At 39.1% G+C, this 72,089-nt stretch overlaps 1 protein-coding gene across 1 annotated transcript; it reads left to right on the top strand.

Moving 5' to 3' along the window:
* Positions 1–4,537: 4,537 nt before the first annotated feature.
* Positions 4,538–42,359, top strand: LOC140788232 (ribose-phosphate pyrophosphokinase 4-like). The gene is made up of 7 exons (XM_073137409.1): positions 4,538–5,072; positions 40,090–40,405; positions 40,492–40,587; positions 40,991–41,059; positions 41,161–41,289; positions 41,428–41,527; positions 42,079–42,359. The coding sequence occupies exons 1-7, from the start codon at positions 4,681–4,683 to the stop codon at positions 42,210–42,212; spliced, it is 1,236 nt and encodes a 411-aa protein (XP_072993510.1). The 5' UTR covers positions 4,538–4,680; the 3' UTR covers positions 42,213–42,359.
* Positions 42,360–72,089: the final 29,730 nt, after the last annotated feature.

The raw sequence follows: 72,089 nt of genomic DNA on the forward strand, positions 1-72,089 counted from the left end.
TCATCTAATAAAAAGTTTAAAAAGAATGAGCATCTTTTGGATTAAGGACATAGACAGCTCAATGAGAGGCAACAAAATTATATAGAATTTTATGGTAGTCATAATATACAATAATTTTTTTTAATTTATTACGTAAATATGAGAGAGAGGGTAAAGATAACTCTTACCTCACCTCTCCAAATAGCTTCAGATCTATGTTGTTTCTGCAACCTTAAAACAGATCCATTTATAGTGCTTGGATCCTCACGTGCACCCATGCGCTCACAACTACATAAAATTGCATTCATAAGTATGCTAAAGATCATGACATAAAAAAAAAGTAACATGACACATAAGATAGTAAACATGCTAAATATTTACGAAAATGCAAGATTATTACATTTAAAATAATGTCTGTGTTTAACTCTTCATTCGTAACATGACAAGTTCGTCGATTATGGCCTTGTTGTTTGCAACGCCCACATGTGATTGTTTGACACCCTTTCCTTTCATCCATCTCATTATGAATCCTTGTCGATTTTGGCCGCCCTTTATGAATATGTTTCATTAATAGATTAGGTAACAAATTGGACCATCATACTCGGGCCAATAACCTTGATCGCTAAGTGATGTAAGCTCAGATCCCCCACTTGTTCATATATGTTTCAATTGTGTATATCTTATCAATAAATTGCATCCAGTCAAGTTAAATAAACTTGCAAGCGGCAATTACATGCATGCAAGGATATCGATATTGTCTTCATTTTCCACAAGTGCAAGTTTTGTTACTCAGATTAACTCTTTGGTCATGTTCACCTCTTTCTGTACTTCGTAAAGAACGTGTAGTGATAACATCAAAAATACCTTGATGGTGATGAAACCTACACAGTGCGTAAGTTTGTTATCTCAAGACTCGCACTCATGGTAGTAGTGATGTTAGGCGTGAATCGTTGGTTGGTTCTCAAGATTCGAACGCGATCGGTGGGAATCCTCTAGAATTAGAGTTACTTATTATTTTAGGACTTGTTGGCTAGCCTCTATATATATGTTGATGACAGCCAAATTCATTATACTATTGGAATATTGATTTCTTGCCTCTTTATCATCTATCTACCCTAATCTCATTTCTCCCTCTTCACCATCCTTCCACCTCTACTATTGGCAAGGTTTCTTCTAACTTCTAATCTCTCTCAACTATCGAGCCACCCCTCTTCTTTGGGATCTCGACCACTTCGTTCTCTTCGTCTATATCCCTTAATCACATCCACAATCCACCTTCATCTCCATACCCATATATAACCCTAACATCCACTCCATCCGTCACCACCACCATCACCCACATTATTCCATATTTTCATCCCCATAGCAGTTCGAATCTGCGAAGGGCGTAAATACAAAAGTTGTAGATCAGGAAGTTATGAATCTAATTCAATTAGTTTAGTAAGTTTCTAACTAAAAGAGAATATCTGACGAATATTTTCCCAGGGTTGCGCAGACTAATTCCTATAATACATCCAGATCTTGAAAGAATTATTTCATAACCTATCTTTTGGTACAAAAACCCATCAATCTGGTATCAGAGCTTATCACAGTTGCAATATCCCAAGGCTCATATTATTAAAACTTGAGTGACTTGGACCTGCATAATATCCTTCTTGATAATTTAGATCAGCTGGTGCTTCAAATATCACTAGGTTGATACTTGGTTAACTTAGGTTGGCATAATATTATTCATGAAAATTCATATATGATGGTTGAGATATCACTTGTTCATTAGATTGTGTGTGCATGATGTGACTCGGACCACACTGAGTTACCTCGAGCATAGATACAACCTATGGGAGTCTATTTTTATTTTATTTTAGTTGTTTCCTTAATAAAAATAAGGATTCTATATGTCGTGTTTGTGAAAACGCATTTTGTGCGTTCGAACACACTCGATCCCGTTAGAATGCCCGCGTGCGAACGCTTTCATACATTCGCATTGATAGTGAACGCGAATTACGCGTTCGAATGAACTCGACCCTATTCGAACAAGAGAATTTATTGTTTCTAGAGTTATTATTTATTATTTTGGCTTGTTAGGTTAGCCTCTTGAGATGTTAATAGCAACCTAAAGGAGGATGAGGAATGAATATTGATTTTTCTATTCCTTCATTTCCTCTTTGCCCTAATTCTTCTCCCTCTTCATTCAAGCCCTAGCCATGTGCCATCTCGACGCCGGTGACCTCTAATCCCCCTCGACTGTCGAGTCTTCCCTCCTCCTTGGGATCTTGACCAACTTACTTCTCCCCCCTCATCCTTATCCCCTTAACACCACGAGCCACATATCCTATCACCATTTTCATCCCTTACCCCATCATCACCATCACCATCACCATCAACCGTCATCTCCATCTTCACCCCACTTTTTGTGTATTTTTGTCCCAACTGCAGCCATAATTTATAGATGTGTGAATACTAAAATTGTAGATCAGGAAGTTGCAGATCGACCACCACTGGTGTCGTAATTTTCTCTCTAGGATATAATATTTTGTGATTATTTTCTTTCAATTGCGCAAACTGCTTTCCTACATCCGAGCTTGATCGGATAGTAGACGCTCGGTTCATATCAATGCAAAGTAGTGAATTCCATCAAACCACCATGCACTCTATTATTTGGAGTAGACTTTATAAATAATTCCACCAAACCACCACTTTGTTCAAGTAAATCAAGCATTGCATCTACACTTTCGTCATCAACAATCGGCATAGTATCGAACTCACAACCAAGATTGCATATCTTACAATGCAATTCCAAGTTTCATCATCCCTACTTAGTTCGGTAAGTATCAAATTTTATCCAATAATTCCTCATATGTTGATCTCCTATCTACTCTAACAAGTCTTTTTATTCCCCATCATATTTAACACTATTGAGCCCTCTCATAATTAAGCCACTATAATAACAAGCGATAGACATTGATTTCGAAACCATAATCTGTATAAAAAATAATGACAAAAATTGCCAAATATTTAATTGAAGAACTACAATGACTTCCTAAAATATCAGAATTTATTAAATAAATGAAATTTGGCTTGGCATAACATATTGATAGTTGAAACTACTTCACTGGTCAGTTAGAATTGAAATACATCATCATATGAACAATCCCAATTATAAAAGAATTGTTCCATTTTTCTTAGAATCTTTAGTGCAATCCTAGCATCGAGAATAATTTATTGTTCAAAATATAACCTATCAATCCTACCATAATATAATCAACAAAAAGCTTTTCACCGAGAACCACCAATGCTAAAGGGTTATAGATTTAATGCATCCTTCTCTTGTTGGAAGATAACTTTCACCCTAAAGATTATTTGATCATCAAGGTAACAAGAATAAGATGGAAATGGTTAACAAATAATTCTTGGTCGAACCATGGAAATGATTTATCTTACCTATTCACTATTGTTTTACTACATAATTCTTAGTCGAACCATAGGTCCGAAAATCAACTTGTTGCAGCCTTATTATCAAGTTTCAACCTAACAACATCATGCAACCCAAAAGGATACTCATCCTCTCCCCATTTGTACACATGTAGATTTTAGACGATTAACATACAAAGTGAACAAAAAAGTATGTCATGGTTTCATTCAAGGACCAAGATTATTTGAAAAAGTAAATAATCAGCAAGAAAATAAAAAGCTAAGAACTCAAGGAAAGGACCAAAACGTAGATAGAAAACAATTTGGTAGAATTATATGATCAGTGTTGTTAATCATTTGGAGGGTTGTCAATTAGTTTAGACAAGATTTAACATCATTTTCCTTAGGTGCCTCAGCTTTACAAGGGACCTTACAAAGAAAGTTTCAACTATTGACAGAAATAATAATATCAAAATTAAGACAAAAAGGATCTAAGAGAAGACATTAAAGCCAATAATGAGTTGCATGTCTAAAAAGATGGGCTCAAGCCAAATTATATCCCAAGCCAAATTAAGTATATAAAACTGAATCAAGATGAGAATAAACCTTAAACCCTGCACTAAAATCACTCTCATATATATATATATATATATATATATAGAGAGAGAGAGAGAGAGAGAGAGAGAGAGAGAGAGGAGAGAGAAAGAGAGAGAGGAGGAAATGCCATGAGTGCGAGAGAAAGCTTACACTGAGATAGAGGGAACAAAATGCCGTGAGAGAGAGAGAAGGAATGCCGCACTTGTTGGTAATCGGCTGACAACACACAAGGACCGTAAGGAAGAGGTGTTGAGACTTTTTGAGAGAGCGATTGTTGAGACTCATGAATCACGTTCCTATAAAACTATTTATGAGCCACATCGCCTATGTGCAAAATGTTGATTTTTGAATCACTTTCTTTTTCTTATGGAGCGATTCATTAATCACTTTAGCCAATTACTTAGAAGTGGGAGTTAGTTGGTTATACGGATAATAATTGCTGTTGGAGAAATGATTTTCAGTACTAATTTAAAAACTAGTTTAAACAGTGATCTAATTCGGAAAATAAAATTACTGTAGCACTATTTTCGTCGGTAAACTGCCCCACCCCCGGAAGCCCTCTCTTCCTTGTCTGTCAGCGCTGCCGATCACGTGCGTAGTACGTGACGAGATTGAATACCGCCCTGGGGAGGCCGAGCGAGGAAGTTGGCAGCGTACCCCCGACGGCGAAAATAGAGACGGGGAAGAGATCAGATGGCCTCCGCTTACCCCTCTTTCCACTCCCTCAACCCTGAACCTAACCCTAAACCTAAACCCAAGGTACTCTCGAAGCCTCAATCCTTCCGAGCTCGATTTGTTCCACTCGTCCCGAGGGGGAAGGGGGCAGGGATCCGATCGGAGCTCACTAGCTTGGACTTCTTCCAAGAGAGCACCGGCGGTGGAGGTCGGCTCCACGTACCGCAGATATCTCCCTCGTCTCATATGGCAACGTCGTCGGCTTCACTGGCGGTGGTGACGTCGGTAGCATTGCCTCCTAAGCGGCCGAAGAAGAACGTGCTGCTCTTCTACTGCGAGGAGATGAGGGAGCTCGCCGAGCGGATCGTCTTGGAGAGTGATGCCATTGAGCTCCGCTCCATCTCTTGGAGGTAATTCCTTTATTCTGTTGCAAAGATTCATATACTTTTCCTATTGGTAATGCAGACTGGTGCATACATTTTCGAAAAACCTTTTAATTTGAAAACATTAGCTGTATAAAGGAAGAACACTTGAAAAAGAAGTTGTTAACAGTCAACTAATGGTGTGTAATCCGGGGTCTTACTAGATTCTGATTTAGACTTCCCTATTTTGAAACTGGGAAGGAGAACAATGGAAAATACTGGGTTGATATAAATTAGAGGAAGTGAACCAGAACTATGGAGTGTTATGACCCGATCTCGGCTACCGATTCAAGCTTGAGTGCAGGGATGCTCTCATAGCCAAAAAATTACAAAACCTGCTGGGTTCGCTCCGTAATCCTGATCTATGATTTTGATATTTACGCCCTTCGCAAATTCAAATTATAGCTAGGGCAAAAATCGGTAAAGAACTAGTAGATGTGTTGATGACGAGCGGTGGTGTTGAAGGTGGAGATGGAGTGGACGTGAGTTATAGGTAGGGTTTGCACGAGATGATATAGGGTGAAGGAAGAGAGGAGAGAAAGTGTTAGTGTCCCAAGGAGAAGGGAGGGTTTCGACGGACGAGAGAGGCTAGAGGTATCCGGCAGCAAGGTGACGTACAGCTAGGGATTGAGCGAGGAGGGAGAAACTTCAGATTAGAGGAGAGAAGATAAATTTAAAATGATAATTTCTTTGATAAAACCCTAATGAGGCTGCCTTCCATATATTTAGAAGCTAGCCTAGCAACCAAACAACTAAGAAAATTAATCCTAATACAATCAATCTCGTCGAGGGCGTTTGAACCGTCTCGCGAAGAGTTCGAACAACCAAAATAGTATCTCTGTATGTGCGAATGCGATGCAGGTGTTTGAACACTTCCTCTTTGTGTTAGAATGCCTCAGTCAGGAAACCTTATTCATCAAAACATCCTTAATTTAGGTTGCAATCCACATTATATATTGTAAGGTAATTGGGTTATTTCAAACCATAATTATTAACCAAACCACATTAAGTCCAATGTTAAACTACCTCGACTAACGTAAGTTGAAAATAACTTAAACTAAGTGCTGAAATTAATTCTCTATCTAGATAAGTGACTCAAGCTATGAGCTTAATGTCCACGAGGTGGTCCGGTTTAATCCGAATCATCTCAAAGTGATGGGTGGATAAGTTGGTCTTTTAGTCTTTCTAGACTCGGTTTGGGCAGATCGGTCCGAACTAGCATCACTGGTTTGACTCGAGTCCTTTGAGTCCCTTTGTTGTGCTCACCATGGTCTCGGATGGAGCTGTCCATGACTGGGGCAAATCTAGAGTGCCTCCCTCAGCCTAAGGAGGTTTAGGTAGCCCTAACATTTGTAATAAGTCTTTGTGACACCCGATATAAGATAGCCCAATCATCTATTGCAAATTGGTGCTCATGCTTTGCCGAATTCCATTCCACCGCACATGTTGCCCTTTAAACTTGAATTCTAGCAACTAATTCTTGAAGTCAAATGTAACGGGACCCAAGCCATAGAGCCATTGAGTGCCTAACATGACATCCACTCCCTGAAGAGCCAATAGGTGAAGGTTTAATTCCAAGGCATGTTCTTGGACCTTCAAGGTTTCTCGTCGGTACACGCTATTTGCTCGAATGGTGGTGCTGTCTCCAATCATCACGTTGAGGCCTAAGATTGGCTCCGATATCAAGCCCATCCTCTGGACTAGCTGCTCATCTACAAACTTATAGGTTTTTCCGATGTCGATGAGTATCTACATGACATGGCCTTTAATGGGACCATCAACCTGAAGAGTAGTCGATGCGGCGGATCCGACATAAGCATGGAATGAGATTTCGGTTTAGACTTCTTCACTATTTTTTAGAGGTCTTTGAAAAACAATCTCTTCATCTAAAACTTTCTTCTCTGGTTCAGCAATATCATCTTCATCTACATCATCTAGCACCATTATTGTTGCTGCTGTTCGAGCATATTTGTGTCTCGACGTGTATCTTTTGTTACAATAGAAACAAAGCCCCCTCGCTCTTCTATCTTCCACTTGGGCTTATGTGCGTCACTAAATAGGGGCTCTAGAAGGTCCTCTCACTTGTGGAATCGACCGTGGAATGAGGTGTATACTAGCTATACGCGATATATCAATTGGCGTGATGGGTTCAACTGCGGGCTGCTAATGCGCATCCTTCGCCTCAAGTTTTGTCCAAGTGCTCCTTGATGTGCTTTGAAGTTCTCTTAGCTTTTCCATCACCTGGGCATACGCGATATATATCAATCGGCGTGATGGGTTCAACTGCGGGCTGCCAATGCGCATCCTTCGCCTTAAGTTTTGTCCAAGTGCTCCTTGATGTGCTTTGAAGCTCTCTTAGCTTTTCCATCACCTGGGCAGTGAAGAAAGCATCGAGAAGGGTAGCTGGTCTGGTCGCTTTCATCTTGTCTTGGATGTCCCGTCGAAGGCCACTCACGAACGTGCTTTTGAGTTGGGAATCCATCCAACCTTTTATTCGATTGCTTGCACATTCAAACTCTTCTTGGTACTCCCTTACCGTAGTCTTTTGGGTTAGCTTGGTGAGGGAAGCTTGGAAGTCTTCATAATCAGAGGGCCCAAATTGAATCCAAATAGGCTGAGCTCGATTTGTGGCTTGGTACCATCGGATGGCGGTGTCTTCAAGGTGAAAAGATGCTAACAACATCTTTTGTGCATTAGGTGTTCTCTAGTACTTGAAGAATTGCTCAGCTTGATAGACTTAATCGAGCGGATCGCATTCGTTGAATGGTGAAAAGTTAAGGCGAACGGTTCTCGCACGGACATCGCCTTCTTTTTCTTGTCAATTAGGCCTCCTTTCTCTTGGATTCAATCTTGCAACCCAAGGATGATATCGAGGGGTCGCTAGTTCCTCATAGTCCGCACATTCATCATCTTCATGATGAGATGGAATAGGTGCTTAGTTGCGGTGAAAAATAGGTGTTGGTTCGGTACACCTTTCTTGCGGTGTGGGCAACAAGAGGCTTCTAGGTTGGCCCCCTATGAAGCTTTCATAGTCTTCCTCAGGTCTAGCATAGAGTGATGGAGATAGTCCTTTGATGAAGGGGTGGTTCCATCGATGGTGCAACTTAGGTGCGAGCAGGAAGCTCGGTTGCCGTCGTGTTCTTTGGTGCGCCCATTAGGACTTGAGTCATCGCTTCCTTTGAGGTTTGGAGTTGGTGGATGTGTTGATGACAGGTGGTAGTGGTGAAGGTGGAGATGGAGAGAACGTGGGTTATAGGTAGGGTTTGCACAAGGTGCTACAGGGTGAAGGATGATAGGGGAGAATGTGTTGGTGCCCCGAAGAGGAGGGAGGGTTCCAATGGATGAAAGAGGTTAGAAGTAATCGGCGGCGAGATGCCGTGCGGTTAGGGATTGAGCGAGAAGGGATAAACTTTAGATTGGAGGAGAGAAGATAGATTCAAAATGATAATGTTTTTGACAAAATCATAATAAAACTACATTCCATATATTTAGAGGCTAGCCTAGCAACTGAACAACTAAGAAAAATAACCCTAATATAATGAATTTCGCCAAGGGCGTTCAAACGGCATCATGACGCATTAGAATAGCCAAAATAGTGTCTCTATGTGTGAACGCGATGCAAGCATTCGAACGCCTAAGTCAAAAATCTTATTCATCAAAAAACTTAATTCAGATTGCACTCTACATTATATATTGGAGGCTAATCGGTTAACACAAACCATAATTATTAATCAAACCACATTAAGTCCAATATTAAATCGACTCGACTAACATAAGCTAAAAATAACTTACATTAAGTGCTAAAGTTAACTCTATCTAGCTAAGTGACTCAAGCCATGAGCATAATGCCCACGAGTGGTCCGGTCTGACCCAGATCACATCACGAAGACTCATGATGGCCTCAGTATCCAAAGCAATTTTTGAATGAAGCCTCGAGATGATCTCCTTTTATTATTCACAAGATTAGATTAAAGATTGGGTAAATTACAAACAATGAAGCACGGAGACGGATACAAATACGAGATATGGGATACAGTGATATGGAAACTAGGATATAGTAAATTCTTAAAAGATATGGTGTGGATAGGGCGTGGATATGGCAATAAATAAACTAGTACAAATACACTTTCATATATTGCTAACTAATGTAACATATGGTAAAAAATGCATACTATTCTCCAAAAGTTCATAGAAAAACCCAAATTTGATCATATATTGACGTGCTTGGTTACTCCTCACTAGCTGCATCATTGCCCCAAGTGCAAAGAGAGAAAAAAGAGAGCAGCGGAGCCCCAAGCGCCAATAGAATAAAAGAGAGACATCAGATCTTTCATGATGACATCACCATCTGCTTCTCTGTTGCAAGCCTCAATAAGAAATAATCTTTTACACTAGTGACTTGGAACATATCTTTCATTACATCTGAAGCACAAACCTTTAGCTTTAGCTTATCTCTCCCTCAAGTCTGTAATCGTCATTTGCATAATTCGAGTGATGGCTCGGCTAAGCATTTTTTAGCGTAAATGAGAGTAGTAGATATCAAAGACAATAAGACAAAGAATACATCAATATTCAACAATTAATGCACCAAAATGAGAATAATAAATATTATTTTTTTCAATATGAGCAACTCAGGCTGATACCACTGAAGTTTACAAAAGTACATCCACCAAATATTAAAGTTTACATCAATGATCAACATTTCATAATTTGCATAACACTAAAATGAGAGTAGTCATAAATCAATAGTGTAATTGGCAATGACATTAACCATTCATCTCCATTTAAGTCATTCTCCTTGTTGCCTTCATCAATGATATGATGGACTCTAAATCAGGCTCATCAAGCGAGAGGTCAACAATTTTTAGAATACCCATCCTATTGAATGAATCAAAAGAATCTCCTTTAATATCCTACATTTTGGTCTTCCCTTCTATATACTCGGTCGATCTTCTAAAGAGATTATTATAGACAAAAACTAGATCTTTCCGTCATTGTTAAGTGATCTTATTTCTCTTCGTTGAGTGAATAAATAAATATATGCTCCAATTCCTCTCACAACATGATGATGAACATGGTTGCCCATGTAATTTGAGTGCTAAATTTTGAAGATTAAGTGTGAAAGCACCATGAATGACCCACCGCTTCTTTGGATCAAGAATCTCTCTATCTTTAATAGAATCATGTTTATTAAAACCCTCTGTAGCAGTTGAAAAATTTGTATACTCATTATTTATAATTCTCTTCTCATCCTCGTTTGGAAAGAACCTATTTTGTTTTTCATACGAGAAATTTCTAGGTCTTTGTGGAGGAGTGCCATTTGGATCCTCACTAAACCAAGTTGCGTTATAATACCTAGTAAGAAGAGTGCACAAATTAAATTAATAAAACTATAAACCAAAATGAACCAATAACTATGTAATACAATTTTAAGCATTGGATTTATCTTAGATTTCAACGAGTGTGCTAAACACTGAAGAGGAGTATTGCTTCTATCATATCTATCAACTATAATTTTATGCACAACCTAATAGGAAAGAGGACTCTTCAACTTCCTTTTCCGTCTCATGAGACGTATATAGTTGTTTTCACTCTTTCAATTATATCATTCCATATCTCATAAATCAAATAGATGCAAGGTTTGTTGATATTAGCAAATGCTGCAATTCTCAACATTGAACAAATATGCTCAATAAAAGATAATAGATATTTAATTTTGTCCCACTATATATCGTCAAATACCTTCTCTTTCACAAATTGTGCCTTTCTTACATCGTTCGCTCTATAAGTATTTCATTTATCAATAATAATCATCGTTTGTAGCCCAAATTTGATAGTTTTGAATCTCTTCAGCATTACAATAATTGAGACAACATTTATCTACAATAGTAAGTAACTTCAAATTTACAAATTCATTGAAATAATAAATCGCATAGAGTGTTGCATGATAAAGTTTTTGATGCACATCATATCTTCTGCCACAATAGATATTCAACAGCAAAAATAAGCTCATTCCCCTCAGTGTTTTTTGAGGCACATTTAATACAAAGTTGAATGGCCTCCAAAACATATTGAATACTGAGCCTTTATAAGCATCCTAACTGATTTACAAACATGTGCATTATTAGTTATGGCTTGTACCACATTTTGTGCCCTGATTTCTTTAATTACTTTGCTGATCAAATTAGATATAATATAATTTATCTTTATACTCATAGTTTATAGCTCTCAAAAGTATGAGAGCACTCTCAATAACTACTAAAATATTGATAAGAGATCTTCTTTATACATCTGTCCTGCCATCATACACAATGCTAACCCCTTTTTCCCTTCATGTGCTCTTAATGGGTTTTAATAACTTCTCATTGTTTGCCCCTTTTTGTTGGAGAAGTATAGTTCTCAACATATTATATATAGGAGGCAAATAACCTATTATTTGACTATTAGTTGCAAAAGTATAAGACTTAATATAATATGGGCTCTTAGCAAAATGAAAAAGTAACCTAACAAAGTAGAACATTCTAGCAATTTCACTATGTAACTGATTACGAGAAACCATATTAAATAAAAGTATAAGATTTAATATAATATGAGCTCTTAACAAGATGAAAAGGTGACCCAACATAGTAGAACATTCTAGCAATTTCACTATGTAACTGATTACGAGAAACCGTATTAAATAACTTCTCAAGAGCTATTTCTCTAGTTCTTCTTCTCTTCTTTTGTCCATAGAAGAAGTTGCAAAGGGTATACTAGAAGTTTCATGTTGAGTTGACTTTGGTAATGGTATTGACTTTGGCATAGAGCTTTTTATTTTTAACTCAACTTCCTCCATAATCCTTTTCATCTCCACAATATGGTGACTATTTAATTTAGGGCATGGTTTGATTCTAGATCTACTAATTTTCATCACATGAGCCTTCATTCTTTAATAAGATCTTTTATATATTTGCTAGTAGTAATTGCACTGAAATCTAGTATTCCCTTCTGCTCCTATCTTTTTTAATTTGGTTACATATTTCCAAAGTGGGGCACTATCATCTGCCGCCACACTATACCCATAAAAATCTAGATAGAAAATATTTTGACTGTAGAATTCTCTGTTTTTGTCTTAGGAAAAATATTGATATTGAGACCTGGATTGATAGACATATCGGTACCAAAATCAATAAAAATACTAAGACTGACAAAAAAATAAAAAACCAATTGCAAAATAAAGATATTTTGTCTCTCACAATTGATCAAGAAATCAATCAATCCAATAAAAAAATACACTTTTTTGATTGGATGGGAATGAATCAAGAAAGTGTTTATTGTATCGTAGCAAATCTAGAACCTTGGTTCTTTCTAGAATTTGTGCTACTTTTTGATACTAGTATTAAAATTTATACTTTCAGTAGCCATTTATTCGTGGTAAAGATAAAACAGAGAAATTCTAAGTTCTAACACTATACTAATCTAATTGTTAGTATTAAGATAAGCATTCTAACATTCTAATTTAACATATAGTTGGGTTTTCTTCTTTGAAATAAAACAAAGAAGTTTTACTAACCATTCCACAAAAATTTAACATATAGGAGAAGGAAAATTCAGAGAAGAAAATATGGGCAATTTATGTGAAAATGTTTTTCAGAGAACAAGGGAGAAAAAATTGAGAAAAAAAAAGAAAAAAAGAAAAAAAAACTAAGGAAAGAAACTGAAAATAGAAATTGAGAAGGGAAAAGTGGAAGAAATCAGATGAAAAAAATTTAGAAAAGAAACCGAGAAAAAATTGAGGAAAAATCGAGAAGAAATTGAAGGAAAAAAGATAGACAAGTAAAGGGAGAAGAAATACTGGCGTGGGGAGAGAGAGAGAGAGAGAGAGAGGAAGGTTGGCAATTGTCCTCGGCTCGTTGATGTCGAGTGCCAAGAGAGGGAGAATGGTGTCGCTGTCAGCTCATTTGTCGAGAGAGTAGGAGAAAGGCGTCATCATTGGATCATTCGTTGAGAGAGAGGGAGAACAGCGTCATTGTGGCTGTCAAGAGAGAAGGGGAGAATGGTGTGGGCTAGGGCACGAATTGGTTTGAGAGAGGGGGGAATGCAAATGGGTCGGAGTAAGTTAACGGGTTTATAAAATTAAACCCGCCCGATTACCTAATAAACTCAAGTTGTATCCAAAATGTTAACCTAACATATCCCCAACATATCCAGCCGTATCCAACCCGTATCCGAAAATAAAAATTAATTATTTTTATTTTGGATACTTTAAAAACGTATCGGATATGTATCCAGTCCGTATCCGTATCCGATACGTTGTTGGATACTGATACTTACCCCATTTTGGGGTATCCCTTCCCAGCTCACCCCCCTTGGCATAGCCTTTGGCACCACTATTGTGCATCCCTCTCGAGGTGGAAAAGGGTAAGTGCCACTTTATCTGCATCAGGTTTAGTCTGGAAATGAAAAAACTATTCAGCTTGGTCTGCCATGATGCCATGGGAAATCAAGCTAACGAGCTTAGGTGCTATGATGCTCTGTTGTCCTGTGCTTTGTGAACCTCCAATGCTCCTATGATTTTCAGCTGGTCTGTCATAATTCTCGTGGACGTTCAAAGTAGGCTGCTCCTTATGCAAAAGCTTTTGAACAACCTCTTCCAATTGCTCTTTTAGTTGCCTCAAATTGTTCGTCATAGATTGAACAAAAAAGTCTTGAGATAATCCACCCTTTCATCCATCCTCCAGCCCTGATACCAAATTGGTGTATAATCTAGGGCCTTACTAGACTGTGATTTAGACTTCCCTATTTCGAAACCGAAGGAGAATGATGGACAATAGTGGATAAAAATACTTAGAGAAAGTGGACTGGAATTATGGAGACTCCACATGGTCTCAATCTAGAAATCCAAAGCAATTTTTGAATGAAATCTGGAGATGGTCTCCTTCTATTATTTGTGTGATTATAATAAAAGATTTTACAACCAATTCTCCAACAAACTAGGAACAGATAACTCCCTTAGCCTACTACACTTGATACCATAAGAAAAAGAACATAAATACTCAACTATTAAGCTTATTCTTGCTAATAGTTACATGACCTTATTGCCCTTTGACCTGGCCCACTGCCAACATGGCTAAGCCATTAAAACAGAAGATGTAACAACTAATTATGGCAGTGATAAGCTTTTCGTGCTGCAAAGAGTATCTTTTTACAATAAGGTAGAGAGTAATGCAATTCATGCACTAGCTAGCTCATGCAGATAAGTTCCGTGATAATATATCTGATCCACCAAGTAAATAACATGTGCCAATGGTCTAATAAGTTAAATGTGTAAAGGAAGGAAATTTGGAGAAGTTAGCAATTTTAAAATGTAGGATACTAGACTCAAAATGCATTGTAGGTTGGCATAAGGTAGAATTCTTTCATAGAGAACAGTTTCAGCCATAAGGGTCTACTGTTTTGAAAGAAAATATTTTCCTAAAAATATTTTGTGGCAATCATCATGGTGTTTCTCAAACCTTCCGGACAAATCATGTGCTATAGCTGCCTTGACTAGTGTCCAAGGTTATAGTGGGTGCAAACTCAAGCCAAAATAGGTACTCTAGTGTGTTATGACTTGTTATGATCATATTGGTTTTTGGCTCTTCCTCATTAGTAGGTTTTGCTTCCTTATGTTCTCCGGATGACATTGTTTTTGTATATATTATTCTCAAGGTATTTTACATGCTATCCTCTAATTCTCATAATCAATAAATTTTTAGTCATCTCTCACTTGAATACTATATGTTGCCTATTGAGTTGTTAACATGGTTCCCAAAATCGGACGATCCCGAGTCAGATTGGCCATAACTGATCCCAATCTTGATCTGAAACTAGTGTAGTGTTCGGTTTCTGTTTGGGATCAGCCAATTTTGGCTGTATCGGTCGTATTGGCAGAATTTCTTTGTTTTTTAAAGTGAGACAAAAAATAACAGCAAAAGTGGAGGAAAAGAGAGAAAATAGTGCAGTGAAGAAGAAGAAAAATAAAATTTTTGTGATCAATGTCAAATAAGTGAGAAGATAAAGAAAAACTTCCCAGAATCAATAGTTTATTTTGTCAAAAGAGAATGCTTCCATGGTACTACTTCTGTGCTTAAGTAGAGCAAATGTAATAAATTAAGTTCTAAAGAAACTAGGAAACCACCTGGTCAATAAATTGATAATTAGTAGGAAACTAAGAGATTAGTAAGCATCATGAAATAGAAAACTGTTTTGGAATTAGATAATTAACTACAAGTAGCAATCCTTAGGAAATTAGGAAGAAAAAGCAGGAAGAACAAAATAATCGTACAACTAGTAATTCTTTGGGAAATAGGAAGTAATCTCACAACCATGAAAGCTATGAGAATTAGGAAAGCCTAGAAAATCTATGAGCATTAGGTAAACCTAGGAAACCTATATGAATTAGGTCTCTTTTGATGCTACATTAGTTCCCTGTGCTTCATAATGTCTAATCCTTGGGTCTGCCGATGTACTTGCTTCTAAAGGATATCTCAGACAACTCCATGTTGGATGTCTTCAAAATCTCATTGCTGTTCGTAAGACTAATCATTTATTGTAGGCATTTCATTTGTCTTGCCTAGTATTTCTAAAAAACCAATCTTCTTGGGATCAAATTTGTTGTACCTTACCACACCACTGGAAGTTGTTCTTTTATGAGATGTGTGATCTCTAAGTCAGTAATTCATATTCAGCGTAAATCTTTTACTTGTGTTACTTATCTAAAGTTAGGAGAAAAAATAAAATTGGGGCGGAGGTCTTATTTTTCCTTGCATCTTTTAGTAGCTCAGCTTGGACAGGTTTGAAAGGGGAGAAGCCAAGTTAGTGCTATCAGGAGAGTTGCTTTCTGGCATGTCTTAAGCAATAAATCCTCCATTTGGCCTTGCAATATCTTGAAACATGTAATGCCCATAAGTAATGTGGTAGATTTTGTAAGATTTCACTGAGGTTATGATATGAGTAATAGAATTTCCTCAAATAGGCAAAATCTCGTAATTGGATATACCCCACACATTATCAAGGTTAAGATCTTTTACTTTCCTTTGACTCATTGTCACGACTCGAAATAGGAATCATGATCGGCCATGCATCTCAATATGCTTGAGATGCACGAAGCCTTAATAATACTTTCTATGTGTTCGATGACAAAAATAAATAAATAAAATAAAGATCTACTTTAATTAATTTAAAACTAATTGCAATAAAGATAAAACAATGATATTTTTTTTTGAGTCTATAAACGAAATAAATTTATCTTCTAATCTAAAGCATAAAATCCAAAAGAGCGGAAAAGTAAACAGGTGGATCCTAAGTCGCCCCGCTGACTATTACCTGAGATAGATAATGAATAAAAAAAATCCATGAGCCAACAACTATAGCTCAGTGAGTGAAATCCACTCGAAAACTAAGTAATTTCAAAAAAACTAAAATCAACAGTATACAAAATAATTTGCATTAGACATGCCCTTTAAATAATGACAATGAAAATAATAGAGAGTCACAACTTGTAACTTTGCACAGTTTCAATATATTAACATCTTTTTAATATTTATCCTGTCATATGTCTCAATGGGTCTAAACTCTGTTGATCCACATCAACTAGAAGTCACCTCAAGATGACGCTCGGGACTTTTATTTATAGCTGATCCGGTTTGGGTCATCAGATAGTATCACTATGTGATCAACACATTCTGTATTTTTCACTAACCGTTGAGAGAAGTTAGAGTCACTTAGAAATTTCTCATATATCCTAGGACTGATCCCTAACCCCGCCAGAGTCACCTAAGAAAGTCACCGCAGTGATCTGATTTAAGACTTTCTCCTGGACTTCCAGATAGACTTGAGTTACTACGGAAAATCGCAAGCGATTTATACCGGGACTGTTCTCTAAGTCATATCAATACTAGTCTTTTTTTTTCACTAATTTCAATATTTGCACAAAGTATGGTGATGCACTGAGTATAATGATTAAATGCACACAGAAAATTTAATAATTAAATTTTTGCACGTATGGATGAAATAAATAAATTTGTATACAGAAAATTTATATGGTCTGACAAAGGTACGAAATATAATAAAATAAATATGTGAGTGAACCCACTCACCTGAGTCTAGACAAGACAACTGAATCTCAAATCCCTAGCTCACGTGCTAAAAATCACTACTTTTAATAATAAATAACCATAACATTTTTAATTAAAAAAATATTAAAAATTTTCTACAATTTAACTCAAAAATTAATAATTTGGGCCAAAATAAGCCAAAATTAGTTGGGCTGCTGGGTTACAGTTGGCCCGCAGCCTACCCAACCAACACTTAAATGGATTGGGCCCAAGGACCAATCCAATTAACTAATGAAACCGGGTCAGGTTCCTTGGATTCGGATCCAACCCGACCCGAATCCAACAACTTAATGGGAGAAGGCCAGACTTGGGTTGCCCGAGTCTGTATTCTCCAAGTCGAAGAGAGGAAAAAAGAGAGGAAGATGCCGGCGGCCACCGCGGCGACGGTTTGCCGGCCGCACCTTTAGCTCCCCAACACCCACACGGTGCTGCCATCCTCGCGAGGTGGAGGAGAACCCGCGAACGGCGATCGATTTCATGGCAGACGGCGACCGGAGCCACGAGGGCTCCAACGGTGAACGCCCACGGCACGAGGCCAATGGCAAGACGCTTCTAGAAGGAGCGGCAGCGACCCAAAGTCACCGGCCGGCCTGATTTGCCGGTGAAGCTGAAGAACTCAAATTATATATTTTCGTTTTACCCTATTAAACTTTAATTAAATTTGAGGGGTGGGAGAAGGCTTACCAAGGAGTCACGTGGTGGTCTCCGTTGGCGCTCCGGCAGGCCGATTCCACGGCGTGACTCCGACGGTGAGGAAGAAGAAAGCGAAAGAGGGGAGGAAGAAGAGAGAGAAGGGGGTTGAGGGGGATTAAGGGGAGAGAAAAATTTAGGGCTTAATTTATAGAGCAAAGATCCCGAATCCGAATTGGATTTGGTGAGATCTTCCGTTGCGCTTTGTCGCGTGCCAGAGAGGGAGAGGTGCACGTGCACCCTCCTCTCTCAACCCCTAAATTTTTTTTTTCTGGTTCTTACACTCATGCTCTCTGTAACTGAATAAAAGAGCAAGTTCCTTCATCTTTGATATGGGTGTTGCATGTTCCTCTTACCCATAGGTGTCAAGGATAAATTTCTCTTCATCCTTGTAGAAAGTACATATTTTCTCGTAAAACAAATAAATAGAGTTGATATCAAACTCCCATAGACGATCAAGGAGCATAGAAGAAGCATCCATGTTGACCATATCAAAGAGGGCCCAATCTTTATAGACTTGGCTAGTGGAGAGAGTTATAAAACATTTTTTTGGTCATTTTTGTTTTTCCAACATTTTTGATTTCATCTTATGGAGGAATGGTCAAGATGATCTTGAGTAGATATATTCAACTTATCAACCATTAGCTATGATACATTTTCATTGGTACCTCTAGTAGTGATGACATCATAAACCCATTTGGTTCAATGCTCCTTGCTTTGAAATATTATGCTACTGTTAAGGAGGAATTTTGTTAGTGTAAATTAACTTTTGAACCACTAGAGAAATATTTTAATTGTCATGCTCCAATTTGGGAACATGACGACTTGGGAACATGATGGTCGCAAATCTTTAGACTAAAATTTGGAGAAACACAAAAATCCAAACGATGATCAGATTCTAAAAGGTGGTTGACACAACGGTAATACGTTGTCTTTAGAGTCTTTTTTAATTGGCTTCGTGAATTTTTTTGTTGTTGCAAAATGACATGTTGAGCTAGATGCCCAACAAGTAACCCACTCTATTAGGAATTGTCTAATGACAAAAATCAACACATGATATATATAATAACGAAAAATGAATCATAACGATATACATAATCCATCTTAAAAAAAACATTCTTATCTTCCTTTCAAAATGCAATACATGCTAAGTTGAATTATAAGACATTCATGATATCTCATGTGAATAAATCAATGTAACAATAGAATTGAGATATGTTAAAAGCGTATTATCATGGAAACCCATCGAACTTGATAAATATCTCATTAGGATCACAGTAGGTATCTCTACAGTGCCTCATCAACCTTTTTGCTAGTCATTGAATAAGATTAGTCATTATGGATGAAAATCTAAGAATCTTTTTCCTAATCCTGTCAAAGTCATTTGACAGCACGTTGTAACATTATATTCTATGAATCCTTTCTCTAAACTTAACTTTTCAAAAGTTTGGATTCTGAACCTTGCTTTTATTGATATTTATTTATACTGATTCATTTTAAGTTTCAAATATCATAATTTTTCCATCGTCACTCTAAATTTCAGATATCATAATTCCTCTAACATCCGAATTCTCAATTCTTCTAAATACAATTTATGTATGATTTATCCAAAAGACAAGGTATCAGTATTTATAAAATATATATATCTCAATTCTTCTTTATAAGTGTAGAAATGAATAGATAATAATCTAATATTTGATCTCATAAAAATTCTTATCTCATAAATAACCTTTTATGAAAATAAAATAAATAAAGATATCTTATATTTTATTTTTTGCAAATAAAACATATCAATTGAATAAAAATCTCTTCTATTTATTTTCTATAAATAAGTATACTAATACATATTTACAAAATCTGGAATTTCCATATAGTCAAGATATTTATAATTTGTTAGAAATATAAAGACAATCATAATCTCTTTTTATTTTGAAAACATGATAAACTAAATTTTCTATACATATAATCTTGATATTTCCAATTCTTTGATGAAAAGTTTCAAATAATGAATCCTTAATCTCCTATGCTAATATTATCCATGCCAAGATTTCTCATCTCATTAAATTGGATATGATAAAAAAAATATAAAGGGATACTTTACTCAACTCTACTATTTGGAATAATAAAAATTTAAGAAAATGAGTGGGAACATACCTTGATTGCTTAATCCCAAATAATCCGATTTTTGGTTCTTAATCATAATCTGCATGGATTTCAAGGCATTTCACTATTTTCTTTTGATTTACCTTTCTTTTTCTCTCTCCATATCAAATCTGCTCTTTTTTCTTCTCTCCCCCTCTTTCTCATCTCCCTTTTCTATCCCTCTCAGGTATGATTTGCTTGTTATTTCAATTTTTTTCTCTCTTGTGTCGGGTTTCTTTCTCTCTAAAATTTACTCTTTATTTATACATGTACAAAAGAAATAATAGAGTCCTCATAAGATGGGATTTTAATCTCTTTCATTATTTTAAGAGACAGCTAATAGATAAATATAAAAAATGATTTGATTTAATCCCAATCCTAAAATGTAGCGTAGTAAACTAAATGTCTAATTTCTTATTTATTTATTTTATAAATTTTGGATTGTCACATTTATCCTCATATTTCATGCAGCCGATCTCCATCTTGATCAACTTCATATTGTTCATCTTCTATGAAAACCATCAGGAGTAGTGAGATTGATTGTCTGTTTTCTATGGTATTGATTTGAATGATGATGCTGTAATTCTTTATATCGGTTGCATTTTGTAGGCATGGTACCAGTTTATAATTGGCATGTGTGCAGTTGTTCTTCATTGCATTAATCAATGGACTATATCTCGTTCTAATATTTGTGTTCTTTGGTGGAGCCAATTGAGGAATGTTGTCATTTTACATGGCTCGTCCTTCACTAGATATTGGAGCAATGATGGTTGCCACAAGAGAATTTGTTGTTGCACATTGTCTTCCAGCATGATAAATCTTGCTTAATCTCTATCGATGTAGCCATCTTTACAACACCAGTAGGGTTGAGGATAGGTTGAAGCATGATTGGTCATGGATTGTCGCATGAATGCTCTCAAGAAACCTCGTAACTTGTTGAGTTGCCCTCTAAGGTAAATTAGCCCACATGGAAAGGCGATGAAATTTGGCTGCATAATTAAATCGATTTATTTCCTTGTTACAATTTGAATGATATTGGAAGAACCATTAGTTATAGCTAGTAGAAACAAATCAATCATGAAGTAATTACTTCATCCAACATAGAAGACTTCCAGTCAATACCTATTGAGGAGTAATTATGTGACAAAGTCATACATGTTTGGGCCTGGGTCATATGATTAAGATGTATTGGAGGACAAAACGTTTACTTGAATGATGTTATTATGGTAATGATGGTGCATTATTATCTCGATCATGCTACCATAAAAAATGAAGAAATATGAGCAAATTAATTCAGATATCTATTTGCAGTAGTATCATAATAAACTTCAAGATCTTTGGTTCCTTTAACATCAATAATTGATGTCTCCACTCTCTCTCAGTTATCTCTCATTCTCTCGTACTCTATTTCTCTCATTCTCTCTTTTCTCTCTTTCTTCTTTTTCATATCTTCCAAGGTTTCACCACTGGCGATCGAGTAGATCGCCAGCGACCTTTAACCTCCAGCGACATTCTTCGACCAAGATTCGACGACCTAGACTTCCGGCGATCTCGGGTGAGTTTTTTTTTAATTTCTTTTTAGTTTAGTTTTTCTATCTCTTTTTCCTTTCTCTTCCTACTGCTGCAATAGGTGTTGCTGCGACAACAAAGATTTGCGAGAGAAAAGGGAAAGGGAGAACAGAGGAAAAAAATAGAAAAAAATTAAGAGGATTTTATTTTTTTAAAATTTAAATTATTTTATATTTTATTTTGATTTTTGTTTATGTTTACTTATAGAGTTATAGTGAAAAATTGAAAATTAAAATAGCTTCAAAAGATAAGACACATGATATTGACATTGGATGGCAATATTGCAGCACTATTGGGTAAGATAAAAGATGTGATAAATGCAATTGGTGTGGAAAAAAAAGAGTGGTAGTGTTAGCCGTTTGCAAGAACATTTAGCTAGAAAGAAAATGTAGCAGTTTGCACTCAGGTAGCCGTGGAAGTTAGAAATAGATAGACTCATTTAATTGGCAAAAAGAAAGATAACATTGCAGCACTATTAGGCAAGATAAAAGAAGGTGGGGACACACCACTTTTCGTCACGTTTATTCTCGTAAGCACAAAAGGGCTGCACCCGTGGCCCTTTGGCTTAACGAGGGTTGTGACTAGTCACCTTTTAGGGCTATTTTCGTCTTTTGTCTTTTACTTTATTTTGCCTATATAAAAGCTTGTAATCATCTTTTATGGGTTAATAATTATTTTGAGAGATTTTACATATTGAGTGTTTGTTGGTGGATTCCAACGTCGGTGGATTTTTACACCTCGATTGGTAGATTCCACGGGTTTGATTATTTTTCCCTATTTTTTCTCAACTCTACAATCAAGACGTTGTCCTGCATCAGCTTTGGTATTATAGTAAATCATTTCCTAGTTTATGGACGCCCCACTGCCTGGATTCTACGCAGTCGCTCCACGAACACCAGATCGCTACGAGATCCGTTGCTCGATAACATTAGGATTCGGATTCGAGTTATGTGAGGAGATCACCCTCAACGAGGAAAACAATAAACCATTACCATCACGAAATCTCCACACAAGGAGATAATCACAAAGCTTTATTCAATAGATTTTCTTTCCCTGTTTTCCAAAAAAAAAAATCAAATTCCAAAATTCAGTTTATTTGTTTAATCTTTATCTTTAATTTTGAATTTAGAAAATTTAGAAATTTAGATATTTAGATTTAGAAGATAATTTTTTTTAAATTAATTTATCTTTCCTTAATTTTGGGAAATTAGTTTTCATAATTTTGGGATTAATTTTCATAATTTTGGGGATTAGTTTCCACAATTTTAGGGAGTAGTCTCCATAATTTTGGGAATTAGTTTCCACAATTTTAAGGATTAGTTTCCATAATTTTAGGGAGTAGTTTTCATAATTTTTGAGAATTAAATCTCCTAATTTTAGGATTAATACCTATCTTATCTACCTTTCTAACTTAATCCCAATCAACTCAAAACCTAAACCCATTAACCCACTAGCCTAAACCTCTTATCATTCCAAAACCCAAAGACCACTAACCAACTAAGTCCACCAGCCTAACCTAGCCAATATTTTAGCCTTAGTGAATCGGTAAAAACCTACCCAAACCTGACCCGTTTACCCACAACCCACACCCACCTAACTAAACCCAATCTCCAACTGAACCAACTTGATCCAAAACCATCATCATCTTCCTTCTCTTTAGCCCCAGTCGTCACAATCATCCATTATCCTATCTTCCTCTGTTCACCAACGCTGCCGCCGACCTCCACGGACGATAACGCAGCTAATTTCCATGGCCCTTGCTCTGCTGTGCCGCCATCTTCACCATCGTCACTGCCTTTCACTGTCGTTGCAGTGCCCCCCCCAACCATTGCAGTCCTTGTCGCAGCCATCCCTGCCGCTGCACCTCGCCGTAGCCTCCCCTACTGCTGCTCCTCGCCACTACAGCCCCTGCTGCGGTCATCCCTACTGCAGCCACCCGCTTCCTGTCGTAGCCTATCTCAACAGCAGTCGCCGTGGCTCTGCTGCTGCTGTTGCTGCAACCCCTGCGCGGTCCTGCCACTGCATCATTGCAGCTGCCACGGCCATTCTTGCAGCCCCAGTCGCCGCTGCTGTCCCTGCTACCGCAGCCATCGCCACTGCCGTTGTTGTTGGATTCCGGTCACAGTTGTCACGACCACCAGCCTCCCTGGACGTGCGATATTCGGTAACATCCGTCCTTTCTTTATTGTTATTTGTTAGTCTTAAAATAGCAACCGTCTTTCTATTGGTGTGGATCATAACTATATTTAGCCTGTTATTGCCTGCTATTACCTACCTATTTACATTGCCTAATTTATTTGTTTCATTTCGACAAACGCTTGAGCCTACTATTGCCTACCTACTTCTTTTTGCTTGTTAAAAATAAAATAAAATAATTAATATTAACGGTAGAACTAGCTAGGTTATAGGGAAAGTCTTGACATATCTGCAGTCCGCTTCTCGATCTCGGGAGCTTGTACTACTGGTTTGTAATTTTTTTGCTAAGTCTGACTAGCTCTTACTAAAAACTTCATAAGTGGCTGTAGGTTATTCAGGTTATTACTCCCTTATTGTTCGCGGTGATCTCTTAGCTTGCATATCATCATTCATTTATTGCATTTATTTCTTTAGTGGTAGAGACACATTATATGAACTTTCGTAGTGGTAAGAGAGTCTCTCACCTTCATCCCAGTATGTTATGGAACCTAATACCATGGAAGATTTTCGTCACTTTTTACAAGAATCCATTGAAACCATTACGACCAGATTGGACGACTTCAATGCTCGTCTTGATGCTATTGAGATGTCTCGTGACTAACATGAGATCAGGAGTGACGTCGGTGCGTCCAACACAGGTGCCACGCGTGCCGCTCCTAATGTCGAGACCCATCGACAGGCACCCTTACTATGAGAGAGGTCCTGAGAGAGAACCCCATAGGCAAAATTATCGTGAAGATACATTTGATTTTCATAATAACAGGGAGTTTAGAGGCAATGTCGTCTTTAGAGAATCTCAAAACCATGACAATCAAATTATAAAAAATATTAAGGTGGATGCCCCAACTTTTGACGGTTGCTTAGATCCTGCTGTATTTACTGACTGGCTCCGTGAGATGGACCACTTTTTTTAGTGGTATAATTTACCGGAAAACTGACGCGTTAGATTTGTCCAAATGAAATTAGTCGGCCAAGCCAAACTATTTTGGCAAAGTATAGAACTTTTAGTGCGACGAAACCAACCTCACATCATTGGCACGAAATAAAAGAAAAATTAAAAAAAAATATTTGTCATATTCTTATCTTGATGACCTTTTAGATCAATGAAATAATTTTAAACAAGGAAATAGGTCTGTGAGCGATTATGTCTCCCAATTTGAGGAATATATGTTGAGGTGTAATGTTGTGGAGGATGAGAGGATGACATTGAGTCATTTTAGGTGTGGCCTTAACGACGACATTCGAAGAGAGTTAGTTTTCCGGGAGGTTATCTCCTTGGATTAGGCTTACACTCTTGCGTTGAACTACGACTTAGTTAATAGACAATAATTGCCTAGGCGATCAATTAGGTGCACCCCTCCCAGTTACGCACCTGCGGGCGTAAAAGCTCCACCACCATCGGTACCTATCAAAACTATCCCAACTATCGTACATGCCCAACCTGGCAAAGGAAAGGGGCCCCTCTATGAAAGTGCACCTGTTAATTAAACCCTCGATGTTACAAATGCAGACAAGTTGGTCATATAGCCTCAAACTGTCATCGAAAGACCCTTTATCTTAGGGAATAGAAACACTATCTGGGAAAATGAGCTCGATGAACAAGTTTATGAACGTGACCCCGATGATGTCCAAAATAGTGACGAAGATTGTGATTATGGAGACCATACTGTTGGTGTTGTTCGTTGCGCTTTGACGCAACTCCGGGAGATCGATGATTGGCGAATAAATGCAATATTCCACACTTACATTAAATGTGGGACCAAATATTTCAAAGTCATCATTGATAGTGGGAGTTGTATTAACGCCGTCTCTTTTAGCGTTGTATCTTGCCTAGCGTTAAAATCTACACCTCATCCGAATCATTATAAGGTATCTTGGGTAAATGATTCTTCTATTGCTATAAATGAGAGATGCCTCATTCCTATTACATTCCTTATAAGGAAGATGTGTGGTGTGATATTGTGCCGATGGATGTAGGGCATATCATTTTAGGCCACCCTTGGTTATTTGATCATGATGTAACTATTTTTGGGCATTCCAATTTGTGCTCTTTCACTTTTGAAGGCAAAAAGAATAAGATAAATCCTATGTGCCCTAAAATAATTAATAAAGATAACAAGAAAAATGCTCGAAGTAAAAAGGGTTTGCACATAATAAATTCTAAAGAATTTGAAAAGGAAGCAAATAAAGGCTCTATTGTGTTTGCCTTGGTGGCTCGTGAAGTTAGGAGCACTACTCTCACTCCATCATCCGACGAATCTGCTCTTATACTAAATGAGTTTCAAGATGTGTTCCCGGATGATCTGTCGGACCAGTTGCCTTCTTTGCGCGATATCCAACATGCAATTAACTTTGTCCATAGAGCGTTTCTTCCAAACTTGCTACACTATTGAATGAGCCCCAAATAACATGCTGAATTGTAATATCAGGTAAATGAACTTGCCACACTATCGAATGAGCCCCAAAAAACATGCTGAACTGCAACATCAGGTAAATGAACTTGCCACACTATCGAATGAGCCTGATGCAGGACAATGTCTTGATTGTAGAGTTTAGTTTTTAGGGAAAAATAATCAAACCCGTGGAATCCATCAATTGGGGTGTCGGAATCCACCAACGTTGGAATCCACCAACAAACAGTCAATAGGCAAAAGATCTCAAAATATTCATTGACCCATAAAAGATGATTACAAGCCTTTATATAGGGAAAATAAAGTTAAAGACAAAAAATGAAAATAGCCCTAGAAGTTGACTAGTCACAACCCTCGTTAAGCCAAAAGGTCATGGCTGCAGCCCTTTTGTGCTTATGAGAATAAACATGATGAAAAGTGGTGTCCCCACCAACTCTCCCGGTGTGGAAGAAACTCGACTTAGTCGAGTGGCTCTGATAGTACTCTAAAATGTTAGGGTCAAGCTGGTGTGACTCCTCGCGAGTGATCCACGTACAATCAGACTCTGGTCGCCCGTGCCATCGAACGAGAAAACGGTGAACCCCTCTTTCTGCAGTAGATGTTATTTGATCATTTAAAATAGCGTCTATTTTTTCTTGTGATGTGGATGGGAAAGGAGAAGTGGTAGGAGGCACAACAGGGATGTCTAGAAGGGTAGTAGATATAGCATAGGGTTCGGTGGGGATGTGCATAGGTGGATGGTAGGCTGTTAGATACTCAATATTAAAAGTACAACTAATGCCATAATCAGGGGGGATATCAATGATATAAGCATTAGCACCGACACATTTCAGAACTTGGAAAGGTCTTGCACTACGGGCATGGAACTTCCGAACAGCTCCGAAGGGAATCGTTCGGGTCTAGGATGAATCATAACATGATCTCCAACATCGTACTCCTTGGCACGTTTGTGCAAGTCGGCATGTATTTTATACTACTGATTACTCGCCTCAATTCACTTAGTGATCTCTTGATGCAAAGAATGAATATAATGTGCAAATGCTTCGGCAGACTCAGACTCTAAAATGTGATGACATAGGCAATAGATCTAGAGGTTTGCGTGCTTTAAAACCACGAACAACTTCAAATGAGTTCATGCAAATAGACCTATTAATAGAGTTATTATATGCAAATTGGGCTATAGGAAGAATGGTATCCTAATTTTTGTTATGATTACTCACGAGACAGCGCAAAAGATTTCTAAGACTACGATTAACGACCTCGGTTTGACCATCGATTTGAGGATGATAGGCAGTAGAAAATGACCCGATAGGCCACCGGCATGGATCTCCCAACAAGGAAGTCACGCACGGACGTACGGGGAACACAAAGCTTGTTAGCCTTAAATAGGTAACCGTCCTGGAGGGAATAATTGTTCAAAGCTAAGTTCAAATCAGTTCGCAAAAACAGAGAACGATTTCACCGAAGTCCAGACAAGTTTTATAATCTTCCTTCATTTTGTCAAACCCAGTGACTTTGATGCTAATGACAGACAGAAGGTTAACCCTTCGGCTAAGCGCATCAGCTGCCTTATTCTCAACCCCAGCTCTATGTTTGAGTACAAAAGTGTACTCTTGTAAGAACTCGATCCAACGAGCATGTCTCGAATTTAGTTTCTTTTGAAAATTTAGGAATCAAAGAGCTTCGTGGTCGGAATAAAGCATGAATTCATGCTTGGCGCCAATAGCGTAAAGCTTGAATAACCGCATAAAATTTCTTATTGTAACTGGAGTACTTTTGCTTAGCCTCTTTTAGTTTTTCATTGAAATAGGCAACCAAATGGCGTTCCTGGCTAAGGACACCACCAATCCCGATGCTTGAGGCATCACATTCCACCTCGAAAGCTTTAGAAAAGTAAAGAAGACACATTACAGGCGCTATTATCATTTTCTTCTTAATCTCGTCAAAAGCGTTATTTGTTGCCTTACTCCAATGAAAATCTTCTTTCTTTAAGCAAGCAGTGATCGACGACATGATAATACTAACCCCTCGAATGAAGCGGCGATAAAAAGTAGCAAGGCCATGAAAGCTACGCACATCATGAATATTTCGTGGTTCCGGCCAATCAACAATTGCTTTGATCTTCTCACGGTCAGCGCGGACTCCTTCTGAAGTAACCACAAATCCTAAGAAGATGACTTGATCGACAGGAAAATAACACTTCTTCCTATTGCCATAGAGTTCAGCAGCACGAAGCGCTAGACAGACTTGACGCAAATGGTCCAACTGAACCTCTTTTGATCGACTATAAATTAAAATGTCATCAAAATACACCACAAGAGATTTTTCCATGAATGGGCGAAGCACTTGTGTCATAACACGCACGAAAGTGCTTGGGGGCATTTGATAAACCGAAAGGCATTACCAACCATTCATACAACCCGTCTTTCGTTTTAAAAGCAGTCTTCCATTCATCGCCTGAGCGAATTCGGATTTGGTGATAACCACTTTTAAGATCGATCTTAGAGAAAATTGAAGCTTCCGCCATCATATCAAGCATGTCATCAAGTTGTGGAATGGGAAAACGATATATGATTGTTATTCTATTGATGGCTCGACTATCGACACATACGCTAGGACCCATCCTTCTTGGGCGTAAGCAAGGCAGGCACAACACAAAGGCTTAGGCTCTGGCGGATGAAACCTTTCGTAAGAAGTTTATTTACCTGATGTTACAGTTCAGCATGTTCTTTGGGGCTCATTCGATAGTGTGACAAGTTTGGGAGAGACGCTCTAGGGACAAAGTCAATTGCATATTGGATATTGCGTAAAGGAGGCAATTGGTCCGGCAGATCATTTGGGAACATATTTTGAAACTCATTTAGTATAGGAGCATATTCGTTGGATGATGGAGTGAGTGTAGTGCTCCCAACCTCACGAGCCACCAAGGTAAACACAATAGAGCCTTGGTTTGCTTCCTTTTCAAATTCTTTAGAATTTATTATGTGCAAACCCTTTTTACTTGGAGTATTTTTCTTATTATCTTTATTAATTATTTTAGGGTACATAGGATTTATCTTAATCTTTTTGCCTTCAAAAGTGAAAGAGCACGAATTGAAACGCCCAAAAATAGTTACATCATGATCAAATAAACAAGGGCGACTTAAAATGATATGCCCTAAATCCATCAGCACAATGTCACACTACACATCTTCCTTATAAGAAAGGAATCTGATAGGAACAAGGCATCTCTCATTTATAGCAATGGAAGAATTATTTATCCAAGATATCTTATAATGATTCAGATGTGTAGATTTTAACGCTAGGCGAGATACAACACTAGAAGAGACGGCATTAATATAACTCCCATTGTCGATGATGACTTTATAATATTTAGTCCCACATTTAATATAAGTGTGGAATATTGCATTCATTCGCCAATCATCGGTCTCCCGTGGTTGTGTCAAAGCGCAACGAACGACACCAACAGTATGGTCTCCATAATCACGATCTTCGTCACTATCTTGGACATCATCAGGGCCAGGTTCATAAATTTGTTCATCGAGCTCATTTTTCCCGATAGTGTCATTCTGTTCCCAAGATAAAGGGCCTTTCGAGGACAGTTTGAGGCTATATGACCAATTTGTCTGCATTTGTAACATCGACGAGGGTCATTAACCGGTGCAGTTTCATGGAGGGGTCCCTTTCCTTTGTCAAGTTGGGCAGGTGCGGCAGTTTGGGTAGTTCTGGTAGGTACTGATACTGGTGGAGCTTTTACGTCAGCAGGTGCGTAACTTGGAGGGCTGCGCCCAATTGGTCGCCTAGGCAATTGTTGCCTATTATTAACCATCTCATAGTTCAACGTAAGAGTGTAAGCTCGATTAAAGGAGGTAACCTCCCGAATGTCGTCGTTAAGGCCACGCCTAAAATGACTCAGTGTCATCCTCTCATCCTCCACAACATTACACCTCGACATATATTCCTCAAATTGGGAGACATAATCGCTCACAAGTCTATTTTCTTGTTTAAAATTATTCCATTGATCTAAAAGGTCACCAAGATAAGAATGTGGCAAATATTTTTCTTTTAATTTTTCTTTCATTTCATACCAATGAATTATGTAAGGTTGGTTTTGTCGCACTAAAAGTTGTTCTATAGTTTGCCAAAACAGTTTGGCTCGGTCGACTAGTTTCATTTGGGCAAATCTAACGTGTCAGTTTTCTGGTAGATCATACCACTCAAAGAAGTGGTCCATCTCATGGAGCCAGTCAGTAAATACAGCATGATCTAAGCGACCGTCAAAAGTTGGGGCATCCACCTTAATAATTTTTATAATTTGATTGTCATAGTTTTGAGATTCTCTAAAGGCAACATTGCCTCTAAACCCCCTGTTATTATGAAAATCAAATGTATCTTCACGATAATTTTGCCTATGGGGTTCTCTCTCAGGACCTCTCTCATGGTGAAGGTGCCTGTCGATGGGTCTCGACATTAGGAGCGGCACGCGTGGCACCTGTGTTGGACACACCGACGTCACTCCTGGTCTCATGTTAGTCACGAGACATCTGAATAGCGTCAAGACGAGCATTGAAGTCGTCCAATCTGGTCGTAATGGTTTCAATGGATTCTTGTAAAAAGCGACGAAAATCTTCCATGGTATTAGGTTCCATAACAGACTGGGATGAAGGGTGAGAGACTCTCCTACCACTACGAAAGTTCATATAATGTGTCTCTACCACTGAAGAAATAAATGCAATAAATGGATGATGATATACAATCTATGAGATCATCACGAACAATAAGGGAGTAATAACCTGAATAACCTACAGCCACTTATAAAGTTTTTAGTAAGAGCTAGTCAGACTCAGCAAAAAAATTGCAAACTAGTAGTATAAGCTCCCGAGATCGAGACGAGGACTGCAGATATGTCAAGACTTTCCCTCTAACCTAGCCAGTTCTATCGTTAATATTAATTGTTTTTTTTTGTAACAATAAAAAAAGTAGGTACGTAATAGCAGGCTCAAGCGCTTGTTGAAATAAAACAAATGAATTAAGCAATGTAAATAGATAGGCAATAGCAGGCAATAACAGGCTCAATATGGTTATGATTCACACCAACAGAAAGACAATTGCTATTTTAAGACTAACTAATAACAGTAAAGAAAGGACAGATGTTATCGAATGTCGCATGTTAACTATAGATGGTGGTCATGATAACGGTGGCCAAAATCCTACAACAGCGGCGGTGGCGACGGCTACGGTGGTAGGGACAGTGGCGGCGGCTATGGTGGCAGGGAGCTGCAAGAATGGCAGCGGCGGCTGCGACGATGCAGTGGCAGGACCACGTAGGGGCTGCAGCGACGACAGTAGTAAAGTGGCGGCGATGGTGGAGATGGGCTGCGGTAGGGGCGGTGGGAGTGGCAGCAGTGGTTGTAGCAGCAAAGATGGTTGCGGATGGGCGACTGCGGCTAGAAATTGCAGCAGTGGGTGGCTGCGGTAGCAGCGGCCGCGGCAAGGGCTGCAGTGGTGCTGAGCAGCAATAGGGGAGGCTGCGGCAGGGATGGATGCGATGAGGCTGCAGTGGCGGGTGGCTGTGGCAGGGATTACAGCGGCTACGGGGGCAGTGGTAGGTAGTGGTGGTGGTGAAGATGGTGGCACGGCAGAGGAAGAGCCGTGGAAATCAGCGGTGGCGTCGTCCGTGGAGGTCGGCGACAGCGTCAGTGAACGAAGAAGATGAGATGATGGATGTGAGTGACGGCTGAGGCTAAAGAGGAGAAGATGACGAAGGGTTTGGATTGGGTTGTAGGTAAATGAGTCGGTTTTGGATAAGTTTCTACCGATTCGCTAAGGCTAAAAGATGGGCTATGTTAGGCTGGTGGGCTTAGTTGGTTAGTGTTCTTTGGGTTTTGGAATGATGAGAGGTTTAGGCTAGTGGGTTAATGGGTTTAGGTTTTGGGTTGGTTGGGATTAAGTTAGGAAAGTAGATAAGATAGATATTTATCCTAAAATTAGGGAACTAATTTTCAAAAATTATGGAAACTACTCTCTAAAATTGTGGAAACTAATCCCTAAAATTGTAGAAACTAATTTCTAAAATTATGGAAATTACTCCCTAAAATTGTGGAAACTAATCCCCAAAATTATGGAAATTAATCCCAAAATTATAGAAACTAATTTTCTAAAATTAAGGAAAGGTAAATAAGAAAACAAAAAAAATATCTTCTAAAATTAATTTCGAAATTCAAAATTAAAGATAAAGATGAAACAAATAAACTGAATTTCGGAATTTTTTTTTTCAGAGAGCTCTTTCCTTTTTTTTCTTTTTTTTTTTTTTTTTTTTCAGAGCTTTTTTTTTAATCTAATCCAGGGAAAGAAAATCTATTGAATAAAGCATACTTGTGATTATTTCCTTGTGTGGAAATTTGGTGATGGTAATGGTTTATTGTTTTTCCTCCTTGAGGGTGATCTCCTCGCGTAACTCGGATCTCGATCCTAATGTTATTGGGTGACGGATCTCGTAGTGATCTGGTGTTCGTGGAGCGATTGATCTGACGAAGAAAAGATGAGGCGCTGCATAGAATCCAGGCGATGGAGTGTCCATAAACTAGAAAACAATATGCTTTGATACCAAAGCTGATGCAGGACAACGTCTTGATTGTAGAGTTGAGAAGAAGTAGAAAAAAATAATCAAACTCGTGGAATCCACCAGTCAGGGTGTCGGAATCCACCGACGTTGGAATCTACCAACAAACACTCAATAGCCAAAAGGTCTCAAAATATTCATTAGTCCATAAAGATGATTACAAGCTTTTATATAGGTAAAATAAAGTAAAAGACAAAAGATGAAAATAGCCCTAGAAGGTGACTAGTCACAACCCTCGTTAAGCCAAAGGACTATGGGTGCAGCCCTTTTGTACTTAAGAGAATAAACGTGACGAAAAGTGGTGTCCCCACTAGAGCCCCTTGTGCTGTGCCTGTCTTGCTCACGCCCAAGAAGGATAGGTCCTGGCGTATGTGTGTCGATAGTCGAGCCATCAATAGAATAACAGTCAAATATGTGTTGATAGTCGAGCCATCAATAGAATAACAGTCAAATATTGTTCCATTCTACGACTTGATGACATGCTTGATATGATGGCGGGGAGCTTCAATTTTCTCTAAGATCGATCTTAAAAGTGGTTATCACCAAATCCGAATTCGCTCAGGCGATGAATGGAAGACTGCTTTTAAAACGAAAGACGGGTTGTATGAATGGTTGGTAATGCCTTTCGGTTTATCAAATGCCCCAAGCACTTTCGTGCGTGTTATGACACAAGTGCTTCGCCCATTCATGGAAAAATCTCTTGTGGTGTATTTTGATGACATTTTGATTTATAGTCGATCAAAAGAGGTTCAGTTGGACCATTTGCGTCAAGTCTGTCTAGTGCTTCGTGCTGCTGAACTCTATGGCAATAGGAAGAAGTGTTCTTTTCCTGTCGATCAAGTCAACTTCTTAGGATTTGTGGTTACTTCAGAAGGAGTCCACGCTGACCGTGAGAAGATCAAGGCAATTGTTGATTGGCCGGAACCACGAAATATTCATGATGTGCGTAGCTTTCATGGCCTTGCTACTTTTTATCGCCGCTTCATTTGAGGGGTTAGTATTATCATGTCGTCGATCACTGCTTGCTTGAAGAAAGAAGATTTTCATTGGAGTAAGGCAGCAAATAACGCTTGACGAGATTAAGAAGAAAATGACGCTTTTAACGCTTTTGACGAGATTAAGAAGATTTTTGTCTGCCATTAGCAAAGTCACTGGGTTTGACAAAAGCAATGAAATACTATTGCCCTCCCCGATATGATATATGCTCAATTACACCTATTTATTTCTGGTTCTAGGACCAGTAGTTCTTGGGATCACGAAATATTCATGATGTGCGTAGCTTTCATAGCCTTGCTAATTTTTATCGACGCTTCATTCGAGAGTTTAGTACTATCATGTCGCCGATCACTGCTTGCTTGAAGAAAGAAAATTTTCATTAGAGTAAGGCAGCAAATAACGCTTTTGAAGAAATTAAGAAGAAAATAACAATAGCGCCTGTAATGTGTCTTCCTGACTTTTCTAAAGCTTTCGAGGTGGAATGTGATGCCTCAGGCATCGGGATTGGCAGTGTCCTTAGCCAGGAACACCTTCCTGTTGCCTATTTCAGCAAAAAACTAAATGAGGATAAGCAAAAGTACTCTACTTACGATAAGGAATTTTATGTGGTTATTCAAGCTTTACGCTATTGGTGCCATTATTTATTTCGGCATGAATTTATGCTTTATTTCGACTACGAAGCTCTTTGATTCCTAAATTCTCAGAAGAAACTAAATTCGATACATGCTCGTTGTATCGAGTTCTTACAGGAGTACACTTTTGTACTCAAATATAGAGTTGGGGTTGAGAATAAGGCGGCTGATGCGCTTAGCCGAAGGGTTAACTTTCTGTCTGCCATTAGCATCAAAGTCACTGGGTTTGACAAAAGCAATGAAATACTATTGTCCTCCCCGATATGATATATGCTCAATTACACCTATTTATTTCTGGTTCTAGGACCAGTAGTTCTTGGGATCGACTCGGTCGTCGAATCGACTTTTTGACCCTCAGCCTTTCTTCTCTTTTTAGGGCCTATCTGCGGAGCTAGTCTGGGAGTCCTTTCCACTCATTGAAGATTCTATCTACAAAAGAAGGTCAATGGGGGAGACTACAGTAGCTCTCACTGAGACCATCTACGAAAAAGGTAAAATGAAGGAGGATTATACAACTTGTCCGGACTTTGGCGAAATCGCTCTCACTTTGCTGACTGATCTGAACTTAGCTTTGGACAGTTATTCTCTCTAAGACGATTACCTATTTAAGGCTAACAAGCTTTATGTTCCCCGTATGTCCGTGCATGACTTTCTTGTTTGGGAGATCCATGCCGGTGGCCTATCGGTTCATTTTGGACATGATAAGACCATTGAGAAAGTGGAGCGCCAATTTTATTGGCCAAGTCTCAAACGTGACGACACAAAATTAGTTGGTCAATGTAGGACTTGTTAGTTAGCAAAGCATAGAAAACAAAACACTGGACTTTACACTCTGTTGCCTATGCCTGACGTTAGTATGTATTTTGTCCTAGGATTGCCTCGCACATTTAGAAAACATGATTCAATCCTCACGGTTGTGGATCGCTTCTCTAAGATGGCCTATTTTATTCCTTGTGCTAAGACCTCTGATGCGTCACATGTGTCAAAATTATACTTTGTCCATATCGTCAAGTTATATGGTCTTCCAAAAACTATTGTCTTTATAAGCTATTTTTGAAAAACCTTATGACACATGGTTGGCACAAAATTAAAATTTTCTACTGCCTATCATCCTCAAATTGATGGTCAAACTGAGGTCGTTAATCGTAGTCTTGTAAATCTTTTGTGCTGTCTCATGAGTAATAATAACAAAAACTGGGATGCTATTCTTCCTATAACCCAATTTGCATATAATAACTCCATTAATAAGTATATTGGCATGAGCCCATTTGAAGTTGCTCATGGTTTTAAAGCATGCAAATCTCTAGATCAGTTACCTATGTCATCTCATTCTAGAGTCTCTGAGTCTGCCGAAGCATTTGCACATTATATTCATTCTTTGTATTAAGAGATCACTAAGTGAATCATCATAAAATACATGCTGACTTGCACAAACGTGCCAAGGAGTTCGATGTTGGAGATCATGTTATGATTCGTCCTAGACCCGAACGATTTCTTTCAGGAGCTGTTCAGAAGTTGCATGCCCGTAGTGCAGGACCTTTCCAAGTTCTGAAACGTGTAGGTGCTAATGCTTATGTCATTGATATTCTCTCTAATTATGGCATTAGTTGTACTTTTAATATTGAGGATCTAGCAGCCTACCATCCACCTATGCACATCCCCACCGAACCCTATGCTATATCTCCCTTCCAGACATCCTTGCTGTGCCACATACCATTTCTCCTTTCCCATCCACATCACAATAATTATAATAAATCAATGTATCCATATCATCATCATCATAACAGCAATTCATCTATCTTCTCACTAACGTCAGAAATAAATCTATTTTCCACGCTTCCGCTAGCTACTCTGATAATCACATACTATATTGATATAACTATCTAACTTAAATAATTTTATAAAAAAATATTTGTCATAAAAATCTTGATTTGTTAATCTAAAGGACTCTGAGTATTGAATCTCCGCAATAAATCTACTAGTAGATCAAAAATCTAGGCTCTAATACCATTCTGTCATGCCCCAATCCGGGAACATGATAGCCGTGAATCTCTATGATAAAATTCGGAGAAAACACGAAAAGCGAAATAATAATCAAATTCTAAAATAGATTGATACAGGGAAAATGATACTCAGTCTTCAGAGTCCTCACTAAGCGGCTTTTTAAATTCCTTCAAAATAATAAGTCTTCATAAGCTAGATGTCGAGCAAGTAACCCATTCTACTAATAATATGTTTAATGACAAATATCGAAATGTGATACATATAGTAGTAGAAAAAGAATCATAATAATATATATAAGCCGTCTTGGAAAATAAATAATTTTCTTATCTCTTGTACTGAAATTCAAACTCCATATATGCTAAATTAAAATCATAAATCATTCATATTAACTCAATTTGAATAAATTAATATAAAATGATATGCTAAAAGTGTACTTTCATGGAAATCGAATAATAAATCATTCATAATATCTCAATTTGAATAAATCAATATAAAACGAATCAATCTCTGCTAAAAGTTTACTATCATGGAAAACCGTCAAAACTAATAAAATGTTATATTGTCTCTTTTATGGGTACTCTGATTCGTGACCAAATTTCTTTTTTTATTTCGAAAATATAAACAACAAATTCCTTTTGTTATTTCGAAAATAATAAATCTGAATTTTCTATAAAAGACAAATAATTTTAACATCTCTAATTTTTTATTGAAAATTCTTCAAACAATGAATTTCTAAATTTTCCTACACTTGTTGCATAATTGATATCATCATATCATAATTTCTTATCTCATAAAATTAAACATGATAAGAATAAATAAAAAGAGATATTTTCAATTTATCAATTCTATCTTTGAATAATAGAACTTTAATAAAATATGAGTGGAAACTTGTCTTGATCGCTCAATTAAAATATAATCTGATTTTTGCATCCTAATCGTAATCTGCACGGATTTCGATGCGCTCCATGATTGCCCTCTCTTTCCTTTTCTTCTATTTTTGGTATGATAAGCTCTTCTTTCATCTATTTTCTTAACTCTATGCATGTTTTCATCTCTATTTTTTTTCTCTTCTATCTTAAGAATAATCTCCTTTTTTTCTTTTCTCTGTACCTTCTCTCTTAAAAATCCCATCTAGGGTTTTCTTCTAGGTCCTCTTTTTATAATTAAAAAATATAATAAGATTCTTATTAGAATAGGGATTCTAACATCTTAAAGATATACTTAAAAAATTAATTTAATTTAATTTGAATCCTAAAATAAAGAGATAAAACGAAATTCCTCATTATCTGAATGGTTATTTCTATTTTATTTATTTATTTATGTTTTAAAATTTTGGGTTGTTACAAAAGACATATAGGGAATGAAAGAAAGGCTGAGGATGTACATACATATTAGCGATATCGTTATGAGAATGTTGCTCTCTATAATTATGGTGCATCAAGTATTTATTGTTTGGAGGCGTCACAAGATTCATATGTGGGTTATTATTCTTAGTATCCTCAGACATAAGATTTGTATAGTGTTTATTATCTTTCTTAGACACAAGTCACACAACAAGATCTATATGATATGACTAGTATGATAGAATCACTTTTAAGAGTATCAAGTTTTAGGCATTATTATTTACAAACTTATGGTGATTATGATGATGAAAACTAAAAATATTTATGAATGCCAACTCGGTATTCATCAAAGTTTTGAATTTTGAGTAAATTAATACATTTTTTAAGTTTTTAGGCTTCATGTGTAAGTAATTTTTATTTCTTTTTTTTTGTCATTTTTTCTAAATTTTTAGAAACTTTTCTGCATTTTTAACTAATACTTAGAGTTTTTAAGTAATTAAAAAATAGTCCGATACGATATGAGCGACCGATATTAATCCCGGTTCCGATAATGGGAACCTTACTTTGCATGTGACCATAATTAAAAAACTTTACTTCCCAACCCATATTATTGATAAATTCTTATTATCATTATTTGCATATATACTCTTCTAAAATCTCTTATTTGCATATCTACCCTTTAATGTTATATTTACGTGTATATCCCTCAATCTCTTATTACACCAATTTAATTGTAGAAAATTAGAAATGCTCTGTTCCTCTTTTCATGCATTTCTTTTAGTTAAGGGTATTTATGTTTTTTTTTTCTTATTTTAAGTTACTAAGAATGTAATTGTTAAAATTTAACCTAAAGGTATGCATGCAAAAACTATGAAGGCATACACATTAATATAATAGTTAAATGAGTATACAATTAAATAACAAACTTTGGAGGGTATAGTTGGAAAAAGATCATTCTTTTTTGTCTTTAAAGTTTTACTTCTGATTTCCACTTTCCTCAACCAAACAAGAAAAGGTAAGAAATGATAGTTCCAATTTTTCACTCTATTCTCACCAAACACTAGGAAGTGATAACTTTTGTCGGAAAGTAAGTTTCCTAGGAACTTTAACTTTCCAAGATCACTTTCTCCGCTTTCACTTTTTACAAACAAATGATCCTGTAAGTGACTTCCATAAAACCAGATGTTGGAGAAATAGTCTCATTTTGGAAGGAATTGTGCCTCAATTGGAAGTAAGAACACAATATGGGAAGTTGGGAACCTGAAAGAGTTTCACTTAGGAAATAGGACTCTTATAATAGGCCTGGCTATTATCGGCCGTAGTAAGTAGTGGCTGTCCACTTTAGGCATTATAAATTAGGGTCGACTACGGTGATATTGTAGATCCTTTCTCCCCATGCAATTCCACTTAGGCAAATGTATGAAAAATATGATGTATTTTTTTATTTACTATGATTTACACTGCCTTTTGGACCTTTTTTGCTTTTATTTCCTGAAAAACACCCTCCCATTAGTCTGCCTAATTGAGATTTACCTTGAGCATGGGTTAAAGTAACTATACTTGTCAAATGAATAAACAGAATATTATGTGTTTATATCATGAAGTTAAACCCTCAAAGGTACTTTTTAAGCAATAAATTCAGATCATGAAGTTCAGAAAGGCAGGGTGTAAAGGATAATAAATGCAAAATGCAGTGTTTACTTGGAAATTTGCCTTCTCTTTATTTTATTAATGGTTAAAATCTATTAAGATTCCATATTCATTTACCACACTCACTTTTCTAGTACACGCTTTAGTTGGTGAAACAAAATCTGCAAGAGTTATTGGAGGAGATGGAAGTTATTTGACAAGTGAATAAAAATCATATATTTTTTCTAGATTATTCTTCTGTTGTTTGTAAGTATGCAGGAAGGTTCTCTGAGTTCCTCATTGGTGAGGTTATAGTTACAATGTAGAGTATCATCTTTCTTTAAGTGAATCATTTGGAGGATAAGGCAAGTCATGTAACATATCACCTGGTATGCTGTACTTTTTTTAATATAAACAAGCTTTACGAGGATATACCATTGAGATGGGGGGATGAACTTGCTAGGTAGTCTTTATAAGAAGCAACCTCTATCTTTTTTTTTCTTTCTTTGTGCTTTCTCGTTTTGGTGAAGGAAGTTAAGATGTTGTATGCGTCATATAGCCAAAGAAAGAATTGAAAGGATCTGATGTATATCTCTTTTTCTAATCATATACCATGAGTATGTTTATTTTCCAGGAAGTTTGAGGATGGATTCCCCAACCTGTTCATCTCAAATGCTCATGGAATCCGCGGGCAACATGTAGCCTTTTTGGCATCATTTAGTTCACCTAAAGTAATATTTGAGCAACTATCAATTATCTATGCTCTGCCAAGGTTGTTTATCTCCTCATTTACAGTTGTGCTACCATTTTTTCCAACGGGATCTTATGAGCGTATGGAAGATGAAGGAGATGTAGCAACAGCTTTCACCCTTGCTAGAATTTTATCTAATACACCGATATCAAGAGGTGGACCAACTAGTTTAGTAATTTTTGATATTCATGCGTTGCCGGTAGGTATTTTCTACTTTCGAAGCTTAGTAATGCTTGATGTCTTTCTGTTTTATCATTGATATCCTATTGCATTTGAATAAATCAGGAAAGATTCTACTTTGGAGATTATGTTTTACCATGCTTTGAGAGTGGGGTGCCTTTGCTGAAGAATAGGCTTCAGCAACTATCTGATTCAGAAAATGTGAGTGTACATGACTGCTAAAAGAAGTATCATGTGCACTGCTATCATGTGCACTGCTATTGGTTGTTATGCAATTTCTGGATTCCAGTGATAGTGCAACTTTATTAAACTGAAAGCAGAAGCTAGTTTAATTTCCCTAGGCACAAGTTTTGGTTGCGATAAAAATAGTGATATTTTGCTAGATAAACTCCTTTCTTGTGGAATAATTTTGTCGATTACTCTGATTTGTGGTTGGAATCATTTCATACTGTTAGAACCTGCCTGATTTAGTAGTGACTTCTGCCAGAACTAACAACACAATGCCTAGAAATGGCTACAAGACATCTTTTGTAATGATTATACAATTATCTATTAGCTCTGTCACAATCGAATGTGATGACTTATGCTTTACTATCTTTCTCAGATATCAATTGCTTTTCCAGATGATGGTGCATGGAAACGATTTCATAAGCAACTTCAACATTTTCCTGTGGTAATGTTCGGTTGAAACTATTGCAGTGCAAAACTGGCTTTGGCCTACTGTGCTGCATGATGACTTGCATTTGGTATTGTTTTTTTTTCTCCACACTGCAGATAATATGCAACAAAGTAAGAGAAGGCAACCAAAGATTTGTACGACTAAAGGAGGGTGATCCTAGAGGCCGCCATGTTGTTATAGTTGATGATCTGGTGCAATCTGGTGGTACTCTCATTGAATGCCAGGTATGAAACACTCATCAGCATGTTATTTGCTGGTGTTTCTTTTTGGTCCCTGCTTTTGTAGCATTAGAGTGCTTCATGGATACACTAACTTCTTCGGAAGTTAAATGCAAAGTTAAATGACAGTTTTCTTTGGTTTAGAAAGTATTAGCAGCTCATGGAGCAGCAAAGATTAGCGCCTATGTGACCCATGGTATCTTCCCTAATCAGTCGTGGGAGAGATTTCAGTACGACAATGGAGGTACGAATCTGCTTCACCTGATGTACATTGCAGAAATGGTTGACCAATTTACTTTTTTCTTGTATGGTAGTTTGATCTAATTTGAACTTAGTTTTACACTTATTCTAGATTCTGGCATTGTCGATTTGAAGATCGAGTTTCTAGTTAAATATCTTACACTTTTTCTTGTATGCTTCCATTAATTCCAGAGAATCTTGGAATTCTTATGATTTTATGTTCTGCAAGCATCCTGTTCAACTGTTCCCTCCCTTTCCCCCCTTGTTGCGTCCTATAGGAGGTCCCTCTCATATGGGGGATGCCACAGGAAAGGTGGGAAAGGATGGAACATGTCTTTCTGCACTCTTGTGCTTTGAACATGTAGCAAGATCTTGAAGCTATGTAATTACTTCCCGCTTCCCTCATGGCAGTTGCTTCTCACAAGTACATGAGAAACATGTGACCAAAAAGTATCTGGGCATATATTACAATGCATTAACAGCAGTCTTTTATTACATTTTATATGGTTTGTATCAAATATGATAACCACTTGCTTCCATTTTGTACTGTTTCAGTGGGTCCAGAGCATGGGATGAGCAACTTCTGGATTACTGATTCCTGCCCCCTTACGGTTAAGGAGGTTCAAAACAGACCTCCCTTTGAAGTCCTCAGCCTTGCTGGTTCCATTGCTGCGGCCCTTCAAGTGTAGTGGCATCTGGCTCAGAATTTTCTTTCTCCATCTCCCTTTAAACTGTTGCATTCTTTATTTCTACAAATCATTAGTGCTTTAATCATGAAGTTCATCTTGTTATAATTTTCTTAAATCAGTTTTGAGTAAACAACTATTGCTGGTTTACCTGGTTTGCTGGCACTTCTTAAGTAGATATTACGGCCTTGGTGAGATCCCGCTGAGATTTACGTGTCTTTTTATTCGTTTTCTTTATAGAGGAATTCAGCGCACAAGCTTCTTTCGCTGATGTAAAAGTGGAAGTACTGAAATGAAAAAAGACGAAAGAGAAAATGTAGAAGTAGAGTAATCCAAGGTTTGCAGATAATTTATCACAGGAAGAAAAATCCATTGAAGGAAGAAAAATCATCTTGTCCGTTTGAGATAAAACAGAACAATGCCAAATCGAAGATGCAAAAAAACCCAAATGCATTTTTTCTCTCCCTCTTCAAAATTTTGTTGTTGCATTCTTTTTAGATGTTTTGCCATCTGTTTGAAATCCGTCCACATCTCCACGAAGTTGAATGTGATTGGATCCAAACTTTGAAGCCATTGGGTTCGGTCCTTAGAGAGCCAATAGGTGAAGATCCAATGTGAAAGAGTGGCCTTAATACTTTAAAAGTGAACCCCATGGCATACACCGCTCTCTTGTAATATTGTGCCATCTCCAATTGCCATTTCAAAGTTTGTGGTTGGCTATGATGTCAATGTAATCCTTTGTTGACTAACCATTCATCTAAGTGTGTGCTTTCAGTGTCGATGAGTATTAATATTGTATGCTTCTTTATACTTGCAAGGAGTGTATGCGGAGATATCAATGCAAGTATACTTGGGAACCACCGCACCAAAAACTCTTCTAAGTGGGTGGTGGGTGGTGAAATCAATAAGTATTGTGTACATATACTCATTGGTTCGAGTAGTACACAACCTATTGGATAAGAGGTTGGTTTAGAGGTTAAGATTAGAGCTAGAGTCGACGTCGAGATTCGAGGTGGCCATTGACAACACCTCCAAGTTATAGGTGGGTAGCCTATGTTGCCGAGTGGAAATCAAAGTACAAAGCCATGAAATCATTGTGGACCTATACCCTCTTGCACTCAGGGGTGCCTACATCATCCTAAGCACCCAATGGTTGTAGAGTTTAGCGATAGTAGGGGCGGAAGGTGTAGTAGCTTGATGGTGTTAAAGGATAGCCAGCTCCAACCTTTCAACCAATGATAGGGCTACTAGGAGTGCACGAGACGGCTTACTTGCAGTTATCTCCCGTTGTACCAGGGAAGTTTACAAGCTCTGGTATGGCTTTGGAATTAATTCAATTGCTAACTAGATTTTCTGTTTATTTGAAGAACCAAAAGGACTACCACCGGCTAATAATTCATACCACCTCATAGAGATTATATAGGCACCCGCATGTCCAAAATGAGAAAATCACAAGGCTAGTAGTAGAGATGATGAATCTAAGTCAATACAACCAAGTCAGAGTGCATATTCATCGTTAGTTATGCTAGTTCAGAAGGATGGGACGTGGCATTTTTACGTTGACTACGGTGCACCAAATGCCAAAACCATCAAGAACCAGTACCCCATACCGGTGATAGAGGAGCTACTGGACGAGTTAGTGGGCGTAGCGTACTTCAGCAAAATAGATCTTTGAGTCGCCTACCACCAAATCAGGGTCCATTTCACCGATATACATAAAACAACATTCCGAACTCATGAAGGCTATTACGAGTTTCGAGTAATACCCATTGGTTTCACCAATGCACTAGCTACTTTTCAAACCTTAATTAATGACATGTTTAGTCCATTTCTGCGGTGGTATGTCCTAGGATTTTTTGATGACATATTAAAGCATCTTTGAGCAATGTTGAAGTTATTGGAGATCAATCCGCTAAAGGTGAAGATGTCTAAGTGCCTCTGGAGTCAGTGGAAGGTGGAACATTTGGGTCATATAATCTCATCGGATGTGGTGTCGGTCGACCCAAGAAAGGTGGCTTGCATGATTGGACGGCCTCAACCTTGTACCATGCGAGAACTTTGATGATTCTTCGGCTTGATGAGATACTACTGGAGGTTTGTCGCTAGGTATGGCAAGATAGCTGCTTCTATCACCGCCTTATTGAAGAAGGATGCCTTTGAATGGAGTGAAAAAGGCAATAGTAGCATTCGAAGAATTGAAGGCTGCTATGACGGCGGCTTCGGTTTTAGCTTACCAGACTTCTCTAAAACTTTTGTCATTGAATGTGCTGCATTAGAAAGGTAGACCTTCAGCATTCCTAAGCAAAGTCTTGACTGGAAAATCATAGCAACTATCAACATATGAAAGAGAGATGTTGGCGATACTACATGCTGTAACTAAATGAAGGCCCTATTTAGTAGGTCTTCATTTCATTATCTGAACCGACTAGAGAAATCTCCCCTACTTCATGGATTGAAGGATATAAAATCGGCATAGCAAAGATGGGTCACAAAGTTACCAGGGTGTGACTATGAGTTGCAGTACAAGAAAAGGGCAGAAAATCAGGCTATTTCGACGAAGACAGTCTAGAAGATGATAGTGGGAGCTTATTAGGAAGAATTTGAGTGGGTGTCCAGCCTATGCACTCCATTGTAGTTGGACCTACAGCTCAAATCGACATTCATCCCTAGCTTATAGGAGGACATTCAAGCCAACGTTCGAGTGCTGGGACCTATGGATCTGTGGCAAGTCATTGAGGATACGTTACTTATGGAGGACAAACATCAAATACTTTGATATGAACTGGGTTAGATCAGATCATATCATAGGGGCATTAAACTCGATGAACTTATTTGCTTTAATAGTTTAGTTAGAGTCTTATTTGATTAGAATTTTATTTAATTAGTTAAATTCATATTTGTGCAGTTTTGAGAGAATATTCATTAGATATTTATCTAAGGTCCAAGATTTATGAAACCAATTGGATAAGATCGATGACATTCTGATCTACAACTTTCACATTCAAAGTTTATCAAGATTTAGAGTCTATCTACAGCAGAACGAAGAGTAAACATAGTGCCGATTTTGTTTTATTTTTCTGGACGTGTTTTCTTTGTATTTGGTCTCTTTAGGGTCATATAAAATGTGTGTAGGCAGCCTATTTTGATTAAGCATTGATTATTTGGTTGAAAACTTTGGATCAATGTGTGTAGACAGCCTATTCTTTCCCTAGTTCTATAGTCTAATTTCTATATCTCCTTCATATGGCTGTTCCCCCTTGTCCCTGAGGCCAACCCCCTGTTCCACCACTAGCGCATTCGTCTCGTTCTTCCCATCGACTTAGACTATTCACATGCCAAATCTGCCACTGAAATAGTATCCAACACCTTGCTTAAGCCCAATCACCCATAATTTTTAGATTTGATGTCGAAACCATTTGAACCCCGATATGTTTGTAACTGGAACGTATCAATTGGGTATTATAGCCACCTTACTTTGGATCACCATAGCACATACAAAATATATGGCATGTGGAGACTTGGTGACGACCAACCAACTGCTGGGCCCAGATAACACATCGAGATGATTCAAAAGAGTCAAGAAGAGATATGAGAAATTCTTGTCAATTGTTCAGGTACACACACATCATGTCGGAGGTTGGAACCGCAAGTTCCTCCACCGGTGACTCTACCTATTGTTGTTCCACCCATCCTGGTATAGTTCCTGTACCATGAAGACCCATTGCTGCCCAACCATGAATTAACCATAGTAGAACCCATACACCACAATGGTCTAATCGGAGTGCACCGGACCGGTTGTAAACACCCTCAAGTTTGGGGTGGATACACCCCTTGAGTGCACATCCCAAGACTTGGTCCCACCAAAGGCTGACCCTCAAGATGAAGAGCCACTAACTGAAAACACACCTCATCGGACGACTACGGCTGGATCTGATCTGATGACACCTACGACTTTGACAAAACCACCTACAGTGATTATTTGGCTAGAGCCACCCGTGGATAGGGTGGACTATTGTGGTAGCCGAAATTCTAGAAAAGCATATCTGGATTTGAAGAAGTTGTAGATGCTTCTAGGTGTGGTAATTCTCTCTCTCATTTGGGGTCAAGAGAGGATAGCCACGACCTGGTGGACTGGTGGAGGACGGTCTGCAATGGAGGTGTAGTGGGGAAATTTTGGAGGTGTTGGAGGAGACTATTTAGATTATGGCTACTCCTAGGGCTAAAACTACTTGATTCATTTCATAATAAGCAAAAGAGCTGCACACCTCAATTTATAGGTGGCTAACTCTAAATTAGGCTGGTTAACCCTCTCTAGATTGACTAATACTAATACGCAAACTTAGACCAACTAGGTTTAATAAGCAAATGCAACATACCATAAGGTCTTAATTGAGCAACTTAAAGAAAATAAGTAAATCTAAGATAGATAATGTGAGTCCAATAGTAGATCAAGTGATTTTGCTTGGCTAGGCTAGATTAGCTTGGGCTTGGGTCATAACACTCCACCACGCTTCCATTCACCTTGTTCTCAAGGTGAATATTTTGGAAAGCGTTGTATCATCTCTGACTCCAAATCTCATGTCGAGTCCTCAGTTGGTCCACCGATCCACTCCACTAGGACTTAAATCTCAAGCCGACCTCCCAGCCGTGTCCTTCGCTTGGCTAGAGTCGAAAGTGGAATCAGATCATGGTCTTCTATGATAGGCTTAGGAAGTCAATCCAGCACGACCTTCTCAGCTCCAACTCGTGCTCGTAGAGCTGACACGTGAAACACGAGATGTATCCTCACATCATTAGGCAAGTCCAATCTGTATGCTACCTTCACCAAATCTAAGACAGATAGTGTGTGAGTCCAATAGTAGATCAAGTGATTTTGCTTGGCTAGGCTAGATCAGCTTGGGTTTGGGTCATAACAACTATGGCCCGAACCAGTGGGGCCCTGAAGAAGAAATCGCTGTGGGACTCCTATCCACGTGGTAGATGGGATCCACAAGGAGATCAAGGATGTAAAGTTCGAGAGCGAATGAAAGTTTGTAAATCACCATGGACACCTTGAGGACAACGTGATCAGAAGCATAGTGGATTGATATGAACTGGGTTAAATTGGATCATATCATGGGGACATTAGACTATTGAGTCTATTTATATTCTGCTTTAATAGTTTAGTTAGAGTCTTATTACGTTAGAATTTTATTTAATTAGCTAAATTCAGATCTGCACAGTTTTGAGAGAATATTCGTAAGATATTCATCTGAGGTCCAAAAATTACGAAACTAATTAGATAAGATCAATGGCATCCTGATCTATTCAAAGTTTATCTAGATTTGAACTCTATCTATGGCAAAATGAAGAGCAAAACTGATGTCGAGTTTGTTTCATATTTTTGGACGTGTTCTTTTTCTCTTTGTATTTGGTCTCTTTAGGGTCTTTACGACGTGGGTTAGCCTATAAATGTGTCTAGGCAGCCTATTTTGATTAAGTGTTGATTATTTGGTTGAAAACCTATCTCTCTAGTTTCTATATTTCTCCAGCCCTCTAAAACTCTATTTCTCTCCCAAGTTCTCTCATTTAACTTCTTGTTATTTCCCCTCGTTCCTTAGGCCAACCCCTTCTCCCTCCTCGTCCCTTCACGCTCACAATATCAACAAATACCTCTAGGCACTCCATTATCACACCTTTCACAATCTGCCATCTTTTACCACATACGTTCACCCTAGGTTATAATCTATCAAGCCATGTCCTTTGCTCAAACCACCACCACCAGTGTGTTTCTCTCGTTCTTCTCATTGATTTAGCCTACTCACATGCTTAAATCCACTACCGAAATCATATCCTACGCCTTGCCTTAGCCCAATCACCAATAATTTCCAGATTTGACGTTGAGACAAATCTAACCCTGATACATTCGTAATCAAAATGTATCATACTTAGAGGGCATTCAAGGCCATAGTTGAGTAGCAAGCGACAACCTAGGTCAATGCATGTAGCCGACAGCTTGGTTTACTCGTCGTGAGTTCCTGTAGGTGCAGCTAGACAGCGGCCATCTTTTCGAACCTCTACTAATATGTAAATAGCCCCTAGGAGACCCCTATGCGAACTCTAACACCTGCCCAGGTGGGGGAGCTAAGGGACAAAGGGTTGTGCTTCTGTCTGAAACGAGAAGTTCACTTCAGTATCAAGACACCGTTGTGCATGGTTAATCAGTACGGTGATAGTGAGACCGAGGAGGATGTGCACGAACACACCGGCGATGTTCCAAGGCTTGATGAATGATGTCTTCCGTCCCTTGCATCATCAATATGTGCTAGTTTTTTTTTTTATGGTATTCGTATATATAACAAATCTTGGGTTGAGCACTTGCAGCACTCTATAGAGGTGCTGAACTTGTTGAAGAAGCATGAGCTTGAAGTCAAAATGTCAAAGTGCCTATTATTCGGGGCATGTTATTTTAGCCGATAGAGTGGCCCGCCAAACTTGAGAAGATATGTTGTATGGTGGAGTGAGTGGTCAAAATTGAAAATGCCCGTGAATTGAGGGGTTTTCTCGGTTTAATGGTGTACTATCAGTGCTTTGTTGGATATGGAAATATTGCCGCTCTGCTAATTGCTCTACTAAGGAAGGACAAATTCTTGTTGGGAGATAAGGCCACAACAGCCTTTGAGGAGTTCAAAGCTGCTATAATTGTAACCCCCTGTTCTTGCTTTGCTGCACTTCTCCAAGTAATTTGTTATCGATTGTGATGCACTGGTGCTGGTATAGGGGCGATGCTAATGCAGGAAGGAAGACCAGTAGCTTACTTGTGCAAAGCATTATTTGAGAGCTCAAGACAAATTGGCCACTTACAAACGGGAGATGTTAGTGATACTTCATGCGATCACCAAATGGCATCCCTACCTCATTGGAACATCGCTTTTTGATCTGGATAGACCAGCAAAGCCTTCCGTATCACAGTCCCACATAGCAAAGATGGGTGTACAAGAAGGGGACCAAAAACTGGGATGGATTATCGCACAACTCGGCATTGGCTAAGCTTGTAGCCTTCTCCGCTCCTTTTTTTCCCTTCTCGGAGGACTGAGGCATGCAGATGCAACTGACCATGATTATTTGGATGTGTTACAGGAGATTGTGGCTGACCCAATGTGACAACTGGAGCTTGAGGGGTAGGACAGGCTAATCTTGGATTGTGGGTGCATCCGTGTGCCCGCAAACTTGGAGACAAACTGTCGACTATTGGAACAATTCCATGACACTCCAACAACGAGCCATGAATGAGTATTGAGGATCTATAAGCAATTGGCTCAAAGTTGTATATGAAGCAGATGTGAAGATCTATGTCAAAGAGTGTTAAATATGTCAACAAGTAAAGACAAAGTCGCTCAAGCTAGCCAGACTGCTCAAACTATTGTTGATTCTAGAGTAGATTTAAGAGGATGTGTCGATATATTTCATCAAGGGTCTACCCAAAGTCAGATTGTACTCAATGGTCTTAGTGGTGGTCAACTGGCGGAGCAAGTATGCTCACTTTTCAGCCTTGTTGCACCCATTTTTAGCAAAAGACGGTTGCTAAAATTTTCGTACGAGATGTAGCAAAGTTGCATGGGATGCCAAAGATGATCATCTCCGATAGGGATCGCGTATACATTAGTGACTTTTAGATCGAGCTCTTTAGATTACAAGGAACACGGGCCTGCCATCTCTAGACAAATAGTTAAATCGAAGTTGTCAATAGTGACATTTAGTAATACTTAAGGTGTTCTGTGGTAGATCATCCAAGGAAATGGTTGGTGTATTTACCTTGCATAGAGTGGTCGTATAATAGCTGAAGCATGGGCTCTTTTTGAAAGAATAGCTAAACATTTTCAACAATAAAATTTTACTACTGAAAGCCGTGGGATGTCGCAATCTAATAGGGGAATTTATGAAGTTTAAGATAAGTATGAATGCACGACTTGATAGTTTGTCTAGGTAGGTTGATTCCCTTATGTTAAGCCAAACAATGAAACCTATGAATCAGGCGTAATCTAATGTTTGTAGTGCTTGTGCCAGTCCTATGCACACTGCAATGGTTTGCCCTTAGGTACCAAGATGGGTTCAACCAAATTGGCGAAATCACCCTAACTTTTCTTGGAGGCCACAACAACCTCCAATAAACTGATGGCCACCAATATTTAACCAATTTCGTCCTCCTGCTTAGCCTTTCTCTTATGCCCCTCCTCTTAATCAGATCTCAGTAACAACCATCCAACTTAGAGGCGATGATAGAGAATATAAGCTACCAATATAAAATTTTCTAAGACATTTCTTAGCTTCAAAATCAAGTGGGACAATTAGCATCTAAGATTAGTGCGAGAGAACAAGGAAATTTTCTAATCAACCCATTCCTAACCCACATAGCCAATATGAGGTTAGCCAGCCATCCATCTCAGGTGTGCACAATAAACTAGTTGAGTCAGTCATTTCCCTTAGGTCTAGATGTCAACAATAAGGTTGAAGTGCCAAATCATGAAAAATCTATCTCGGAGGGTGAGAAAATCATTTTCTATATTCCACAAAATAATTATGATAGTTCACCTATAATGGCTCTAGCAACCCAAGTCAGTCTTTATCCAAGTCTAGCAATCTATCTAATCAGACTTTTATTCACAAAGCATCGTTTCCCCAAAAGACTAATTCAGGCTAAAGTAGGAGCAAATTCTAGTGAGATGATGGAACTATTTAAGCAAGTTGAAATTAACATTGTATTACTCAATGCCATCAAGCAAGTTTCTACTTATGCTAATTTTTGAAGGATCTTTGTACTACTCAATGCCATCAAAAAGTGCAAATGAAGGCAGTCCTAGCTTAGTAAGTAAGCTCAATCATCAAAAACAACATTTCACCTAAGTTTAAGGTTCAAGGTTGTCCTACTATTTTGTGTCATTAGCAATCATCTCATTGATAAAGCCCTTTAGAATTTAGGTGCGAGTGTTAATCTTTTGTCATACTAAATTTATAAGCAATTAGGTCTTGGAGAGTTGAAGCCAACTCAAATTAGAGGATGTTCTGATTTAGGAAGACAAATTCAGTTTTCTTGTGGATTTCATAATTCTTGATACTGAACCTGTTCAAAACTAGCAATCATATATTGTGATCTTAGGAAGACTATTCTTAGCCATCGCTAATGTAGTCATTCACTATCAAATGAGATTATGAAGTTGTCTTTTGGTAATATAATTGCAAATTAAATATCTTTGATGTTAGTCATCAAACTGATGATGTTTTTGAGGTTGACATGATTGAAAGTGATACAACTTAGCCAACCCAGTTGTCTCAGGCTGACCAGATAGGAGTTGAAATCCCTTAGTTTAATTAGATTATTTGCTTTAGCAATTTGGTTCTTGTACTAGACTCATTTGCTTTTACCTTTAGTTGATTTGAGTTGATGCGGTCACTTGTACGAAGGCCACCTATAAATACTTGGTTGCGCATCTCTCCCTCTCATGCGACCTCTCTCTCTCTCTCTCTCCCTCTCTCTCTCTCTCTCTCTCTCTCTCTTTCTCTCTTATCGAGCTTCATCCTTGGCCGCGGTCACCATCATTGTTGCCCTTCTCCTATGTCCAACTGCCCCCTCTTGTCCTTGAGAGTCAGTCTGTTACGGACCAACTAGAGATGATCTGCAACAAGAAAGTGTAGGCTTTGATTAAGGTGAATGATGGTAGATGGAGAGGGTGGAAGGAGGGATGATGGCGGTGGTGATGGTGAGGAAGATGATGGACTCGGATGGCGATGATGAAGGAAGATTAATTTACTTCTACTTTTAAGTTATCTTACTCTTAGTCTTAATATAAACTCAAGGCTATAATACTTTCTCAATGCTTTTATGCTTAACAAGGAGTCCAACTCCTCTATAGTTACAACGAGTCTCACTAGGACTAGCCCTAAAGACTGACACGACTCGAATTAGGATTTGTTTTATAGGCTTACATAACTTAATTGGACTTGCCTTAAAGGCTTACTTGACTTAACTAGATTTATCTTAAGGGCTGTTATGACTTATTTCGTCTTGCCTTAATGGCTGACATAACTAAACTAGACTTGCCTAAAAGGCTTACATCATGAAATAATTAAAAGATAAATAGATCCGATCAATCGAGCCCAATGTCCCCGTGGATCAACTCCACCACACTTCTGACCACCTTGTCCTTAAGGTGAGAAGTCTAGGAAGCGCTGCATTAACTCGAACTCAAACTCCCAAGTCGGATCTCTCGTTGGTCCGTTGGGCCACTCCACTTGTACTTGCGTGATCAATCTTCCATCTACCCAAATCCTTCTCTTAGCTAGAACCTGAATCCTTCTCTTGGCTAGAACCCGAAGTGGCATGGGCTCTTGGTCATGTGTGGCTGGATCGGGTATATTGGCCGCAACAGCTGTTTTGGCTACAACTCGAGCTCACAAAGATGAAACAGAGAACACTAGGTGCACCCGCGATCATCTAGAAGATCAAGTTGGTGGGCCACCTTGCCTACCCGTTCAATCACTTGGTATGGCCCAAAGTACCTATGTGCCAGCTTTTGGTTCATGATGGGTCAAACCGAGGTCTGGCAATAGGGCTGGAGTTTGATGTAGATCCAATCTCCTACAGCGAACATCCGATCCTAGTGTTGCCAATTGTAGATCTTCTTCATCCGATTCTGTGCAACCGCCAAGTTGGCCTTCAGTTGTCAAATCTAAGCATCCCGATCCAGAAGGGTTTCCTCGATGTCCGTGCATTTTGTTTGTCGAGTCGGTACGTAGGAGACCTAGGTAGGAGGCGGCCTACCATAAACTGCCTCAAACGGTGTGATGTCTATGGCTGAGTGGTGGGTAGTGTTGTAGGCCCACTCCACCCATGGTAACAATTGGAGCCACCGCCTTGGCTACTCTCCGGTGTAGCACTATAGATATTGCTCCAAACACCAGTTCACGACCTTTGTTTGCCCGCCCGTTTGTGGATGGTATGCCGAGCTCATTCGAATATCGTACGATGTAGACAAAAGAATTCTTGCCAGAACTTACTAGTGAACACCGAATCTCAGTCGGACACAATAGATCGTGGTATCCCGTTAAGTTTAGCCACGTCAAGAACGCAGACTTCCGCGACCTTCCGTGCAGTGTAGGGGTGGGCGAGCGCTGAGAAGTGTGCATACTTGGAGAGGCGGTTGACCACCACCATGGTAACTGATCACCCTTGGATGGTCGGTAGGCCTTCAATGAAGTCCATTGAAATATCTTCCCAGATTTGCTTGAGCACGAGAAGGGGTTAGAGAAGGCTGGCTAGTCGAGTCGAATCTGCTTTGGCTCGTTGGCAGACTTTACATATGCAGATGTAGTTGTGCACGTCTTTTTTCATGCCGGTCCACCAATAATTGAGGTATAGTCACTTGTGGGTCCTGATAGATGCCCTCGTGGCCCGCGAGAGGTAAGTCGTGGAAATGGCTAATCAAGGCGGTTGACAAGCTGCATTGGTTGGGATTAGGATCCAATCCCCTTGAGCACTAGTCTGTCTCTTGTGTTGTACTCGATCTGACTTGATGGGTCTTGAGTCCTTCAAGGTGGCATCCCTGATCCGGTCCAATAAGGGGAGGGGTGGAATCGACAGGGTGGCTTGCTCGATAGTATTAGGTTGGTGCGAGAGTGCATCGGCTGCGCTGTTCTTTGAACCCTTTTTATAAACCAAGTCATAGTCATACCCGAGCAACTTGGAGAGCCACCTTTGTTGCACTGGAGTGCGGATCCTTTGCCTGAGTAAGTAGGGCAGATTTCTTTGGTCGGTGCACACTATGAACTGCCTTCCAATTAGGTATGGGTGCCACTTGCTAACAATGTGGACCACGGCTAACATTTCTCGCTCGTATGTCGACAATTGGTGCAACCGTTGTGAGAGGGCCTTGCTCATGTAGGCTACAACCACAACAAAGGTCTTGGTGAAATCTGGTAAGGCTAACATGGGCACCTCGGTCATGGCTTGCCTGAGTTCTTCAAATGTGCGTTCCGCCGTGTCGTCCTACTCGAACCCGGCTTTACAGAGTAGGGCAGTTAGCGAGGCTGTAATCCTCCTGTAGCCCTGGATGAATCGATGGTAGTAGCTGGTGAGGCCGAGGAAGCCTTGGAGCTCCTTGGGCGTCTTCGATAGTGGTCAGTGCACCATGCTAGCCACCTTTGTGGGGTCGTCCTTCACACTTATGGAAGAGATGAAGTGCCCTAGTTACTCAACTCTTGGCTGCCCCAAAGGCACTTGCTTTTCTTCACCTTCATCCCATGCACCTATAGTATCTCCATGACTATCCGTAGGTGGTGTAGGTGCTCTTATCTTGATCAGTTGTTAACGAGGACGTCATTAAAAAACACCAAAACATACCATCAAAGGAGTGGGCGAAATACAATCATCATCAGCCCTTAAAAAGTTGTCGGGGCATTGGTCAGGCCAAAGGTTACAAGGAACTCGTAATGCCTGTCATGGGTTCGAAAGGCTGTTTTGTGAATGTTGGGGTTGCCTGGACCCTAATTTGGTGATAGCCAGCCCGCAAATCAAGCTTGGTGATGATGGTGGCACCAGCTAACTCGTCCAATAATTCCACGATAACCGGTATTGAATATCAGTCTTTGATGGTGATGCCATTTAGTGCTCGGTAATCCACACAGAATCGCGGTGATGAAGGTAGATTAATTTACTTTTACTCCTAAGTTATCTTACTCTTACTCCTAAGATAAACTCAAGGCTAGAATACTTTCTCAATGCTTGAATGCTTAACAAGGAGCCCAACCCCTCTATATATAGGGATCAGTTATAATGAGTCCCACTAGGACTAGCCCAAAAGGCTAACACAGCTCGAATTAGGATTTGCCTTAAAATCTTACATGACTTAATTGGACTTGCCTTAAAGGCTTACTTGACTTAACTAGACTTGCCTTAAGGGCTGTCGTGACTTATTTCATCTTGCCTTAAACTAGAGTTGCCTTAAGGGCTGACATGACTTATTTCATCTTGCCTTAAACTAGACTTGCCTAAAAGCTTACATCATGAAATAATTAAAAGATAGATAGACTCGATCAATCGAGCCCAATGTCCCCGTGAATTGATCATATCAAACCCGGATCACATCATTCCACCTCGTCATAATTCACCCACTCCTCATCACCTTCATGTAAAGTTTGCACCCGAGCCCTACGGTTCTCCTCGGTTTGCACTAGTCTAGGGTTAGCCGCAACCTCTCGCACCATGGGGTATGGAAGGAGCAGCTCATTGTTGTGGATGACATGACCCACAGTAGGGATAGCCGGACCTGATGATTGCACCGATGTGTTGAGGTCTCACCGCGTTCCAACATCAATCCACGAATCGCTTCGCGAGTGGTGCTGTGGTATTCCTTGTACTCGTCACTAGCCTTCACCAACCTTTTTAAGATCATGTTGGTCGGTGCCAAGGCAACCACTAACGCAGACGCGAGGCCTTCTGTAGACATTGGACTTTCCAAGGAAAGATCTGTTCTTCGTGCTTCATGCCTTAGTGTTTCATTGTTTGCGCCTTCCTCCGTTACGTTTATATCTTCCGTTTTCCTTCCAGCAGCCATTGCTCGAGTCGTCGTCATCAATAGTACGTTCGAGGTCAGCCTGGCTCTGATACCATTGTTACAATCTAGCTTGATGAAGTTGCGAATGAAACTTGAGATTAGTCCCGGTTTCAATCTAGGGCAGAACTTTCGAGAAGAACTGTGGATGATCTAGCCATCCAATAGACCTAAGACTTTGATTGTTCTTGAAGTAAGGGATCTAAAGTATCCGAAATCACATCGATCAGAGGTGTAGATCAAAGTTACAAGGGAAATACTGACCGTTGATCTGATGGTGGCGAAATGGACGTGATTAATTGAAGATGGAATAATGGTTAAGTATTGGTGGTGACAATGGCAGTGATGGTGCGGTAGAGCATTAAGCTAGACGAAGGGATAAAGGGTGGACCGATCCTTGAGAGGCAAGATGACACGGTCAAATTGAAGCAGGAAGGAGATGACATCCAATGATGGATGCCATTAGAGGAAGGAGATAGAGGTATAGGAAGGTAAAACTTTAAGAATTCATCAATAGTTCAATCAGTTTGCCTTCCACATATTTAGAGGCTAACCTAACAAGCAAACTAATTATAAGATAGCCCTAGAAGAATACAGTGTGCTGATCGCATTCAAATGCGTTTGACAAGATAAATATGTTCCGAACGCGCTAAATAGGTTCTCTGTATTTGCGAATGTATGAAGGTGTTCGAAATTGCGTTTGAACGCGACTAATCGAGTCTACTTGGATGTCTTTGCCTGAGTCGACAGTAGCTGAGGTATGTTTGTTCAGCTTGCAGCTGTCTTTTTCCTCCATCAACCTAGTCTTGTGGAAGTTACCCACAAGTGAGTGTGATCGAGCCGCTTTCTTCCTAGCTTGAATATCATGCCGGAGTTCACTCGTGTAATGTCATGATGTGATCCAGGTTTGATCGGATCAATTCACGGGGACATTGGGCTTAACTGATTGAGCCATTAAAGTAAGTCCAAATAAGTCATGGCAGCCCTTAAGGCAAGTCTAGTTAAGTCAAGTAAGCATTTAAGGCAAGTCCAATTAAGTCATATAAGTCTTTAAGGCAAATCCTAATTCGAGTCGTGTCAGCCTTTAGTGCTAGTCATAGTGGGACTCATTGTAACCGACCTCTATATATAGAGGGTTGGGCTCCTTTGTTAAGCATCCAAGCATTGAGAAAGTATTCTAGCCTTGAGTTTATTATAGGAGTAAGAATAAGATAACCTAAGAGTAGAAGTAAATTAATCTCTCTTCATTACTGCCAATCGCTCATCATCTTGCTCACCATCATTACCGTGTTATGGACCAGATCTGGAACGATCCGTTCGTAGAATGATTATGAAAATTTAAGTGGTAGTAGCCTCACGAGATAGGATTCTAATGGCTTTTGTTTCACATCAATCAGATGTCTAGATGAAAAGATATAACTAAAACAGTGGAGCAAGGTTAGAACGCGGCAGAATAGTATATATTTGATGTTACGGCGGTCGTCGGAGGGTGGCGGACGACCAAGGGTGGTGGTGGACAGCCGTAAGATAGGGTGGCTGCTGAAGGTAATGGTGGCCATGGGTTGGAGGTAGAATTAAGTTTCTAACTTAGATCTACTCCTAGAAAGATAACGACAATCTAGCGACTATGGTAAAAGATAAAGTCGATAAGTAATGCAAGGTAAATAAACTCACTTAACTTAAGTCAATATTCATTCTATTCAATTCCATGCCTAAACAAAGAAGCCCAGCCCCTCTATATATTTAGGTTGGGTACAATGAGTCCTACTTGGACTAGCCCTAAATACTTATACGACTCGAACTAGGACTTGCCTTAGACTAACCTTAAAGGCTTATACGACTCGAACTAGGACTTACCTTAGAGGTTTATATGACTTAATTAAACTTGCCTTAGTGGTTTACCTGACTTAGCTAGACTTGCCTTAAGTGCTTACATAAGAGATAAACATGACCTAGAGATAAAATTGACTTTACTAAATCAGCCTTCCTAACCTTCTCAGATTGATTCTTCGTTCTACCACAGATAGATTCTGAATCTGGAGAAACTTTGAATACTGAAGTTGTAAATCAGGACGTCTTCGATCTTCTCCAAGTGGTTTCATAATATTTGGTCATCTGTTGAATATCCTCGAATATTTTCCCAAAACTGCACAGAGCTGAATTAGTGAACTCACAAATTCTAACCTAATAACATTCTAATTAAAGCAAATAAGCAGATAAGATAAATAGACTCAATCCACTAAGCCCAATCTCCCTTCGATGTGATCCGATCTGACCCGGTTCGCATCACACCGCCATCATCCCTTGTTCCACCCTCTCCATCTACCATCATTCACCCTAATCAAAGCCTACACTCCCTTGTTGTAGATCACCTCTAGTGGATTGTAACAATTTGGTATTAGAGTCGTCATTGTCCTCAGACCAGATGACAATCACACGAGAGATGGCAGCAAGACTAACTAGTGAGACTTCTACGGTTAGGGATCCACCACCGGCGACAACTACCCGACTACTTGAGAGCACAAATCCACCACCGGAACCGCCGACCCCACTACCCTCGACATCTCAGTTGCAAGTGCTTCAATCCTTGCAATCAATACAAGTATTCATGGCTGAGATGGTGTCTGCTATTCGCAAACTCTGTGATGAACGGACTTCACGAGCACAAATATAGAGGAGTGTTGCCGCTCCCGAACCTATGAACACGGAACCAATTGAAGAGGAGGATATGGTAGGGTTTGGATGGACCCATCCCTTGGTCATGCACACCAATGGACGAACCCACTAGGGTTAGGTGCACGAGATGGAGTTCGGCGCATTGAAACTCCACCCCATCCAATGGCTAGGGCTTGGCCCGAACCGCCGGCGCCTAGGGCTTGGCCCGAACCACCTGCGGCTAGGGCTTAGATCGAGCCACCGCAGCTAGGGTTTAGCCCGAAACAGAGCGAGCTAGATCCTGGCATGAACCGCATATATTAAGACTAGGGCTTGAGCAACCTACGGCTAGAGATTGGCCTGAGCCACCTATGGCTAGGGCAGGCAATGGTCCGAACCAATGGCTCATGGAGTTGATGCCATGGCAAAAGGGACCCATGCAGGGAACGAGGAGATGCCATCCATGAAGACGGGCCATTTGTAGGGGTCAAGTTCGGACCATATGACCCGATTTCCCCAAGTTCGTGGGAGACGATCCACTAGACTGGCTCTATCGAGTGGATCAGTTCTTCACCTACCAAGGGACCCCAGACCTTCAAAGGTCCTAATAGCCTCATTCCACTTCGAGGATGTTGCGATCAGATGGTTCCAAGCAGCACAACGAACTCAACCATTTCCGTCTTGGGATGAGTTTGCATCCGCCCTATGTACTCATTTCGGTCCAACTGAGTATGAACACTTCCAAGTAATCTTGACTAAACTAACTCAACAGACCACAGTCCGAGCTTATCAAGAAGAGTTTGAGAGAATTTGCAACCGCATACCGGGTTGGTCAGATAGCCCTCTGCAGCACCTTCATTAGTGGACTCATGTCCAACATACAAGCGGAGGTCAAGGCCATGAGGCCTAGGACATTGTTGGAAACCGTTTCTACAGTGGCCATGATGGAGGAGGAGGTCAAGGAGCTACGAAGAAGCTCCAACTCCAAATGCCATGGAAACCTACGGACTAGAGAGGATCTCGACCGGCTCCATCAAGCAATGCTGGATTTAGTCCTCCCACTCGGCCTCAAGGGGGAAAGTCCCTAGCACCTAGTGCTCCTCTCACTGACTTCAAAGGGCAACAGATTAGCAGCTCCCAACGGCTAACTCTGGCACAAATTGAGGAAAGGAGGGCGAAATGGAGGTCGTGGGGCAATGAAGAGGAGGTAGCAGATATGGAGGCCATGGACCACGAGGATGGGGAGCATGTCGAGTTAAGCGTACATGCCTATTTGGGCTCACGAGAACACTAAACCCTACAGGTAGAGGTACTAATTGACTCAGGCAGCGCACATAATTTCATGGATGAGAAGTTGGTTGGAGGTGACTCCAACCATTGGATTCGATGTAGCCATCGGTGATGGCATAGTCTTACAAAATGATAATAGGTGCGCTGGAATTGAGGTGCAGATCCAAGGTGAGATGTTCCGATTGGACCAGCACCCATTGGCGCTCAAGGGGGCCGACTTGATCCGAGGAGTTCAAAGGCTTTAGGCCCAATCCTAGTTGATTTTGGCATGATGCGAATGGACTTCGAGTATGAGGGGAGAACAATTCAACTCGAAGGGTTGCAGCCAAACTCTAGGGCTAGCCTTCAAACCCTAACTGGGTTACCACAAGCCAGCGGCCATGGCTTGTTGATGCGATTGGTCTCAACCATGGAGGAACCAAACCTAGGTAACACAATAGCCGCTGATTTGGACTCACTTCTCCAAGGGTTTGATCAAGTCTTTGAAGAGCCGCATGGACTATCACCGATCCAAGATCACATTGAAAGCCGGACTAGCGAACGTGAGGCCTTACTGGTATCCACATGCCCAAAAGGATGAGATCACACGGCGGGTACGAGAAATGTTGGAGCAAGGCATCAGCCAACCAAGCCATAGCGCCTACTCTTGCTGATGCTACTAGTGCAAAAGAAAGACAACTCATGGCGATTCTGCATGGATTACCAAGCACTAAATGCCATCACCATCAAGGACCAGTATCCGATACCGGTTATCAAGGAATTATTGGATGAGTTAGCTGGTGCCACCATCTTTACCAAGCTAGATTTGTGAGCCGGCTATCACCAAATCGGGGTCCAGGCAGCCGACGTTTGCAAGATAGCCTTTTGAACCCATGACGGGCATTACAAGTTCCTTGTAATCCCTTTGGCTTGACCAATGCCCCGACAACTTTTAAAGGGCTGATGAACGATGTATTTCGCCCACTCCTTCGATGGTATGTTTTGGTGTTTTTTTGGCGACATCCTCGTTACAGTCGATTGAGAGAGGAGCACCCACACCACCTACGGACAGTCTTGGAGATATTACAGGCGCACAGACTAAAGGTGAAGAAAAGCAAGTGCGTTTGGGGGCAGCCATGAGTTGAGTACCTAAGGCACTTCATCTCTTCTGCAGGTGTGGAGGCCAATCCCGCGAAGGTGGCTAGCATGGTGTGTATGCCACGACCAAAGACGCCCAAGGAGCTCTGAGAGTTCCTCAGCCTCACCGGCTACTACCGTTGATTCATCCAGGGCTATGGGAAGATTGCAGCCCCGCTGACTACCCTACTTCGGAAAGGCGGGTTCGAGTTGGATGACAAGGCGGAACACACATTTGAAGAACTCAAGCAAGCCATGAACGAGGCACTCGTGTTTGCCTTACCAGATTTCACCAAGGCCTTTGTTGTCGAGTGTGACGCATCTAGGTCAGGGATTTGTGCAATTTTGATGTAAGAAGGGCGACCCATAGCCTACATGAGCAAGGCCTTCTCGCAACGGTCGCGTCAATTGTTGACTTACGAGCGAGAGATGTTAGCCGTGGTCCACGCTGTTAGTAAGTGGCGCCCATACCTGATCAGAAGGCGGTTCATAGTGCGCACCGATGAAAAATGTCTGCCCTACTTACTCAGGCAAAGGATCCACACTCCAGCGCAACAAAGGTGGCTCTCCAAGTTGTTCGGGTATAACTATGACGGTTTACAAAAAGGGCTAAGAGAATAGCGCAGTCGATGCACTCTCGAGCCAACCTAATGCCGCCGAGCAAGCCACCCTATCGATTCCAACCCTCCCCTTGTTGGACCGGACCAAGGGTGCCACCTTGAAGGACCCAAGCCTAATGGAACTTGCGGCTCAGGTGACTCAAGACTCATTAAGTTAGATCGAGTACAGCATGAGAGACAAACTAGTGCTCAAGGGGGACCGGATCCTAATCCCAACTAATGCAGGCTTGCAAACCGCCTTGATTAGCCACTTCCACGACTCACCCCTCGTGGGTCACGAGGGCATCTTTCGGACCCACAAGGGACTATGCCTCAATTGTTGGTGGACCGACATGAAGAAAGACGTGCATAACTACATCAACACATGTGAAATCTACCAACGAGCCTTTTGAGGCCGTTAATGGTAGGCCACCGCCTACCTTGGTCTCCTACGCACTGACTCGACATACGGAATGCACGGACATCGAGAAAATCCATGTGGATAGGAATGCTTAGATCCGACGGCTAAAGGCCAACTTGGCAATTGCATAAAATCGGGTGAAGCGGATCTACAATTGGCAACACTAGGAGCAGATATTCGCAATAGGAGATGGGGTCTACATCAAACTCCAGCCCTACCGCTAGACCTCGGTTCGACCCATCATGAACCAAAAGCTAGCATATAGGTACTTTGGGCCATAGCAAGTGATTGAACAAGTAAGCGAGGTGGCCTACCGACTTGATCTTCCAGATGATTCGCAGGTGCACCCAGCGTTCCATGTTTCAGCTTTGTGAGCCCGAGTTGCAACGGAGACAACTGTTGCGGCCAACATACCTAATTCAGCCACACATGACCAAGAGCCCATGCCACTTCGGGTTCTAGCCAAGAGAAGGATTCGGGTAGATGGAAGATTGATCACACAAGTACAAATGGAGTGGACCGACAAACCAATGGGAGATCCGACTTGGGAGTCTGAGTTCGAGTTGATGCAGTGCTTCCCAGACTTCTCACCTTGAGTACAAGGTGGTTGGAAGCATGGTGAAGTGATATGATTCGGGTCTAATCAGATCAATTCAGGGGGACATTGGGCTCGATTAATCGAGTCTATTTATGTTTTAATTATTTCATTATGTAAGCCTTTTAGGCACTTCTAGTTTAGTCATGTGAGCATCAAGGCAAGTCCAAATAAACCAAAGCCTACACTCTCTTGTTGTGGATAATCTCTAGTGGTTCGTAACATGTCAGTTACAACCCAAATTAAGGGCGCAACGTATTGGCCATAATAGATCCAAGGACCAATCGATGTTTAGATCTCGAGTTAGTTTGATAGAATAGATCGTGGCTAGTCCTAGCGTCTCGAAACCATGTAGTGTGTCTTGGAGCTGAGAGTGGCCGATAATGATTAACACCACTCTAGGAAGAGCTAGAGCAGCACTCACATCAAAGAAGATTGGTGGATAGAGCTCAAACTCCAATGGTGACTTCGGCAAGCCATGGGCTCGCTTAGTCTAAATGCCAATGATGTCCAAAGGTGCACAACTCATGGAGGAGGCCGGGCATGGCGTAGTGAAACCTTATATGACCCTTTGGTTGAGGATTGATGTGATCTGGGTCAGACCGATCCACCTTATTGAAATTAGGCTAATTGCTTGAGTCACTTATCTAGCTAGTTGTTTAATTTATCACTAGGTCTAATTTAATTTCAGTTTGTGTTAGTCGGTTTGGTTTATTGATGGACTTGATGTGATTTGGTTAAGAATTGTGATTTGGGTTAACCGGTTAGCCTCTAATATATAATATGGAAAGCAACCTAGATTAAGCATCAACTAATTGATCAAGTTCCTACTACCGCCTTTCTCCCTTCTCAACCTAGCTCCAATCCCTCCTTCCTTCGAACCCTAGCCAAGCAAGCCTCTTTGGTCATTGTCTCCTCCCTCCTGTCCTGTTACGGACTGACTAGAGAAGATCCACATGCCTTAAGGGTTGTCGAATTAGGATTTGCCCTAAATGCTGACACGACTCGAATTAGGATTTGCCTCAAAGGCTTACATGACTTAATTTGACTTGCTTTAAAGCCTTACTTAACTTAACAAGACTTGCCTTAAGGGTTGTCATGACTTATTTATAACGCCCCCGCTCGGCACGGGCACGTGCACGCCCACACTCCCACAGGGCACGCGTGGCGCACGCGACAGGACGGGCGAGGCCCGTCACGCACATATGCTCTCCTATGCACAGATAATCATGACATCATCAAAAATTACCTCCTAACCTATCCATGATCATATAATCCATCACCAAATAAATCGTACTATTAACCAAATAAACCTGTTAACATATGAATATCAAAGTCCATAATAATATACACTAGACCACTACATAATCTGGTAGGACCCACACAGGCCACAACAAACCATCAAGATATGACTAAAATAATTAATACAAGAGTACGCCATGATTCGACCTGTATTATACAAATCATCGTCTAATACAAAAGAGTACAAATATCAAATACTAGTACAACTCAATTTCTATATAAACTATCATCTATACCGTCTCTCATCTATAGCTCACCTCATCTTTGCTCTAAAATATCTCATCAGGATATCTCAAAGCAGTATCACGTACCAGAATATCTGTGGGGGTAAAAAAGAAAAAAATAAAAAGAGTCATGACCAAAATGCTCAGTGAATAGACCTTACCCCGAATCAGTGATGCCAAACATAGAGTAAATCATGTATTAGATAATATGAATCAGAAAGAGCATCATGTTATGAATGAGAGTATGAATGTAACCTCAATAATATATAATTGAAATGTAGATAACATGTCATAACTAATAAAAGCATATAATCCTCGACAATAAGTAAACAAATCTCAATGCCATAGTATTATCATAACTCTCTCAAATATGACACATGATGCATGCCATCTATGACCATGCTATGATATCAAATGCAACGATATATGATGTAAATTGACCATTTGATAATTAGGTATTCAGATGATAATAAAATCATATGTAGTTCTCAATATCACGATCATCACCGACATCTCAGTATCTCATCATATTAGACCACTGTGCATAGTTAACATCCAATACCCGATCTCAACATCATGTCCGAAGGCTCAAAGCATACTCCGCGACCCGCAAGAGTATCTCAAATATAATCATACCCCGCCACTCGCTAGGTTATCAACATCCATCCAAACCGGGCACCCACATAGTTGATAGATAACCTCGTGAGGATAACTCGCCACATATGCCCTGGCGAACGACATGTGTCCGATTATCGATGTGCACAAACTCAACTGACCTCGGACATGAGCCACGAGATATTGCATATCAGCGACCATAATCATCACTCTATGCACCCCTAACCCTAGCGCCTACTCGGGTATCTTCACGCTTTCTATCAACTATCCTATTAATCACAAGATACAACTAATTAATCATTAATTAATTATAATTAACAATAATCATATTGATGAATATATGTTATTATTAAAATAAATAATGTCTAAATCTATTTGTATTAATTAAGACAGAAATACCTAAATAAATAAATAATAAAATTAAAAAGAATAAGGGATTATTAGTACTAGTGTTGGGCTTGGCCCAGCACTTACATGCTACAGTGATGGGCCTAGCCCAGCACATGCATGCTACAGTGATGGGCCCAGCCCAGCATTGTTGCAAAAAAATAAGAAGAGAAGAAGCAGTTGAGGAAGAAGAAGAAAGGAAGAAGAAAGAAGAAGGAAGAAGAAGAAGATTAGAGAAAAGGGAAGGAAGAGAGGGAGGTGCAGACCCGGGCCGGCATGGAGGGCACCGGCCGCTGCTCGGGGCAAGAAAGAGAGGGGGAGATAGAGAGAGAGAGAGAGAGAGGAAGAAAAGAAAGAGAGGGTGAAATAAGGGATCTCACCGGCGACGGCAGCTTTAGGGGAGGTGGCGGCGGGCCGACGTCGGCAACGAGGAGAGGAAGTAGTGCAAAAGAGAGTGGAGAGAGAGTAGAGTGAGAGAGAGAGAGAGACTGAGAGAGATAGATTTAAAGAGAGAGGGAAGGTGGTGGAGGAGGGGTAGCGGCGGCGCCGAGGCCCGCCGCGGGCTAGCTGGCCGCAGCCGGTTGGCTGCGGTAGCGGTAGTGGGCGCGTGGCGCCCCACCACGCAAGCTTCATGAGCAGCTTGCATGGGCATGAGGCCGGCCACAATGTGGTCGGCCACGTCGTGCCCAAAATTTTCAAATATAGACACAAGATTTGGGTCAGTCAGGTAATCATACCATGTCTATATACATCAATAATACCACTGGTATGCAAGAAAGAGTACAGTTTTTCTATTAATTGAATCATATTCTACTCCAAAATACCTCAAGCTATCCCAATTTATCACTTTTCGTGCTAACTACAATAATACACATCGTAATGCCATAATCACCTATGATAATGTGATACAACATATTTAAGTAAATTATCTCCAATCTACTGAATATATACTCCGATCCCAAACATACTCAGTGAATTATCCCTCAATAGTATCACTAATACCAAGTAGAACGATAAATACAAGTTTTTTCAAGAACATCCAAATTATTTAACTCATATTTCTCTTTCTAGACAAATTATGTCACTAACCTAAACATACTTACCATCAACCGATATCCTCAAAAAATTTAGGCGATAGCACAAACTCTCTAATTTAAAGTACACTAGTCATATGCTTAAACTATTATACAAATTACTAAATAAGTCAATATAAATAGATCACACACCTATCCATATAAGACTACAATATCAACGTGTATTCTTAATACATCCTTCAGAATAACATACAGTGCATCAAATCCAACCTATCAATGTAAATCCTAATGCAACCTCAAACGAAATTTATATCCTCTTCTGATTTTCTAGATTATCTTTCTTCTTAATCTGCAATATCTGAAAGGTTAAATCCAAACTATCTCAAGAAACATATATGATAAACTTTATAATGATTTTTCTATCAATCATTTATGTATCCAAATTATTCATTCCTTGATTCACATAATTTCAGTTTGATCATTATCTATTTAATTACTATCACTACTAGTATATCCACCAAAATATCACTTAATGATATCGATATTCAAATCCAAAGACTATCCACTGAGTTCTACTAAGTAATCAATAATGTCTTTAATACGTCGACAGATATAATATTCAATTCATAATACTAATCCATTAACACATAAATATTTACTAATCCATCATACTTGATATTTAAGAATACATAAACATATCTTAGACAAATCCATAAATACATGAACTAAAGCTACTAAGATTAATCTCCCGAATTGGTAATGCTAAAATAACTGACATTAACTGATTCATATAGATTAGAAAACATCCAAAAATATAAATTACAACCTTACTAGTATATCTTCCATTTTACTTTGCAATTCATTAAAAGATCGAATTTTCACAACTATAATGGAACCAATCATGAAATCATTATCTTCCAATCAAGTATCTTTATTTTAAGACTCAAATGTAAGCCTGTAAATCTTTACAATTATTAAGATCAATATCATCATTCTAAAATGCTCACTCAATAACCTCTAGTAATAATCGAACATGAAAGCCAACGGTTAAACAAATGCTAAAATAATCACTTCCCTATACATCATTATCTGTTTATCTTCTAGCAGTATAATAAACATCCATCGATTCACTATATATGAAATATCGTAGCACTCTATATTCTTTTCATTACCGTCCTATGAAGCAAGTAGTTCAACTTCCAAATTATCTATCAGTCATAATAAATAATCATATCTATAGGCTCTATGAATAACTCAATCAAATTATCTCTCCAATTAGTATCATCAAAACAACTAACTTGTCCAAGCACATAATATCTTAATTTAATATCTATGATTAAAACCAACATATCTCATTTCTAATTAAATCACTTAAACCTCATATTTCTTCAAGAGTTTCAACTTAATATTCTATCACATCCTCTATACAAAGCCCACCACATATACTAAACAATTTAGTCTTATAGCATCATCAAAAATCTTTCTATAACATCATTAACATCACCTAATAAAAAAAAATAAGTATGTATATTTGTAATTAAAATTCATCAACCAAAACACACGAACGTCATGTTATAATATTCTTATCCTCTAAATCAATGTTTAAAACTAAACTAATAATTAAAATATACTTTCACTGTCATATATGTCATGAGACCATCAACTTAGTAACTATCATTACTCTATATAATTTCTTTCATTATCATTCTTTCCATCTAATCATATTCACATACATAGCAGCTACTAAACTAAACCTACTATCGTGTCATCCAGAACTATATACCTTACGTCTCAACTACTGAAATAATTCATAATCTAATAACTGGACCCATGTCATATTTCCTATGCTCATTACCCTCTTTGGTAATCATCAACTTAAAGATTTAAACGAGCCGTTAATCATCTAGTAATACTATTGGACAAACATATCCCTATAAATCATCCATCTTGTCGATCATCTTGCAAACATAATTTATCATACTAGTCATCCCAAAAATTCTTTTCCATATACAATCTACAATCATCTATATTACATCACCTGATATCATTTCCACTATACAAAATCATCACATATCTTACTCATCCATCCAGAATCAATAATTGTGACCCTCATAAAGTATTAAAATAGTCTCCCTACACATATATCTCTTTATATCAATCTCCTAATCTCAAATATATTCATAAAAGATCAAAAATCCAAAAATGTGCTATATCTGTTTAGAATAACTTCAAATCTACTAATAATAATCCTTTCTGCACAAAATACATGTCTCCACATGTTTACAAATTTCTACACTTTATCAGAACATGTCTATATCTCCAATATTATGTTCTACAAACTATAACACCTCAACATTAATAACATCAATGCATGATTTTGGTAATATCTCTTCCTATTCATTAGTCACTTAGATAAATTCTTAAAATACCAATATCACAAATTATTTCTATCAATATCGTCAGAGTATCAAAACTTAATAATCTCAACATCACAACCTAGATTTCTATCTCGACCAATTAATATCAAACTCATCGAGATCGACTACTAGCATAACCCTAAACCAAATCGACAACTACTATACTTGATGGTTTGCCAGATCATCCTTAAACCTAAGCTCTAATACCACCTGAATTGTAACGCACACACCCGGCACGGGCATGTGCACGCCCACGCCCACGCGCGGCGCACGCTGTTGGCGGGGCCCGTCACGCATAGATGCTCTCCTATGAACATATAATCATGACATCAACAAAAATTACCTACTAACCTATCCATGATCACATAATCCATCACCAAATAAATCATACTATTAACCAAATAAATCTATTAACATATGAGTATGAAAGTTCATAATAATATACACTAAACCACTACATAATCTAGCAGGACCCACATAGGCCACAACAAACTATCAAGATACAACTAAAACAACTAATACAAGACTATGCCATGATTCAACATGTATTATACAAATCATCGTCTAATACAAAAGAGTACAAATATACTGGTATAACTCAATTTCTATATAAACTTATCATCTATACCGTATTGCATCTATAGTTCACCTCATCTTTGCTCTAAAATATCTCATCAGGATATCTCAAGGCGGTATCACGTACCATAATATCTGTGGAGGTTAAAAAGAAAGAAATAAAGATTGTCATAAGCAAAAGGCTTAGTGAATAGACCTTACTCCGAATCAGTGATGCCAAACAGAGAGTAAACCATGTACTGGATAATATGAATCAGAAAGAGCATCATGTTATATAAATATTCCTCAACAATACATAAATGAAAAATAGATAATATGTCATGTCATAATTGATAAAATATATAATCCTCGACAATGTATAAATAAATCTCCATGTCATACCATCATCATAACTCTCTCTCAAATATAACACATATTATGCATGCTGATCATGATCATGCTATGATATCAAATGCAACCACCTATGATGCATATTGACCATTCGATAATCATGTATAACAGATGATAATGAAATTATATGTATTTCTCAACATCATGATCATCACCGACATCTCGATATAATATCATCATACTAGACCACTATGCACAGTCAACACTTGGTACCCGGTCTCAACATCATGTCTGAAGGCTTAGAGCATACTCTGCCACCTGTGAGAGTATCTCAAATATAACCATACCCCGCCACCCGCTAGGGTATCAACATCCATCCAAACCGTGCACCCACATAGTTGATAGAAACCTCATGAGGATAACTTGCCACATATGCCCTAGCGAACGGTGTGTTCAAATGTCTACTATGCACATGTCTCGTAAGACCAACAGGATCACGACTATGTCGAGCAATCAATCATCTCCATGCATGCCCTAACCATCGCGCCTATTCAGGTATTCTCACGCTTTCTATCAACTATCCTATCAATCACATTTCATATTTTCCTTCTAAATGACAGATTATCTGCATATATCCAGTACGATAACAAGTCAATGCATAACAGGAATTTAGGTGGAATAGGAATCAAGAGAAAAATGATGCAATGTAGTCTCCAATTGTATCGTCAACACATGCATACTCATGCTAAAGTTCAACTGGACATAACCTTACAACAATACAATCATCTCTCATACTAATATTCAAGATCAGCCTAATTATATGCATGATAAAAATATGCTTGACTGTAATCATCTCTAGATAAAGTCATATAATCATGCTAAATGCCAAAACATGCATATACATAATATATAACATAACCTAATTTGAGAAAGGCGTCTAGGAGATAAGACTACTCACTCTGATCCAAAGACGCAAACCACGTATACCTTACATCTCCCAACCAATCGAGTGACATTCATCGCTAGCAAGGTTCACGGGGTCTCAAATAAGGGGTTCGGGATCTGAAAATGTTTAAGTAGCATGACGTTGGCCGTTCATCTAATTAAAATCCGTTAATGTAATATATGATGATTTAGAAGGTTTTAGAATTTCCACTTATCTTTATAACTAGCTAGATTTTTAATTACAAATAAAAATAAAAATAGAAATATAGATGAAAACCTAACTATAATTATATCTTGATTAATTAGATATTACTTTATAAAATAACAAATAAATACATAAGCCTAGTATTTTATTTATTACAAAAATAACAATATATAATAAATTAATAGAATTACTTAAAATGTATATCATAAGAATATTAGAACATAAATCTAATAATTATAATTTACAAATCTATCTATTAATCTAATATACATATAAGTAAATAAATAAATAAATATAAGTATTAGCTATATTTATGTGTAATAGTTTATAACCTAATTAATCATTAATTAATTATAATTAACAATAATTATATTGATGAATATATATTATTATTGAAATAACTAATGTCTAAATCTATTTGTACTAATTAAGACAGAAATACCTAAATAAATAAATAATAAAATTAAAAAGAATAAGGGATTGCTAGTACTAGTGCTGGGCTTGGCCCAGCACTGGCATGGTATAGTGATGGGCCCAGCCCAGCACTATTGCAGTAAAACAAGAAGAGAAGAAGCAGCTGAGGAATAAGAAGAAGAAAGGAAGAAGAAAGAAGAAGGAAGAAGAAGAAGAGAAGAGAATACCATGGAAGTGCTCTAGCAAGCAAGCCCAAAGTGTTGAGTCAGCCGGTACTCGTATCCGCTCGCACTCTACCAACAAACCGTTGCGTGCATTGAGCTTCGAGCTTGACGGATCTGCTGCCACCTCTTGCAGTAGCCTACATACCTATGGATCATTAGCACTAGCCCTCCGCAGCTCCCTAGTAGCCGGATGGCATGATAGTGCATCAACTGCTCGGTTTTTGCTTCCCTTCTTGTAGGTGATCCCGTAATTGTATCTGAGCAACTTGGTCACCCACTTCGACTATGCTAGGGTGTGTACCCGTTATTCTTGCAAGCTTCTTTGATCAGTTCTAACCACGAAGTGTCGACCGATCAAGTAAGGTCATCACTTCATAATCGTATGCAAGATTGCCATCATTTCCCTTTCATAAGTTGACATTTGCTAAGATCTCCCCATCAAAGCCTTACTTAGGAAGGCAATGGGCCTTCCGTCCTACATCAACACAACCCTAATACCCGTTCTCAATGTGTTGCACTCCACAATGAATTATTTGCTGAAATCAAGTAGGGAAAGAACAGTTGTTGAAATCATCGCCGCCTTCAAGTCTTCAAATGTTATAGTGGCTTTATCCGTTGAATTGAATCCATCCTCCAATAGTGCTATAAGTGGCGCAGCGATCCTCCCATAATTGGCCATGAACCTGCGGTAGTAGCTAGTCAATCCAAGAAAGCTGCAACTTGCGAGGATTCTTCGGCATTGGCCAAGCCACCATATAAGAGATTTTTCCCGGGTCCGCTGCCACTCCATTGGCTGAAATTATATGTCCAAGATACTCCACTTGAGGCTCTCCCCACAGGCTTTTGGAGTCCTTCACCTTCAGCCCATTTTTCTCTAATAAAATCAGCACTGTGTGCAAATGTTGCAAGTGGTCTTGCTGCGTCCAACTATAGACAAGTATGTTA

Source organism: Typha latifolia, chromosome 1, assembly GCF_019914945.1.
Source record: "Typha latifolia isolate L0001 chromosome 1, TyphaL0001v2, whole genome shotgun sequence".
NCBI classification, from domain to species: Eukaryota; Viridiplantae; Streptophyta; class Magnoliopsida; order Poales; family Typhaceae; genus Typha; species Typha latifolia.

Bases quoted from the DNA above. Each gene is read 5' to 3' on its own strand.
- LOC140788232 (XM_073137409.1), top strand. From the start codon at position 4,681: ATGGCCTCCGCTTACCCCTCTTTCCACTCCCTCAACCCTGAACCTAAC. The intron at 5,073-40,089 runs GTAATTCCTTTA...TTTATTTTCCAG, and splicing joins CTCCGCTCCATCTCTTGGAG to GAAGTTTGAGGATGGATTCC. The intron at 41,290-41,427 runs GTATGAAACACT...TCTTTGGTTTAG, and splicing joins GTACTCTCATTGAATGCCAG to AAAGTATTAGCAGCTCATGG.